The sequence below is a fragment of the Crocuta crocuta genome, unplaced genomic scaffold (assembly GCF_008692635.1).
Source record: "Crocuta crocuta isolate KB4526 unplaced genomic scaffold, BGI_CrCroc_1.0 scaffold142, whole genome shotgun sequence".
Lineage (NCBI taxonomy): Eukaryota > Metazoa > Chordata > Mammalia > Carnivora > Hyaenidae > Crocuta > Crocuta crocuta.
The window spans coordinates 938,193-1,009,482 of record NW_027528892.1 but is presented as its reverse complement, the minus strand read 5'-3'; the positions used below and the strand labels follow the sequence as shown (position 1 = coordinate 1,009,482).

At 44.9% G+C, this 71,290-nt stretch overlaps 3 protein-coding genes across 10 annotated transcripts in view; 1 reads left to right on the top strand and 2 right to left on the bottom strand.

Annotated features, from left to right (window-relative positions):
- Window positions 1-5,184, top strand: part of LOC144225682 (NACHT, LRR and PYD domains-containing protein 2-like) — a 10,854-nt gene extending 5,670 nt beyond the window's left edge. Inside the window, exons 2-5 of the mRNA XM_077756924.1 lie at window positions 1,975-2,141; window positions 2,461-2,631; window positions 4,772-4,939; window positions 5,091-5,184. Of these exons, the coding sequence (XP_077613050.1) occupies window positions 1,975-2,141; window positions 2,461-2,631; window positions 4,772-4,939; window positions 5,091-5,184 (600 nt within the window). The remainder of the gene's footprint in view (window positions 1-1,974; window positions 2,142-2,460; window positions 2,632-4,771; window positions 4,940-5,090) is intronic.
- Window positions 5,185-23,741: 18,557 nt separating this feature from the next.
- NCR1 (natural cytotoxicity triggering receptor 1) lies at window positions 23,742-32,598 on the bottom strand. 2 transcript variants are annotated; one of them, XM_077757051.1, is made up of 7 exons: window positions 32,519-32,598; window positions 32,400-32,435; window positions 31,932-32,216; window positions 29,656-29,934; window positions 29,346-29,396; window positions 28,574-28,621; window positions 23,742-28,459 (listed from the first exon to the last, which is right to left on the bottom strand). In XM_077757051.1, exons 1-7 carry the CDS (start codon window positions 32,550-32,552, stop codon window positions 28,284-28,286), a joined length of 909 nt encoding a protein of 302 aa, XP_077613177.1. In that variant the 5' UTR covers window positions 32,553-32,598; the 3' UTR covers window positions 23,742-28,283. The 2 variants fall into 2 exon arrangements, with proteins under 2 accessions (XP_077613177.1, XP_077613178.1); XM_077757052.1 differs by lacking the exon at window positions 32,400-32,435.
- Window positions 29,880-65,183, bottom strand: LOC144225751 (leukocyte immunoglobulin-like receptor subfamily A member 6). Of its 7 annotated transcripts, XM_077757007.1 has the most exons (10): window positions 64,853-65,183; window positions 64,508-64,640; window positions 64,316-64,351; window positions 63,849-64,133; window positions 63,401-63,703; window positions 62,885-63,181; window positions 62,333-62,635; window positions 40,941-41,228; window positions 38,566-38,777; window positions 35,997-37,410 (listed from the first exon to the last, which is right to left on the bottom strand). In XM_077757007.1, exons 1-10 carry the CDS (start codon window positions 64,937-64,939, stop codon window positions 37,384-37,386), a joined length of 1,971 nt encoding a protein of 656 aa, XP_077613133.1. In that variant the 5' UTR covers window positions 64,940-65,183; the 3' UTR covers window positions 35,997-37,383. The 7 variants fall into 7 exon arrangements, 5 of the variants coding, with proteins under 5 accessions (XP_077613131.1, XP_077613133.1, XP_077613132.1 ...); XM_077757003.1 differs by lacking the exons at window positions 35,997-37,410; window positions 38,566-38,777; window positions 40,941-41,228 and adding exons at window positions 57,386-57,970; window positions 58,116-58,166 and having other exon boundaries at window positions 64,853-65,178; XM_077757004.1 differs by lacking the exons at window positions 35,997-37,410; window positions 38,566-38,777; window positions 40,941-41,228 and adding exons at window positions 57,386-57,970; window positions 58,116-58,163 and having other exon boundaries at window positions 64,853-65,178.
- Window positions 65,184-71,290: the final 6,107 nt, after the last annotated feature.

The following is a 71,290-nucleotide window of genomic DNA, read 5'->3' as shown; positions in this document are numbered from 1 at the left end:
TTCCTCAGGGAGCTCCCCTAATGAGGGCTCAGATGATCATCGCCCCCTAGGGATGACGATTTAGTTGAGTGGCAGCCTGAGGTACTGGCTAGCAGCACAGGTTGTTTTGTTTTGTTTTGTTTTATTTGAGCTCACTTCCAAATCTCATTTTTGGCCTTTAGGATTCTGAGCTGTTTCCTCATCCATAAAATGGGGTTTTGAGCATTGAGGGAAGCAGGACTGTGACCTGCTTTGCATAGGAGCCACACACAAAGGGTAGCTCTTACCATATTGACGATTTTTTTTTTTAGCTTTTATTTATTTTTTTTATTCTTTTTTTTTTAATAGTTTATTGTCAAATTAGTTTCCACATAACACTCAGTGCTCATCCCCACAAGTGTCCTCCTCCATGCCCATCCCCCCCTCCCCCCACATCCATCAGTCCTCAGTTTTTGTCAGCATTCAAGAGTCTCTCATGGTTTGCTTCTCTCCCTTTCCCCCACCATTTCCGCCCTTCTTCTCCCCCTTGTTCCTCCGTCAAGTTCCTCCTAATCCTCCTATACGTGCAAACATATTGACGATTTTTGATGCTCTTTCTCATTTAATTAGAAAAGAAAATCTGTTACTCTAAAGTTTTGATAAATGATGTTTCTTTTTTTAATGTTTTATTTATTTCTAGGAGAGAGAGAGAGACAGCGTGAGCAGGGGAGGGTCAGAGAGAGAGGGAGTCACAGACTGAAACAGGCTCCAGGCTCTGAGCTGGCAGTCAGCACAGAGCCCGACGCGGGGCTCGAACCCACGAACCGCGAGATCATGACCTGAGCGAAAGTCGGACGCTTAACCGACTAAGCCACCCAGGCACCCCGATAAATGATGTTTCTAAGTGGATACACTCCAAAAGGCAAATGGCTGAATCAGAATCTCCTATATTTATGCTCACGTGAGTTGAGACCCTTTACATTCTACCATGTCTGCATTCCAGTTACTTAAGTAATGTATAATTTCTTCATCATAGGCTAATCTATGAGGACAGAAAGGTACTAATTTTAAGAACTCGCCATGGGGCGCCAAGATGGCTCAGTTGGTTAAGCGTCTGACCTTGGTTCAGGTCATGATCTCACGGCTCGCCATGAGTTCAAGCCCCGTGTCAGACCCCGTGCTGACAGGTCAGGCCCTGGAGCCTACTTCTGATTCTGTGTCTCCCTCTCTCAAAATAAAAAAGAAAACATTAAGGAAAAAACCTCTCAATTTTACCTATGACATATATTCTACTTGACACAGGACATGGATGGATTATATCTTTTAATTTTCCTTGACATGAAGGTATTATCTCTCCCCAAAGCACAGGTAGGGAAAGATACTACAAAGGTTAAGTAACTTGCAAAGATTCTGAACACAGGAGGAGCCAGGACTATGATGCAGGCAAGAGAATTGTCCTAGAGCCATGTACTCTGATCTTCGTGTGCAAGAGGAGCTGGGTTTCGGAGTCCAGTCTAAGGGATTTCCTCAGTGTTCTCCAAGCCAGCTGTGCTACATTTGAGCTTGTCTGCCTAAGTGTCAAATTGTGTCTCCTTGTTTTAATTTGTATATCCCCTGATAATTCACGAAGTTGAACCTTCTGAGTATAAGGCATCAATTTTTTTTCCCTATGGAATTGCATATTTAAATCTAAGTGGGATTAGGATAGACACACGTGGGGAACCAGTATAAAAAGTAGAGTTTGAGAAGTAACAGGCCATGTTTAGTGAAACTTCATGCCTAATTGTATTATAGATTTTTTTCCCTATTAGATGAGGTTGGGTGTTGATCAAATGGCAATGGGATATTTGAAGAAGCAAAGGAGATCAATTCTCATTAATAATTCAGGTCAGGGTTGGGCACGTACTGGAGTAGAATGAAATGGAGATCCAAGATATAGTCTTCCGGGAGGCATAATAAACTGATGTGACCGCTCTGTCCTCCCAGAAGAACGGCTTTTCCCCGTTTATCCCACAGGCTGTGTCTTGTTCTGACACCACTCAGCAGTGGGCTGATTTCTCCTTGGCCCTTGAAGCCAACCGGTCCCTGAAATGCCTGGATCTCACAGCCAGTGAGCTCCTGGATGAAAGTGCCAGAATGCTGTGCACGACTCTGAGACACCCCAAGTGCTTCCTGGAGAAGCTGTTATAAGTACCACCTCTGTTCCCGTGGAGCATCTCCATATTAGGCCTGGGGCAGCAGAGCAAGAGTGATGGTAACACCAGGATCTGCTGGGCCACCCATACGGGACTTCCCACTGACCTAGATCCCTGGCTCCCTGTTTTGGCCCCAGTGGGATAACTCCGGCATTTTGCCTGCCCTTCTCCCATTCCTGGCCCTTCAGGCTTTGATCATGAGCACATGATATAGGGGGTGCTGGCTTAACAAGACGGTCTGCCAGCCGAGAAGGTTGGGCTTTAGAAATGTTCTCACAGCCTTGCTACTTGTGTGGTGCTTTTGCAGGTTAGAAAACTGTCGCCTTACAGAAGCCTGTTGCAAGGAGCTCTCTTCTGCTTTGATCGTCAACCAGAGGCTGACGCACCTGTGCTTGGCCAACAGCAACCTTGGGGATGGTGGGGTAAAACTTTTATGTGAGGGTCTGAGTCACCCTGACTGTCAGCTACAGAACCTGGTGTAAGTCTATGTGTACACACACCTAGATTCAGGTAGGCCAGACAGGAGAGCACTTAATGATTCTACTTGAACGAAATTGGCAAGACCTTGGTACAAATTAGGGAAAGGACAGGTAGAAACAGATAGTAATATTCACAGGCCTTTCAGAGCAGGGCTTACCGTCTGGCCTCTTCCTATGTCCGAAATTTGGATTAGCCAGTGGTTCTCAGGTCTGATGTTTTGTGTGTAATTTTAAAGTTCACATGACCTACTTTCTTCCTACACCTGGTAACGGATTGAATTATGTGGTATGGTTCAATACTTTTTTATTTTTCTGCAAAGGGCTAGGTGGTAAATATTTTAGGCTTTATGGACCATACAGTCTCTCTTGCTATTATTCAACTGTGCCATTGCTGAGTGAACCTGTAAGGAAATGAAGTGTGGTTGTGTTACACTAAAATTTTATTCACCAAAAACAGGTGGTGGGTTGGATTTGACCCCATGGGCTGTAATTTGCTGATTCTTGTTATACGGGAACAAACCCAGCATAGAGTCCCCATTCCCATTAGAAGCATGGTTAGGATAACATTCAACAGACTGGGTAGAGTCGGAGGCTTCAGAATTTTTTTCTTGGCTTTGATTTCTCTGAGGTTCTTATTCTCCTGGGAAACTCATGTCTGCCCATTAGCTTTATGGGTTCTAGTTGGTTCTAGAAACTGTGTTAATATAGGATATCCTTTAATCCAGTTGTGCTTGGTCATTTAAGACTAAAAAGAGAAAACAAGTATTCAGCTTACAGTGGCAGATAAAGAAAATGAAAAGATCTAATGAATACTTTTTAGTTAGGACATACAAAGAACATAAAACTTCACCGGGCTTTCTATGTAGTGACATTGTATATTGAGAGTTAGCTTAGGCATCTAAACAAAAAATGTCAAAGGGCGCCTGGGTGGCTCAGTCAGTTAAGAGTCCGACTTCCACTCAGGTCATGATCTTACTGTTTGTGAGTTCAAGCCCCATGTCAGTCTCTGTGCTGACAGCTGAGAGCCTGGAGCCTGCTTCCGATTCTGTGTGTCCCTCTCTCTTTGCCCCTCCATCCTCATGCTCTGTCTCTCAAAAGTAATTAATGTTAAAAAAAACTTTAAACAAAAAATTAAGCACTCACTGTGTGCGAGGGACTCTACTAAATTTTACAAAGTTTTTAAAAAATTCTTATACCCTCATGAGATAGTTACCTTTATTTCAGATTTATTAGCTGGAAAACCACACTTAGCCACTTAGCTTACCTGTGGTCACATCTATGTGGTAGGTATGAAGCCCCTTCTAGAAAATGAAATGCCAACCATCATTGCTTAAAATACGTAGAGTTGATGTTGGACCGAGCCTCCACTTAGCCCACAAAACTTAATCTTATATTTTGTTTGAGTTCCCCTCCCTAAACTCCTCTGGTTCACTGATGACTTTAGGATTTCACATACTACAAAGAATGGTGTCTTTCGGTCTAGTTATCATCCCTGCACTTCAGGGTCCATTGCCTCATTGCAATCATGCCATTGTTGGGGTACAGGGCTGGGAGGGTTGACTGCAGACCCACCTGCCTAAATGTCCCATGTGGCCACCCTTCTCTGTGCTCTGGCCTCTGAGCCAGAGGGCTTTGAGGAAGCCTAAACTTGCAGGAAAGTCTGCAGTGTTTAAATGACAAACATAGTCACTCAAGTATCGGGAATGTTGAGCTTTTGCTGCACCACAATCCTGTTGGAATGATGTAAATAGAAGACATGAAAGAAAATCTTCTCTGTCTACAGCGAGAGTGGAACCCTGGTGGCCTAACCGTGCAGAAAATAAATGGGACCTCAGATTCAGTCTTGGGTCTGTCTGACCCTAGAGCCTAAATTTTTGACCTCTAGGATATGTTGCTGTCCTAGGGAAATCTTTATCTTAGGTATGTCTGTGTCTGCCTAATAAAAGGTGGCAGACAAAGGTCAGTTTAACCTTCTGCTACCCAGGCAGTGTGTGTGTAGGGGCATGATGTAACATTCAGGTGCACGTTTTCACATACAGAGCTAGATGAAAGACTATAGCTCACAGTAGAAGGTGTGTACTGTTGGCAGGAACAACCACTTCGCAGGGTGTAAGTAGAAGAATGCAACGGTCTTTGCAGGTTATCACATTCCAACATAACCAGACGTGGCTGCAGACGTCTCTCAAAGCTTCTCCAGGAAGACTCCAGCTTAACGAACCTGGATCTGGGGCTCAACCCCATAGCTACTGGATCGTGGTATCTCTGTGAGGCCTTGCAGAAGACAAATTGTAACCTAAGATGTCTAGGGTAGGTACTGTTGTTTGTTTTTGAAGGTGTTGTGGCGATGTATCATCTCTCTGAGGTATTTTAGAATGCAGACGGCAGTAGTGTCTCTCCTCCAGTTCAGGAGGTAAATCGCTGCAGAAATCGTAAACACCCGGTTTGCTTGTATTCACAGTCATTCAGAGGGCCTGGAGAAGTCGGCTAGAATTGCGGACGGCCTCCAGCAGAGTGGGCTTCAGGGGGACACAGCTTCTGCTGGGATCCAGTGAGCAGGACACAGTGGGCCTGCCTCAGCTCAATGCCCAGGAGGCCGTGCATGGATACCGCCCCCAGGAGGTGCAGTGACTCCATCAACGCGATGGTAGGCTCTGCACCGCCTTTTCCCTTCCAAGTCTTGGCCAACGGCATCTCACTGGTGCAAAGTACTTTGCAACTAGAACCCTAATGGGAAGAGAATCTGGGTCATGTACTCTACTCTTGCAGAGATAACAAAGTACACTGGAATACACCGTGATTTTGTTTAATGTCTTGGCTGTACCTGGCTAAGTCTTTTTGTTTTTTCATTTTTTAAATGTTTTATTTATTTCTGAGAGAGAGATAGTAAGAACAGGGGAAGGTCAGAGAGAGAGGTAGACACAGAATCCGAAGCAGGCTCCAGGCTCTGAGCTGTCAGCACAGAGCCCGAAGCGGGGCTCGAACCCATGAACTGTGAGATCGTGACCTGAGCCGAAGTTGGACTCTTAACCGACTAAGCCACCCAGGCGCCCCTGTACCTGGCTAAGTCTTAAAATTCTTGACGCCCAGGCTGCTTCCCAAAATTGATGAAATTTAGGGGAAGTAGAACCCAGCATCAAAGTCTTCAGAGATATTCCAGACGATTCCAGTTTTCACTAACTTTGAGCTCCCTTGAATTAGACATTGGGGTAGAGGCTGAACAAACAAATCCAGTGTCCCCAAGTTAGGACTGATCTTTTTTTGATCATGGAACAAGGACCTGGCATCTTAGCAGAGGTATTGAACAGGAGCCCGGACCTCAAAATGTCGTTCAGATCCCATCTGATGTTCATTGGCAGTGACTTCTGATATTCCATTTCCCCCTTTACGGAATGCGTGATTCTATAGGATTCCTCCTCACAATGGCACACCTAATGCATTTATGGAGTTACTCTGTGGTCTCATCAACCTTGTGATAGGTTTCATGCAGCAGGTGCATGAATCTGTATTAATTACAGAGTCTCAGAGTGTTCCTTGTAGCCAAGCCTCTTCCTCTCTACCTTCATCTCAGGCTTTTCTCCCCACTTTGGGATGCATCTTCAACTGGCTTCTCAGTTTCCAGAACATATCCCATTCTTTTCCACTGCAAGGTCTTTGTTCTTACTTTTTGGTTTCCTTTTTTTTTTTTTTTTTGAGTAGAGCACTCAGACCCTTCAGTTTGCCAATATTTCACTTCTCAGCTTAGCTATTATTGGGGACAACAAAGGAGCTTTGATCATTCGAGATCTCCTATCTTATCATAATACACTCTGTTCTCTATAAATTGTGCCATTTTCCTACCTGATCACTAGATATATAATTTTTTCTAATGTTTATTTTTGAGAGAGTGTATGCACATGTGTGAGCAGGGTAGAGTCAGAGAGAGAATCTCAAGCAGTTCAGAGTTTGACATGGGGCTCGAACTCACAAACAGTAAGATCATACCTGAGCAGAAATAAAGAATCGGATGCTTAACTGACTGAGCCAGCCAGGTGCCCTATAAATTTTTTTAGTTTCTTTTTTTTATTGAAGTGAAATCCACACAATATAAAATTAGCTATTTTAAAGTGCATAATTTGGTGGCTTTTGCTATACGTATAATCTGTTTTATCACCCCAAATGGGGACTCTAGACTCCTCAGCACCTACTTTCTGCCTCTATACCTATCTTGCTATCCATACCAATCCTCTATGTTCCATATAAATGGAGGCCTACATACGGTAAGTAGCCTTTTGTGTTGGGCTTCTTTCAGTGAGTATAATATTTTCAAGACTGATCTACACTGGACCAGGTATAAATTCTTTGTTCCTTTATATGGTGGAACAATATCCCATTGTAGGGATCTACCACAATTTGTTAATCTGTTTACCCAGTGTAAGTTTTATTTCCGAAGGGAATGGGATTTATTTCTTGTATCTGCAGTGCTTATTATAGTTCCCCGGGGCAGCAGATGATGGTTAGCAATGTGGCATATAGATTTGCAGATGGTACAGAGCTCAAGGGCACATGGCTGAGGGGGAAGTCAGGCTTGAGTCAGCCCACTAGGCTCTCTATAAGCTAGTGTGAACTGTACCTACCATAAATGGTCCCACCCTCTGTTTCCTACTGGCAAAGGCATCTTTTAGTCTAGGAAGAGCTCTAGAACAAGGAGGTGAGGAATGGAGGTGATGTCAACATATCATGCATTGCCGAGTATAATTAACTCACTGTAAAGTCTAGGGAAAAACAGTCCATCTATTCACCAACTAGAAGGCTTCCATCCTCTTCTTCCTGCTTTCATTTCACAGCTCATGTTCAGTTTGAGACCCCTCCTTCCAGACACCTAGCAGATAGCCGTCTACACCTCCATGGCTAATGCTCTCATTGAGGCCACCAACTCCCACGTGGAGTGTTGCATGGTCCCTGAGTTGGTCCTCGATTTCCTGAAGTTTGTTCTCAACCCATTACCCTGAAGTACACTTCAGGCTGCAAGCCAGACCATGGGCAGCTCTGTTTCAAAAGACTCAAAGGTTCCTTCTCTGTGCCACTTCAGGGTCTACAAGACCCTCCCCCAGCTTGGCATTCCACCTACACTGGCTTATGTCCGCCATAATGGCCCACTCCCTCCTTTTCACTTTTTGTCTCCTATCATCTTCCCAATGAGGGATTCACCAACCACCATAAAACTACCTAGTCCTTCCCTGGCCAATTCACCCTAATCCTGTTAATCTTGCTTCTCTACCACCATCCACTGTCTTCCACGTTCTGATAAAAGTCTGATGTCACTAAAATAAGCTCCGTGAAGAAAATACTTTTTTTCCTCCATTTCTTCACTACTCGGTCTCCAGCCAGCAATAAAGAGTGGATCTAGCAACACGGTAGGTTCTAAGTGAGAACTGACTGGGTCTCTGTGCTCTTTCCCCACAGGCTCTGTGGCTGCTCCATTACCTCTTCCTGTTGTCAGAGTCTTGCATCTGTGCTTCTCAGCGCTCAGAGGCTGGAAACTCTGGACCTGGGCCAGAATATCTTGGGGCAGAGTGGAATAACTGTGCTCTTTGAGGCTTTAAAACAGAATAACGGCCCCTTAAAGATACTCAGGTTGGAGATGGTTGAATCTATCATGGAAATCTAGAAGCTATTGAAGGATGTAAAAGACAGCAATCCAAACCTGACCATTGAATGCAGTGATGCCAGAGTCACCAGATCCCCACGGTGTGACTTTCTGTCTTTAATACCCTGAGATCCTTCTTAATGACTACATGTCTTGAAGGGGGCGATCTGATAGCTCTAAGACCCACCATGAATGAAGACCCGAGGGTCAAATGTTAATCACTGGGTCAAAATGTACAACTTAGTGCTGGCTTTTCCTCTCTGGTTTCCTCTCTCTGTGTAAATTCTGCACAAATCACCTACAGAGTTAATGTCACAATGTCTGTTATCTCACAAGGACACAAGCGTAATTAAAGGCAAAGAACTTTGTTTGAGGCTGTACTTATTAACATGCCTGAGACCTAACTTAGAGTTAACTTTATACTTTGTATACTTTGTCTAGGAAGAAATATGACTAAGATCACAGATGGTTATGTTGGTTTCTTTCATGTTTCTGCCCTAGCTCAGATATTTCTTGGCTGAATTAAAATTTTTTAAATGCTTATTTATTTTAAGAGAGAGAGTACAAGCAGGGGAGGGGCAAGGGTGGGGAGAGAATCACACGCAGGCTCTGTGCTGGCACAGAGCCTGACACAGGGATAGAACCCATGAACTGTGAGATCATGACCTGACCTGAAACTGAGAGTTAGACATTTAACCAACTGAGCCACCCAGGCACCTCTCTTGACCAAATTTCATAGATGCCTGATGAGTCTACATGATCATTTTGGTGTGTAGCCTCCTGGGACAGTTTTAGGATATTCTAACCCAGAAGCTGGTAATTTTTTTTCTGTAAAGAGCCAGATAGCTAATATGTTAGGCTTTTAAGTCATATGGTCACTCTCACAACGATTCCACTTTGCCATTGCAGTGTGAAAGCAGCTGAAGACAATTCATAAATGAATGAGTGTGACTGTGTTCCAATAAAAATTTAAAAATAGGCAATGGGCCATATTTGGCCCATCGGCAATAGTTTGCCAACCCCTGTTCTAATCTATCCTGTACTATGAAGTTCAAGTGTGACCACATCATTGTTTTTAGCCTTTGAGTGATTGTGTGTGTGTGTGTGTGTGTGTGTGTGTGTGTAATCCACTGCATTAGAAAACACCTAGACCAATGGAATAGAATAGAGAACTCAGAATTGGACCCACAAATATACAGCCAACTAATCTTTGACAAAGCAGGAAAAGAGTATCAATGGAAAAAAGACAGCCTCTTTAACAGATGGTGTTGGGAGAACTGGACAGCAACATGCAGAAGATTGGAACTTGATCAATTTCTCACACCATACACAAAAATAAACTCAAAATGGATAAAGGACCTGAACATGAGACAGGAAACCATCAAAATCCTAGAGGAGAAAGCAGGAAACAACCTCCTTGACCTCAACTGCAGCAATTTCTTACTTGACACATCCCCAAAGGCAAGGGTATCAAGAGCAAAAATGAACTATTGGGTCCTCATCAAGATTAAAAGCTTCTGCACAGCAAAGGAAACAATCCACAAAACTAATAGGCAACCAACGGAATGGGAAAAGATGGTTGCAAATGACATATCAGATAAAGGGCTAGTATCCAAAATCTATAAGGAACTCCCCAAACTCCACACCCAAAAAACAAACAACCCAGTGAAGAAAAGGGCAGAAGATATGAACAGACACTTCTACAAAGAGGACATCCATATGGCCAAAAGACACATGAAACGATGCTCAGCATCCCTCCTCATCAAGGAAATACAAATCAAAACCACACTGAGATACCACCTCACACCGGTCAGAGTGGCTAAAATGAGCAAATCAGAGAACTCTAGATGCTGGCGAGGATGTGGAGAAACGGGCACCCTCCTACACTGTTGGTGGGAATGTAAACTGGTGCAGCCCCTCTGGAAAACAGTGTGGAGGTTCCTCAAAAAATTAACAATAGAACTCCCCTATGACCCAGCAATAGCACTGCTAGGAATTTACCCAAGGGATACAGAAATGCTGATGCATAGGGGCACATGTACCCCAATGTTCATAGCAGCACTCTCAACAATAGCCAAAACATGGAAAGAGCCTAAGTGTCCATCCACGGACGAATGGATCAAGAAGATGTGGTTTATCTATACCATGGAATACTACATGGCAATGAGAAAGAATGCAATCTGGCCTGTGTAGCAACATGGATGGACCTTGAGGGTGTTATGCTGAGCAAAATAAATCAGGCAGAGGACAGACACCATATGTTTGTATGTATAGGAGGATTAGGAGGAAGCTAACGGAGGACCGTGGGGGAGAAGAAGGGGGGAAATAGTTGGGGAGAGGGAGGGAGGCAAACCATGAGAGACTCTTGAATGCTGAGAACAAACTGAGGGCTGATGGGGGTCAGGGAGAGGGGAAGAGGGGTGATGGGCATGGAGGAGGGCACTTGTTGGGATGAGCACTGGGTGTTATATGGAAACCAACTTGACAATAAACTATTAAAAAAAAGAAACACCGCTTTCCCTGAGTTATCCACATCCTATTCCTGAAAACTCACAGAAAGGGTTGAAAGCTCATTCTCAAACTTTCTTTAAAAAAAAAATGCAAAATCACCATTTAGCACTAATTCCCAGGCAGTGACAAAAATGAGTGATCTCTAGCCTCCCATAATTTTTCTACCAAACTGAAAGTAGTCCTATCACATATCTCGAAGGAACGACAGCGCTGATATGGGGATGTTACAAAAACAGTAACCTATTGTTGGTGATTCAAGCTGGGAGTTTAAATAACACAGAACTGCTTCCTTTGGATTTAGGATAACTTATTTCAGTGAAGTTTTCTTCCCCAACATTTTCATGTGATGGATCTATAAGAAAAAAACCCAATTCCAAATTTTTAGGGAAGACAAAAAGGTCTTTCTAGAACCTCATTCTTGAAGAATGATCGCCTTATGTAACTGAGGACTGACAGGTGGTGTCCTTCAGCATTTTGGAGGTGCCAGTTCACACTTTGCCCTTTACTGTTGCTGTTGGGATTTCTGCTCTTGGTCTAACTGCTGCTACTTTGTAGGTGATTATTCCTTTTATCCTGATTTCCTCTCTGCACACTGATTTTCTTTTTTAAACTTTAAAAAATGTGTATTAATTTTTGAGACAGAGCATAGCAGGGAAGGGTAGAGAAAGAGAAAAAGAGAGAGAGAGAGAGAGAGAGAGAGAGAATACCAAGCAGGCTCCATGCTGTCGGCACAGAGTCGGACACAGGGCTCGAACCCACAAACCATGAGATTATGACCTGAGCTGAAATCAGACGCTCAACCGACTGAGCCATCCAGGTGCCCTATACACATTGATGTTTTTTGATATGGATTTCATTTTCTATTTTTTTATAATTTTATGCTGTAGGGATTCAGAATTTTGGAAAAAATTTCAGTTCAGCCTATGTTTCTTTATATATTGTCCCTCTTCCAAGTCTATATCATCTCCTCATTTCATCTTTTACTCTCTCTTGTGCATTTTTCTCTGTGCTATGTTGTTAGTTGAAAGTGAACTAGTCAGCCAGAAGTTAAAGTCCACAAATTAACACAGGATTGTTCTTACTATCTCATGGATGGAAGTAGTGTGGCATAACTTAGCCATTCGGTGGTACCAGGAAGGACCTGGGTTTTTTGTTTATTTGTTTTTATTTTGTTAAAAATTCTTAACATTTATTTATTATTGAGAGACAGAAAGAGACAGAACATGAGCATGGGAAGGGCAGAGAGAGGGGAGACACAGAATCTGAAGCAGGCTCCAGGCTCTGAGCTGTCAGCACAGAGGCTGATGTGGGGCTCGAACCCACAAACTGTGAGATCATGATCTGAGACAAAGTCAGACGCTCAACCGACCAAGTCACCCAGGAGCCCCTGTCTGTCTTTCTTAACTGTTGGGCATTACCATCTCAAGACAGATCTGCTCAAGTGCTCACGGTTGCTGTAGTACTTGGTGTTCCACTCACCAGATACTGGTTTGCCAGGCTTAGCATGACCTGTGTTTATTTGGGTGTGGACAGTCAAGGATTTCAGGAAATAGGCAGTAGAGGAATTACGGATGACTCACAGAAGTGATTACGTTATTGCAGACAGTGCCGAGTCAAAATCCAAGTTTACACTTGGATACAAGGCTGGTCTTCAGTAAAAACGTCTGCGTCAGACCCTGTGTTGGATACTGGGTATTTAAAACACATTTTTGCTGAAACTTTGCAGCAGTCCCCCAACTGCCCCCCAAAAGGTCCTATTATTTTACCTATTTATAAATAAACACAGTGAGTGGATTCAATGGTCTGATATGACATAGCATCTAAGAAGCAGACAGACTTGAAAACAACGTTCACTAGATTGTAAAGTTTGACTTCCTTTGTGCAGAAATTTAAGTCTTCAGGATTTGGGGGTAAAACAGCATAGAATTTTAGTGGTTCTCAGCAGGAGTGACTTTGCCACCCATGGGACAATGGGTAGTGTTTGCCAACACCTTGCCTGTCACAACTAGGGGGTGCTCCAGGCACTAATGGGCAGAGCCCAGGGACGCTGCTGAGCACCGACAATGCACGGAACGGCCCCTGCAGCACAGAACGGTCCGGCTCAAAATCTCAGTAGTGCTAAAACTGAGACCTTCTGCACGCTCTGCATTCATTACAACAGACTAAGTGTCCTCAACCAGCGGGTACGGGGCAGTGTCTGTAGACTTTGTTATTGTGATAAAATAAACACATCAAATCTACCACTGTTATCACTTAAAAGTGTACAATTTAGGGGCACCTGGGTGGCTCCGTCGGTTAAGCGTCCGATTTCAGCTCAGGTCATGCTCTCATGGTCTGTGAGTTCGAGCCCTGCATCGGGCTCTGCACCGACAGCTCGGAGCCTGGAGCCTGCTTCAGACTCTCTCTCGCTCAAAAATAAACAAACATAAACAATATTAGAAAAATAAAAGTGTACAATTTAGCAGCACTTAGTATATTCAACGCTGTGCAACCACCCCCAGCACCTAGTTTCAGAACGTTTTCATCACCCCACAAGGAAACCCCAAACCCACTAATGTGCTCTCTGTCCCTATCTATTTGACCATTACAGTTTATTTATTTATTTATTTTTGGCCGCATCTGGTTGTGTTACTGGACCCAGAGCTCTGCTAACCATCCTGTGACACAGACTACAGCCCCGTAAAGAAATCAGTCAGGCAGAGAAGGACAAATATCATATGTTTGCACGTATAGGAGGATTAGGAGGAACTTGACGGAGGAACAAGGGGGAGAAGAAGGGCAGAAATGGTGGGGGAAAGGGAGAGAGGCAAACCATGAGAGACTCTTGAATGCTGACAAAAACTGAGGACTGATGGATGTGGGGGGAGGGGGGATGGGCATGGAGGAGGACACTTGTGGGGATGAGCACTGGGTGTTATGTGGAAACTAATTTGACAATAAACTATTAAAAAAAAACAAGCAATTGACAGATGTAAAAAAAAAAAAAGAAAAGAAAAGAAAACCAAAACAAAACGAAAACACAGAAACATTCATAATGACAGAGAAAAAACCGGTGGTTGCCAAAGGGGAGGTGGGTGGTGGGATGACCAACACAGGTGAAGGGGATCAAGAGGTTCCAACTTCCAGTTACAAAATAAGTCACAGGGATGAAAAGTGCAGCACAGGGAATACGATCAGCAATACTGTAGTAACGGATGTGACAGAGGGGCTACACTTAAAAGCGGGCATTGAATAGAACCGAATCCCCATGTGGTTCACCTGAAAGTGTAAAACCTTGTCAACTTTTCTTCAATAATAATGATAGAAGACACCATTCCATCATTCTGAGGTTGAAAACCCGCAGCAGTGGACGGCCTGGAAGAGCTCCCGGCTGATCTGATGTCCGCAGGGCACTGCACCCTACTGGGCACACACACCGAGGGGGAGGAGTCTACTCTTCCTCCTCTAGCTTCCAGACAGCAGGTGCCCACACCTGTGGCGCCAGCCTCAGCCCCTTGCCAGCTCAGCTCCGCAGGCGCCAGCACGCCCCCAGCGGAGCACTGCGCCTCCCACTTTCCAGTCCTGCTGAGCCTGGGGAGTCCGGAGAGAAGGCGCAGGACCATCCTGTGTCCAGGGACAGGCGCCCTGCAGGTGAAGGGTGGGCCCACCTGCGCTTCTCTTCCAGCGCTGAGCTCCAGCTGAGGACCCCGGCGCTGGAGGGTCAGTCCTGTTACGGACTGCACGCGTCGTTGACCCCCTTCTTGCTTAGCACAGGATGGCAGATGTGGGGTCATAAGCTCACTTCTCCTATAAAAACACTCAGGTCAGGACTTGGCATGGAGAACAGAATCCACGAAGATTCAGGGTTTGATGCCCCTTCCCGGAAACACTTGCTAGACCTTCTCTTTCAGCGCATCCCAATTTCATGATCGCAAACAGGTGGTCTGAGAATGTCACGTGTCTGGGTCAATCCATGATAGACCTTGGAGGGGGTCAGAGGTGGAACATTCCATTATGCACTGAGAGGGTGGGAGCCAGAAGTGGAATATTCCATCATAAACCCAGAGGGGAGCCAGAAGTGGAACATTCCATCATAGAGACAGGGGGAGACAAAGGTGGAACATTCCATCANGGGGGGAGCCAGAGGTGGAACATTCCATCATAGGCTCAGGGGGGAGCCAGAGGTGGAACATTCCATCATAGAATCAGGGGGGAAGCCAGAGGTGGAACATTCCATCATAGACTGGGGGGGGGGGGGCAGAAGTGGAACGTTCCATCACAGACCCAGGGGGAGCCAGAGGAGGAACATTCCATCACAGACTCAGGGGGAGCCAGAGGCGGAACATTCCATCATAGACTGTGGGGGGGGGCAGAAGTGGAACGTTCCATCACAGACCCAGGGGGAGCCAGAGGTGGAACATTCCATCATAGACTCAGGGGGAGCCAGAGGTGGAACATTCCATCATAGACTGTGTGGGGGGACAGAAGTGGAACATTCCATCATAAACACAGGGGGAGCCAGAGGTGGAACATTCCATCATCGACTCAGGGGGGAGCCAGAGGTGGAACATTCCATCATAGACTCAGGGGAAACCAGAGGTGGAACATTCCATCATAGACCCAGGGGGGAGCCAGAGGTGGAACATTCCATCACAGATGGGGGGGAGGCAGAGGGGGAAACCAGAGGTGGAACATTCCATCATAGACTCAGGGGGAGCCAGAGGCGGAATATTCCATCATAGATCCAGGGGGAGCTAGAGGTGGAACATTCCATCATAGACTCAGGGGGGAGCCAGAGGTGGAACATTCCATCATAAACACAGGGGGAGCCAGAGGTGGAACATTCCATCATAGGCTCGGGGGGGGCCAGAAGTGCACCTTCTGTCATAGACTCGTCATAGACTCGGGGAGCCAGAGGTGGAAAATTCTGTCACAGACCCAAGGAAGCCAGACCTGGAACATTCCATCATAGATTCAGAGGGGAGCCAGAGGTGGCACATTCTGTCATAGACCCAGGGGAAGTCAGACATGGAACATTCCATCATAGACTGGGCGGGGGGGGGGCAGAAGTGGAACATTCCATCATAGACACAGGGGGAGCCAGATGCGGAACATTCCATCATAGACTGGGGGGGGAAACAGAAGTGGAACATTCCATCACAGACCCAGGGGGAGCCAGAGGTGGAACATTCCATCATAGACTCAGGGGGAGCCAGAGGTGGAACATTCCATCATAGACCGGGGTGGGGGGAAAGCCAGAGGTGGACTATTCCATCATAGACCCAGGGGGGAGCCAGAGGTGGAATATTCCATCATAGATTCAGGGGGGAGCCAGAGGTGGAACATTCCATCATAAACACAGGGGGAGCCAGAGGTGGAACATTCCATCATAGGCTCGGGGGGGGCCAGAAGTGCACCTTCTGTCATAGACTCGTCATAGACTCGGGGAGCCAGAGGTGGAAAATTCTGTCACAGACCCAAGGAAGCCAGACCTGGAACATTCCATCATAGACTCAGGGGGAGCCAGACGCGGAACATTCCATCATAGACTCAGGGGGAGCCAGACGCGGAACATTCCATCATAGACTCAGGGGGAGCCAGACGCGGAACATTCCATCATAGACTCAGGGGGAGCCAGACGCGGAACATTCCATCATAGACTCAGGGGGAGCCAGACGCGGAACATTCCATCATAGACTCAGGGGGAGCCAGACGCGGAACATTCCATCATAGACTCAGGGGGAGCCAGACGCGGAACATTCCATCATAGACTCAGGGGGAGCCAGACGCGGAACATTCCATCATAGACTCAGGGGGAGCCAGACGCGGAACATTCCATCATAGACTCAGGGGGAGCCAGACGCGGAACATTCCATCATAGACTCAGGGGGAGCCAGACGCGGAACATTCCATCATAGACTCAGGGGGAGCCAGACGCGGAACATTCCATCATAGACTCAGGGGGAGCCAGACGCGGAACATTCCATCATAGACTCAGGGGGAGCCAGACGCGGAACATTCCATCATAGACTCAGGGGGAGCCAGACGCGGAACATTCCATCATAGACTCAGGGGGAGCCAGACGCGGAACATTCCATCATAGACTCAGGGGGAGCCAGACGCGGAACATTCCATCATAGACTCAGGGGGAGCCAGACGCGGAACATTCCATCATAGACTCAGGGGGAGCCAGACGCGGAACATTCCATCATAGACTCAGGGGGAGCCAGACGCGGAACATTCCATCATAGACTCAGGGGGAGCCAGACGCGGAACATTCCATCATAGACTCAGGGGGAGCCAGACGCGGAACATTCCATCATAGACTCAGGGGGAGCCAGACGCGGAACATTCCATCATAGACTCAGGGGGAGCCAGACGCGGAACATTCCATCATAGACTCAGGGGGAGCCAGACGCGGAACATTCCATCATAGACTCAGGGGGAGCCAGACGCGGAACATTCCATCATAGACTCAGGGGGAGCCAGACGCGGAACATTCCATCATAGACTCAGGGGGAGCCAGACGCGGAACATTCCATCATAGACTCAGGGGGAGCCAGACGCGGAACATTCCATCATAGACTCAGGGGGAGCCAGACGCGGAACATTCCATCATAGACTCAGGGGGAGCCAGACGCGGAACATTCCATCATAGACTCAGGGGGAGCCAGACGCGGAACATTCCATCATAGACGGGGGGGGGGGGCAGAAGTGGAACATTCCATCATAGGCTCAGGGGGGAGCCAGAAGTGCACCTTCTGTCATAGACTCGTCATAGACTCGGGGAGCCAGAGGTGGAAAATTCTGTCACAGACCCAAGGAAGCCAGACCTGGAACATTTCATCATAGACACAGGGGGAGCTAGACGTGGAACATTCCATCATAGATTCAGGGGGGAGCCAGAGGTGGCACATTCTGTCATAGACCCAGGGGAAGTCAGACATGGAACATTCTATCATAGACTGGGCGGGGGGGGGGGCAGAAGTGGAACATTCTATCATAGACACAAGGGGAGCCAGACGTGGAACATTCCATCATAGACTGGGCGGGGGGGGGGGCAGAAGTGGAACATTCTATCATAGACACAAGGGGAGCCAGACGTGGAACATTCCATCATAGACTGGGCGGGGGGGGGGGCAGAAGTGGAACATTCTATCATAGACACAAGGGGAGCCAGACGTGGAACATTCCATCATAGACTGGGCGGGGGGGGGGGCAGAAGTGGAACATTCTATCATAGACACAAGGGGAGCCAGACGTGGAACATTCCATCATAGACTGGGCGGGGGGGGGGGCAGAAGTGGAACATTCTATCATAGACACAAGGGGAGCCAGACGTGGAACATTCCATCATAGACTGGGCGGGGGGGGGGGCAGAAGTGGAACATTCTATCATAGACACAAGGGGAGCCAGACGTGGAACATTCCATCATAGACTGGGCGGGGGGGGGGGCAGAAGTGGAACATTCTATCATAGACACAAGGGGAGCCAGACGTGGAACATTCCATCATAGACTGGGCGGGGGGGGGGGCAGAAGTGGAACATTCTATCATAGACACAAGGGGAGCCAGACGTGGAACATTCCATCATAGACTGGGCGGGGGGGGGGGCAGAAGTGGAACATTCTATCATAGACACAAGGGGAGCCAGACGTGGAACATTCCATCATAGACTGGGCGGGGGGGGGGGCAGAAGTGGAACATTCTATCATAGACACAAGGGGAGCCAGACGTGGAACATTCCATCATAGACTGGGCGGGGGGGGGGGCAGAAGTGGAACATTCTATCATAGACACAAGGGGAGCCAGACGTGGAACATTCCGTCAGAGGCTCAGGGGGAGCCAGAGGTGGAACATTCCATCATAGACTCAGGGGGAGCCAGACGTGGAACATTCCATCATAGACTCAGGGGGAGACATAAGTGCACCTTCTGTCATAGTCCCAGGGGGAGCCAGAGGCGGAACATTCCGTCACAGACCCAGGGGGAGCCAGAAGTGGACCGCTGCATCGTAGACTGGAGCGGCAGCCCTCCACTCGGGTAGGGAGAAACCAGCAGTGTGCGCAGCACAGGCACAGCGCCCCGATTCGTGATGGAGGCACAGGGACTCGAAGCCGCCGTTCCTCCGGCAGAGGCAGAGGCCCCGCGCATAGCTCAGGGCCCCAGGGACGACAACCATAGTGACGGGTGAGTGGGACTCCAGGGACAGGGCTGGGCTGGGCTCTCTCCAGCAGACCCACCGCCCAGCATACCATCCCACATCCGCGCCCACTGGGGGTCTCACTCAGACCCTCTCAGAGCCTGCCCGGGGCCTGCTCCGATGCCTAGGCCAGCCTCCCGGGTCTCTCTAGCCCTCCTGGTTCTCAGCTTGTGGTCCAAGAGTGTCCCATTAGTGTCCAGAGACACTTTCTGGCTGTCACCCTTGGAGGAGGCTGTGCTACTGGTGTCTGGTGAGCTGTGAAACGTCCTGCAGTGCACAGGGCAGCACTCCCATCCCAGTAACAAAGAATGGTCTGGCCCCACACGTCAGTAGTGCTGAGGTTGAGAAATGCTGGCTTAGATGATTCTCTGCCAGAAAGTAAGAACCACCCTCAAACACCCTGTCTGGAGCAGAGGCAGGGTTGCAACTCCAAGGCAATTCTCCAGACTCAGCTTAGAGTCAGACGTCTCTATGTGATGGAGAACTGGCAATAGGTTTCAAATCAATGAGAAGAGATAAATCAAAGCTGGAAACGATGCATAGCTTGAGACATTTTACAAAGGAAAAAGTTTAAAGTCCTCCATCTGGCCCTGCTGACTTCATCACCGACTTTCCCCAAGCTCACTTGCGGCAGCCACACTGAGCACCCACTACTTCCCCAGACATGACCCCCTCATCTTCACGCACCGTTCTCTGGGGGTGGGGGTTCAGGTGGTCACCAGCTGTCCCCTGGCCAGAGCTCATGCAGCCCCCCACCACTAGCTCCTCCCACCACCCTATTTATATCCTTCTGGGCCTGAGGTTCTTAACTGGCAGTGATTTGGTCCCCAAAGGGACATTTAGCATTATCCAGAGTCACGGGTAGGGGGGTGCCCCTGACATCTAGTGGATAGAGGCATGGATCCTGCTAAACATATGCTCAGGACAGTCACTGCTATGGACTAAACTGTGCCCCCTCTCCCCCAGAGGTATAAGTTGAAGTCCTAATCCTCAGGGGCCTGTATTTGGGGCTAGAGTTTTTAGGAGACCATGAAGGTAAAATGAGACCATCATGATGGGCTCCTAGTCTGATAGGAGTGCTGGCCTTATCAGAACAGGAAGGGAGAGATCTCTGTCTCCCTGTGCCCACGCCAAGGAAAAGCCATCTCCCCAGCAGGAGGAGGTGCTTACCAAGGAGCTGAGTTGCCCGACACCTCGCTCTTGGAGTCCCCAGTATCAGGACTATGAGGAAATAGGTTTCTGTTGCTTAAGCCACCCAGTCTGTGATATTTTGTTACGGCAGTTGATTCAGGCAATCCCCCTGCCTCCCGGTACAGGGTCATCTGGCCCCAGATGAAAGCGGTGCAGAGCTTGAGAGGTGCCCCTAACACGCTGCACTTGGGAGTCTCAGACGTGCATGTGCAAGCAGAGGTGTCCTGGTGGGTGTCTGATTTGCAGGCAAGTGACAGTCCTGGTGTTTCACACTAACCACGATGTTACATAGCAATTTATGTAATAGTTACACTGTTATATTAAACCACTACCACCGTGTGAAATATGATTTAGATGCACTTACGGTATGTGCATATGTAAGGAAATAGCTCATCTAAAGGTAAAGGTGTATGACAGAAATACTGAGGACATTGAGTGTTGGAGTTTGCAAGGACTTTTAAATGGAATATAGGAATATAGAAGTCAAAAGCAATTAGCGAAAAAAAGCATTTACCAACTATGATGCATAAATCAATGTGTGAGTTGCAGTAGATACCATATATCAGAAAAACACTGTGACTTGAATACAACTGAAGAAATTATGCATATGATATATAACATAGATGTATTAAACACTCTTAAAATTTATAAGACAATCTAAAAACATTTATGTATAAGAACTTCACCTGATCAGAATTCCAAACGGCAAACTGACTGTCAAAAAGGACAGTTGTTAGGAGAAATAATAAAAATCTATATTTCCACCTATAAACGCGTGAATGATAAATGCATCATTACCTGCTGATCTGTGTGGCTCTTCTTTCCAGCAGTGAGCAATGCACAAGCACAGGTATAGAAAGGCGACTGTGAACACAGCTGAGATTTTTCCAAATTAGAAGAACGATTTTGGCAGCAGGAAGATGATGATTCCAGGTTGGTTTAAAAAGGCGATAAAGGGGGGCGCCTGGGTGGCTCAGTCGATTAAGCGTCCGACCTCGGCTCAGGTCATGATCTCACAGTTTGTGGGTTCGAGCCCTGCATCGGGTTCTGTGCTGACAGCTCAGAGCCTGGAGCCTGCTTCAGATTCCGTGTCTCCCTCTCTCTCTGACCCTCCCCTGCTCATGCTGTCTCTCTGTCACAAATAAAAACATTAAAAAAAAAAAAGGCGCTACCTCTGGAAAACAGTGTGGAAGTTCCTCAAAAAATCAACAATAGAACTCCCCTATGACCCAGCAATAGCACTGCTAGGAATTTACCCAAGGGATACAGAAATGCTGATGCATAGGAGCACATGTACCCCAATGTTCATAGCAGCACTCTCCACAATAGCTAAAACATGGAAAGAGCCTAAGTGTCCATCAACAGATGAATGGATCAAGAAGATGTGGTTTATCTATACCATGGAATACTACATGGCAATGAGAAACAATGAAATCTGGCCATGTGTAGCAACATGGATGGACCTTGAGGGTGTTATGCTGAGCGAAATAAGTCAGGCAGAGAAGGACAAATATCATATGTTTGCACGTATAGGAGGATTAGGAGGAACTTGACGGAGGAACAAGGGGGAGAAGAAGGGCGGAAATGGTGGGGGAAAGGGAGAGAAGCAAACCATGAGAGACTCTTGAATGCTGACAAAAACTGAGGACTGATGGATGTGGGGGGAGGGGGGATGGGCATGGAGGAGGACACTTGTGGGGATGAGCACTGAGTGTTATGTGGAAACTAATTTGACAATAAACTATTAAAAAAAAAATAAAAAATAAAAAAAATAAAAAAAATAAAAAAAAAAAAGCTGATGAAACAACCCAAAGTTCCCGGAAAAAAAATTAAGGTTCAGAGAGACGGATTTGATTTGGGCATCTGTCTTAGAGAAATTGAAACCATGCCATTAAGTGAGATCCGCCCCTACTTGTGTCCAGAGAAAGGCGGGTCTGCCATGCAGCCCGCCAGCTCTGGTGGTGGAGATCCCGTAAACATGATGGTGCAAGACAGAAAATGAGCAGAAGTGGCCAGCAAAGTGACTGTTTCAAGGAGGAAGTGGTCATACCACTGGCAGAGGAACAAAGGTGAGCTGAGAAGTATCCACTGCAAGTTCCAGGAAGCCCAATGGCGTTTCTCACAGTAAGAGCTTTCGCGGAAGTGTGGGGGTGGAGAAACCAGCTCCCGGAGGCTTGGCACCTGCGCCAAGGGGCCAAGCAGGAAATTGGTCTTCAGAGCCGTGGACCAGTAAGAGCAGAGGGGATGGACGTTTCCCCACATAACCGTGTTCTGAAGCTTGAGCTCCCATTCCCGACTCCGTACTGGAATAGTTGGGTCCCCGTGGCGGTGGCGGTGACGGTGGGGCACTGGCATATCCCTAGGGCGACACCAGTCCTCATAACGTCGCTAACAAGGAGCTACTGTTCTTCCTTTTAGCAAATGGGAGGTGGAAATAGAAGGCGCGTATCTTGCCTTAGGAACACAGGTTTTTTTTTGTTTTTTGTTTTTTTTTAAATATTTTTATTTATTTCTAGGAGAGAGAGAGAGAGAGAGAGAGAGAGACAGAGAGAGAGACAGCGTGAGCAGGGGAGGGTCAGAGAGAGAGGGAGTCACAGACTGAAACAGGCTCCAGGCTCTGAGCTGGCAGTCAGCACAGAGCCCGACGCGGAGCTCGAACCCACGAACCGCGAGATCATGACCTGAGCGAAAGTCGGACGCTCAACCGACTAAGCCACCCAGGCGCCCCAGGAACACAGGTTTTAACAGAGACTGAATTTGGTCCTTCCCCCTCCCCCCGCGCCCCCCAGCTCCTAATTCTGCGCTAGATTTGTTGTTTGAAATGAGATGAAGAAAACAGAGAATCTAGGCTGGAGATCCAGTCTTATTGTAATCACAGATAAAGAAGAGCCTGGAGTAAATGCGGAACGAAGGGAGGTGGGGCTGAGGAGGGAAGGAGGGGGCCCCCAGCCCTCAAACATCACCCCACATCAGGCTCTGTGCTGACAGCTCCGCACATGGAGCTTGTTTGAATTCTGTGTCTCCCTCTCTCTCTCTGCCCCTCCCCGCTCATGCTCTGTTTCAAAAATAAATAAACATTAAAAAAAAGAAAGAAACGGGCTGGTATCAAAGTGTAACAAACCAGCTTGTGATCCATCTTAGACTTACACAATGCTATATGTCAATACCTTTCAGTAAAAAAAAAAAAATACAATCTTTTCAGTTTGGGAAGACGGACCATTCATTTGTGTCTCTGGCTTTGTCTCAAATGTATTGTCTTCTTACCACATGGTTCATGGTTCACGCACAATACCAACACCATTGGGGGAAATGTCCCCTTCTTCATCCGCCCAAGTTGCTCAGAGTCCTCGTTAACAATACCACCTGCTGAGTCATCATTTCTTTTTATTTTTAATTTTTATTTAAATTCCAGCTGGTTAAAGTACAGTGTAATATTAGTTTCAGTTGTACAATATAGTCATTCCACAATTCCACACAGCACTGGTGCTCATCACGACAAGTGCTCTCCTTAACCCATATCGGTTAATTCCCCATCCCCCAACCACCTCTTCTTTAGTAGCCACTAGTTTGTTCTCTGTAGTCAAGAGTCTGTTTCTTGGTTCCCCCCCCCCTTTTCCTTTGCTCTTTATTTCTTAAATTCTACATATGAATGAAATCATATGGCATTTGTCTTTCTCCGACTTATTTCACATAACATTATACTCTCCATTATAGCTCCATCCATGTCATTGCAAATGGCAGGATTTCATTATTTTTTATGATTGAATAATATTCCACTATGTATACACACTACATATACTATGTGTATGTACTATATATATGTATGTACTCTCTCTCTCTATATATATATGTATAGATAGATAGATAGATAGATACACACACACACACACACCCCACATATTCCTTATCCATTGATGTATCGATGGACACTTGGGCCGCTTCCATAATTTTCAGCCATCATTCTGGACAGTAAAATGAAGTATGGCTTCTGTGCCTAAAATATATCAAAGGTCTTCACCTTCTCTGAGTCATTATCAACTATCATCTAGAATAACGTAGGAGCCTCCTAACTGGTCTCACCGGATATGTTCCTTCTCATTTACAAACGGAAACAAGCCTAGCAGAACAAAAATACAAAGGAATTTCCTAACTTGGACAATGAGCATCTATTAAAAATTCTAGCAATTTGCTTACTCAGTGGTAAAATATGAAAATATTCCTCATAAAATAGGTGGTGGGGATTAAGGAGGGCACGTCTGATGAGGACCAGGTGATGTATGGAAGTGTTGAATCACTAAGTTCTACACCTAAAACTAATATTACACTATATGTTAACTAACTGGAATTTAAATAAAAGCTTGAGAAAAAATATTCCCTACACTAATACTACTAAGAAGAAGGATACTTGCTATCCATTAATATGCTGGGGTTCTAGCCAGGTGGTAAGACAATAAAAAATAAATCAATTTTACAAAAAAATTCTAAATTTTTTTAAATCTGGAAATCTGAAATAATCAAAAGCTGCTAAAATTAAGAAGTGAACTTTTGTAAGACCACTGAGTACACATTCAATATATAGAAACCAATTTTAACAGAGGACCGTGGGGGAGAAGAAGGGGGGAAGTAGTGGGGGAGAGGGAGGGAGACAAACCATGAGAGACTCTTGAAGGCCAAGAACAAACTGAGGACTGATGGGTGTGTGCGTGGGGGGTGATGGGCATGGAGGAGGGAACTTGTGGGGATGAGCACTGGGTGTTGTATGGAAACCAACTTGACAATAAACTATTTAAAAAATAAATAAAAAGAAAAGAAAAAAAATAAAATGTATTGCATAAGAGAGAAAAAAATTATTAGAGCAGTTAACACATTTATTCATTATATCATCCTTTAACTAGGTTTTCTTCCAAGTACTAAATATAGCAACACTAAAAAAATTCTGTAATAAAATATGATACATATAAAAGACAAGAAATAAAAAAGGAAGGAACACCTGTGTTTTCATGAAATATTATAATACCAGCAACAATGTTGGTAAAATTATTTAAAGAATGGTACCACTTACAAAATAAAAGTCATGTAACTAGCGGATCTATCTGGAGGTGATATAGCCAGAGGACATAGCTGGTGGATATCTAACAAAAGATGTGCACATTCTGTACATACAGGACTACATGATATTGTCTAGAGAAATCAGGGAACATGTAAATACATGGCAAAAATAACACATTTAGGGTTCAGGCTTGCATGGATTGGAAGATTGAAGAGGTGATAACTCTCCCTAAATTGATCTGTAGCTTCAGTACAATTTCACGCACAGCCCGGGCTGGTCTTTTGAGAAAGCTACATCCTCAAGTTAATATTGGAATCTAAAGGACCCAGAATAACCTCGGCTATCCCGAGAAATAACAAAAGTGGTGAATATTAAACATCTCAGGACCAGAACCCATCACCCATCACTGGGCCTCCCTCTGGGTGACCGGGATTTTTTTTTTTAAGTCATCTTCCTGGTTGTCAAGACTAGAAAGAGGTGACATTCTCAACTTTTTTGTTGTCTGCTTCTCCATCGTTTTGTCTTCTCCTGCATAATCCCTTCTCTCTGCAAAAACAGGGGTCTTTCTGCAGTACATAAGTCATCCTATCTCATCTACGATCAAAATGGTAAATGAGCTCCCTTTGCCTTAAGGATAAAATTTGCATTTAGGATGTGGCTTCCATGGCTGTGCTTGCTCTGCTGGTTTTGTCTGTGCCCAGCGTCACCCAGAACCTCTCTTTCTCTCTTAATCACAGCTCGGGTTATCCTGAATGATTTTCACCCTCTGTCTGATACGTGGGACTTTGCTTGGACTGGTGCAGTCACCTACTGCTATCATCCCTTTCCTCATCTGTACACCCTGCTCAATGTCTCTATATCATGGAGTTTATTTATTTATGTATTTATAGAGAAAGTGCGAGCGGGGGAAGGGCAGAGAGAAAGGAAGAGAGAGAGAATCCCAAGTAGGCTCTGCACTGCCAGCGTGGAGCTCAAAGCGGGGCTCAAACCCATGAACCGTGAGATCATGACCTAAGCCGAAGTCAGGCGCTTAACCGACGGAGCCACCCAGGTGCCCCTCTATGTCCTGGAATTTTGCACAGAAAGAGACTCCAATGGCATCCTGTATTTCTTCTTATCCCCTTTCACTGCATTTACTCACTTTCTTTAAGATATGCGCTTGTGGACAATCAGTTCTGTTCTGGCAAGGATGTTTGCTCCTTCATCAGTGCCCAGCACACAGTAGTCTCTTGTAACAGACTGTAGGTACCTATCAGAGCTCTGTCACATCCCTCCTCACTCACTGGTCACAGAAATACCGGTGTTTATCTTGTCACAGACACACACCTGGAATAAAGGTTACTTTTCCCAACCTCCGTGGCATCCAAGTGGGGGCAAGCTATTAGGCTCTAACCATTGAGAAATAAATGGAAATGTTTTCGAGTGTTTCCAATAAATCTCATAACAAACAATTGGCTAGTACTTCATCCTCATTTCCCTCTGTCCCTTCTTCCCTGTGCTTCTTTTTGCTGTCTGGAGTACAAACCAGGTTTAACATTTTGAAAAGGGTAACCCACTTAACCATTTGTCTTTGTCCTGTTGACCAGTTTTGGAAGATTTTGACTTGGAGCAGTGGGGAGAACAGGCTTGTGTGGAAGAGACCCCTCCATTCCTCTAAGGAGGCTCTCAAGCCCCTGCATTTTTATCTGGAGACCCAAAATTCTTCCACCTGACACATGACATGTTTTTCCCCCCCTTGAAATTGTAGGTTTCCTGCCATCAGTTAGAATATGGAATATTTGGAATACTACAAACATACTCCACTCAAGTCCATCACATCTTGGGATGATGACTATGATTCAGCCTCAACAGAAATTCTTGGACCTTGAACACCCAGCAAATGAGAAGAACAACAACAAAAAGAACATTCAGTATTTGTCCACTGGTAGTGAGATAGCAGTTGGTGGTATTTTCAATTCCCTGTAGTTGGGAATAATAAGGGTTACCATTGAGTTGAGCCTATGCTGGTTTCTTGATAGTCTTAAATATCTCATTAAATATTCATGTTACCCTTTTGAGGTTGGAAATTATGTTCTCTGATATATAATAGAAAATTCAAGATTTAGAGAATGGATTTGACCCATTTGAGGTGTCAGAATCTTGAGGAGGGCAGGGACCCATAAAATGCTTATATTAATTAATGGGTTGGTCAAGGAGAAATTCTCAAGGAACAAAGAGTCTGGACAGCATTTCAAGGACCATAATCAGCAATCTCAAGTTCTAAGTGTGTGCTACAGCCTCATTTATATATCCATTGATCTGAAGTGTGTTTCATGAGAACTTTCTTAGTGCAGGAGCTGTGAGCACAGCCATCAAATCTGACATGGACTTAATTCACACGAGTTCACTGTAGAAACAGGAAAATGGATATGTATGTAGGGTGACAGTCCGATTGCTGTTTTAGAGAAACATAGGTGCTTTGGGGGCATGGTATCTTAAGTCAAGCTGGAGGGTTTGGAGAACTTTCTTGGAGGAGCCCTGAGGAACAAGGCAAAGTATGGATAAAGAAGCGAAGAAGACAGAACTTTGTGGTGGCATAGGGGCAGAGGAGTTGGGGCAAGGCTGCGACCCAGCCAGGACACCCTCAGATAGCCGGGCCACATCTCTATCGACCAGTGGTTGCCTCTCTGGCTCCTGTTCCAGTTCACAAATGCATATTCTGTACTGGTTGTTAAGTATCTAGAATGACATGTTGCAGAAAAGGAAAGAAGAAATATGTATAAAGACCAAATTAGGGAGCAATATTCTGTGGCCATGCTGTTAACGAGGGAGATATTTTTGGGGAAGGCCAGTGAGGCTAAAACTTTGGTTTGCATTAGGCAGGCACAAAAACGCTCAGACCCCAGAAGAGACAATACAATCTGTCTGCAGGAAAAGTTTAACGTCTGCATCCCGCCTCCTGCCTCCTCCAGGAAGCTTCCCCAAACCCAACACAGGTGTCTTGCGGTAAACCTCCCTCCACGGGCACAACACAGAGCTCACACAGCCCAAGGGCAAGGTCAGCTTTCAGCTCTATCTGTGGCCAGCCCATCCCTTGGCCATTTGTTCAGCGGTCACTGTGTACTGAACCTTCTCCTGCGTTCCTGACTTGAAGCCCTGTGGGCTTCCTCTCGCATTCTCTTCCTGCGAAGCCAGTCTTCAGCCAGGAGGTACCCAAGGGCCAGAAGAACCAGGAAAGCCAGACCCATCCGAAGGAGATTCTGGGCAGTGTGATTCCAGAGGGCAAGGTCTGGGGTCAGAAGAACAGAGTGGTCACTGTCAGGCAGCGCCTCACCCCGTCTGTCCCTCTGTCCTTTCCAGATCACACTCCTTCACAGCCTGCAGCCTCCCTCTGCCTGCCTACCTTGCTGGACTGCTGTGTTCGTGGTTAGCAGGTAAGGATCCCAGGAGTCTGCGGATGACAAGGAGAGTGAAGAAGTGGGGGAAAGAGATGGTGCTGGTCCCTCTGTCCCAGCCTCTCCTGCCCTCAGACAGGCCCCATGTCCCTCTGCAGTTTTTCTGGGTCCCCGCCCCATGCTTCTGGTCCTAGTGGCTTCATCTGGCAGGTAGAGAGGAAGAGCCAAGGGGCAGGTGATCCCTGAGAGAAGAATTCAGCCCCAGGACTTTGAGCAGGGCAAGTCTCATGCCTGACCCTCAGCTCCCTCATTAAGTCGGTCAACATGGCTTCTTTTCCTCCATCACACTGGCCATCCCTCTGACTTGGGACAAATGCAGTGGCTGATCCCTCCCTCTGCAGTGTTCCTTCTCTGCATAGTCACAGGACTAACACCCTCAGCTCTTTCAGGTTTTTGTTCTGTGAGGTCGATTCAGAAAACTCTGTTTAATACTGCCACCTGCCCCCCCTCCCCCGTCACCATTACCCCTTTTGTTCTTTGTCTGTTGTCCACACTACCGTTTGCTCCTCATGTGCTATGTAATTGGTTTATTTATCTGACTTTGACTCATGGTCTGTCTCCTGCTGGGATAAAAGCAAGGATGCCTGTCTGCTCGACTGCTGGAGCTGCAGGTCACAGCAAGTGCTATGCAGCCAATGGATATTTCCGGTGAGCGCCATGTTTGTGGCGGCACTGGAGGCTTTGATCCCTCCCCCAAGTTTAGAAGTACCTGTTACTCACCAGAAAAAGAGGTGTGTTCTGTGGGCACAAGGCTGGCGTCCTCAGCGTCTCCTGGTAATGAAGAAAACAAGTAAGGGTTTTGGGTTTCCTCCGGTCTTCCCACCTGGTCTCTGCACCCTCCCACCCCATCCCTCAGGCCTTCTTCTTCAGGAAAAATCAATAGGGCCACCGGAAAATGTATGTGGATGAGGGCATTGGTGGGAGGAACCCTCTGCATCTTCCCACCTGTCCCTTTGCTGCCTTCTCATCTTGGTTGGGGTTCACTTGGGGTTCCAAAGAGCACATGAGGGAAAGCTGAGGGCTTCCTCACCTGTGACCAGGAGCTTCACAGGCTCACTGGGGAAAGACCAGGCATAGTTGTTATAAGAGCCAAAGCATCTGTATGTCCCTCTGTGGGCTGTAGTCACAGGACCCAGGGGAAACTCCACCTGGGTGTTCCCATATCTGGGCTGTGGGTGGCTGGATCTTCCCTCCTTGAGCAGAAGGAACATGTTTGTTGCAGTCTCCAGATGGCAGTGGAAGGTCACATTGTCTCCTGAGCTCACCTCAGGTCCAGGGTGAACAGAGAGGGTGGGTGTGTCATACATTTCTGTGGGAGAAGGAGGCAGGTAGGTTAAAGAGTCATTATCCCACCGCCCATATCTCCCCATCACCCCTTGGCCTTAAGTCTGGGATGTCACTCGCCAGAATCTCTCTTCTGTTTCAGTCATGGACACACCTTCCCCAATTTCTCCCTTCAAGACTGAGACAGAGCCTCCTCCAGCTTTCAGGGGCATTAATATGAATCTCTCTGGGAATTGCCCCACGTCAGTGGTTCTGAGTTAGAGATCCCTGGGACCAGTGACATCAGCATCGCCTGGAGGCTTTTTTAAGAAATGCAGATTCCCAGGCCCCACCCCAGACCCACTGCACCGGAAACTCAGGGGAAGGGCAGCCATCTCTGCTTTAAAACATTATTATTAAAAAAAATTATTATTGTTTTCAATTGCTATAAAATACATGTAACAACATTTACCATCTTAACCATCAAAATTTTAAAAACAAAGTTTATTTATTTATTTATTTATTTATTTTAATTTTTTATTTTTTTTAATAGTTTATTGTCAAATTAGTTTCCACATAACACTCAGTGCTCATCCCCACAAGTGTCCTCCTCCATGCCCATCCCCCCCTCCCCCCACATCCATCAGTCCTCAGTTTTTGTCAGCATTCAAAAGTCTCTCATGGTTTGCTTCTCTCCCTTTCCCCCACCATTTCTGCCCTTCTTCTCCCCCTAAACAAAGTTTATTTTTGAGACATAACGACAGCACAAGAGGATGAAGGGCAGAGAGAGAGGGAGACACAGAATCTGAAGCAGCTCCAGGCTCTGAGCTGTCAGCCCAGAGCCCGACGCGGGGCTCGAACCCATGAATCACAAGATCATGACCTGAGTCAAAGTTGGACACTTAAACTACTGAGCCACCCAGGCCTTCCCCCATTTTAACCATATTTAAGGGTACAGTTCAGTGACACTAAGCACATTCACATTGCTTTGTGCAACTGTCCCCACCATCCATCTTCAGAAATATTTTCATCTTGCAAATCTGAAACTCTGTCCCTATTATTAAACACCATCACCCCATCCCTGTCCCCCAGCCCCTGACAGCCACCGTTCTGCTTTCTGTTTCTGTGCATTTGACCATCCTGGGTCCCACACAGAAGTGGAACCAGATAGTGTTTGTCCATGTGTGGCTGTCTTAGCTCACTGAGCATAATGTCCTCAGGGTTCATCCGTATTGTAGCAGGGGTCAGAATTTCCTTCCTTTTTAAGGCCAAACAATATTCCGTTGTGTGTATAGACCACACTCTGTTTATCTGTTGGTCAATAGACACTGAGATTGTTGCTACCTTTTGGCCACTGTGAATAGGGCTTTCGTGCACATGACTGCACTAAGGCCATCTGTGTTTTCACAAACCCTCCAAGTGATTCTGATACCTGCTTAAGTGGGCGAACAGAATCCCTCAGCTGAGCCTCCTTAACTGAGGCAGCTTTCCCTCCCAACCCCGTACTGTCCTGTCTTTTTCCACACTGTTATTTCCTCCTCATGTGCTTATGACTGATAGATTTATCCTAAACTTGACTCATGGTCTGTCTTCTGCTAGAAAGCAAGTGCCACAAAAGCATGGATGTTTGCATGGAACCCCCATGGGAGGGGTTCTCATCCACTCCCTGGTTGATGCTGGTGGGCAGAGACCCCCTAGCCTCATTTAGAGACCACCAGGAAGGGCCATCCCGGTCCGGAGTTCCACATTGGTTTGGCTGAGATGTCTGTTGAAACCACCACCAGAGTTTACCTTTGCCTCCTGCGTAGCCTGTTTCTGTCACTCCTCATCACAGGGGTCATTTTTGAGGATAGTCCCCAGATGCATGCAAACATCGGTCTCAGAACATCTCACCTGGATAAACTGACCTATGACAAATCCGCTCCTAGCTCACAGATAACCGTGGAGTGAGGTTTAGATGACATTAAAGGAAATTAATAAACGATGACCCTCCCCAGGATTCAGGCTCAGGGGATGACCACAGGGAGACGAGGGGACAGTTACCTGTTACCACCAGGTCCAGAGGGTCACTAGGATCTGACCAGAGCTCCCCGCTTCGGTAAATGCACCTGTATCGCCCTGCAGTGAGCAGCGTCATGGCTGAGATGGGGAATGAGACTATGTTCCTTATTCCAGGTCGTCTCGGGCTCTGCTGGGCAGACAGGTGTCCCTCGAAATACAGCTGGTACTCAGCAGCCTCAGGAATCCCCTGGCATAAGATCCTCACTGGCCTTCCCTTTGGAATCATGAAATTGGGCTTGGCCCAGATGACAGGTTTTGAAAGAATCTCTGGAAGGGAATCAGAGGCTGGAGTTCCACATAAAGCGCCTTCCCCCCCACATTTCCACCCGGTTGCTGGCCTCACGCCTTCCTAGCAAACCAGAGCCCCTGATCCCTCCTCTGGTTGTTTGTAGCTGAATACTTAGCCTGAGCCCAGAAGAGAGACTCTGGGACTCTGGAGGAGGGACTCACGCGTCTGGGTGCTGATGGTCTGGCTCAGATACAGCCCTGGAAGACAGGGACAGTGAGCCACGCCGCTCCCCCCATGCCCAGAACCCTGGATTCTGTCTCCCTCTCAGGACAGAACTCACCAAGGCAGAGCAGCGCAGTGAATGTGGAAGTCATAGCCTCGATTCTGTGAGGCGAACGTGGAGACTGAGACCAGCAGGCCAGGAAGATGCACAGGATGTGGTGGGTAAAGGCCAGCACTCATTGCCCTGGGGATTTCACACTGACTTTTTTTTTTTTTTTAAAGAGAAGGTTCACCTTTGACCATGAGGTGCAAAGACACATCTGATCATATCTGGTCTAACCAGATCCTCTGACAATTGTCTGCCCCACCTGAAACTCATTGACTTCAGGGTCCACCTCTAATATCTGAAACGCGGACATTATGCCCAGGGAAGACAGACGATGATGTACAGAGCAGACACCTTAGAATCCTTTAAAAAATACGTGTTTGACCTTGGCTCCCCTCTGTTCGGTGGGCATGTGTTAATAGTGTCATCAGAATGGAATGATAACACTATCATCTCCAAAGCTTTGTTATGGTGTTTCAACAAAATGATGTATTTTTAAATAAAAATGTTCTGTTTTTTTTTTTTTACATCAGTATTTTCCTTTAGTCTGTTAGAATGCAGAAATATTAAAATGCTAAATATTTTAATATAGTTTTCTTGTTTTANACCCCCCGTCCCCTGGTCCCTACCCCCATTAGCCCTCAGTTTGTTCTCGGCATTCAAGAGTCTCTCATGGTTTGCCTCTCTCCCTCTCCTCCACTATTTCCCCCTTCTTCTCCCCCACGGTCCTCCGTTAAGTTCCTCCTATACGTGCAAACATATGGTATATTTTAATATAATTTAAAATTCAGGGGCGCCTGGGTGGCTTAGTCGGTTAAGCGTCCGACTTTCCGACTTTCGCTTAGGTCATGATCTCGCGGTTCGTGGGTTCGAGCCCCGCGTCGGGCTCTGTGCTGACTGCCAGCTCAGAGCCTGGAGCCTGTTTCAGTCTGTGACTCCCTCTCTCTCTGACCCTCCCCTGCTCACGCTGTCTCTCTCTCTCTCCTAGAAATAAATAAAACATTTAAAAAAAAAATTCAAACTGTGTTCATTTTCCCCCAAAAGGCCTAAACAATTTTTGAAAATGAAATGTTGTGCCAATTTATGTTGTGCCTTACATTCCGTGAGGAAACCTCCCTCAGTCTTATCTTTTGTTCTTATTTCTTGATTTTGTGGTTGAATATATTCCATTCACTTTCTTATCTATAGATAGTAAAATCCACTCATTTCCTGTTCAGTTCTGTATGAGTTGTGATAAACATATATAGTCATGTAACCAACACCTGAGTCAAAATGTAGGACAGTTTCATCTTCATATAAATGGTATGAGTAGTGTTTATACTGTGTGTCTGACTTATCTCACTTAGCATAGTGTCCTCTGGGTTCATTCCTGTGGTTGCAAAGGACAGGGTTTCTATTCCCTTCTTTTCTGCTGCCTCCAGTCCTCAGCTCTAAATTCCAGGACCTCTCTTCTCTAGCCAGCCGATGTTCACCCACGCCCCCTGTCTAGATGGTCTCCACCACAATATCCTTATAACGTTTTGAGGAAAAGCATTGTCCTCATGTGTGTATAGCATCTTTCTCCTGGGAAAGATCACGCGAGATGATCACTGCTGATTGAGATGGTAGCTCACACAACCATACTTGGGCAGATTCTGACCTAAAATCAGAAGCCCTGCTCTCCCCGTGAAAAGGGTCATGTACTGGATTGCCACTGTCTTGTCTTCCCATAGAGGACTCACCAAGGACATAGTTGGGGACTTCTTCCAGCTGACTTCCTGCATTGCATCACTTAAGGAACTTAGCCTCGATAGACTTACAGGAAGGATGGGTGCAGAGGAAGTAGTGGGTGAGGTCTAAGGGTCACCTACCAGAGTGTTTACACTGACCACATTTCTGGAGAGCAGACACTGCCTATGAATGTGAGAAACCTGGCTATATGCTATGGGTTTTTCATTGTTAAGTCATTCTTGGCCTGTGGAACATTTAGATACCAAAGTATGGGGGAGGGAGGCAGTGGCTGCTAGCTCACAGGAGACAATGAGGCAGGCTCATCTGTAGGTAACAAAGATGCTTCTAGCCGAAGAGGGCATCTTGTCTCACCTCTCTCCCATAACACATCTTAATTTACTCATCAATGTCACCCAAAAGACTGTCCATAGCATGAGGGCAAGGTTTCCAGTGAATGGGTCTCTGCGTCAGGAAAGAGCTGGTCATCTTTTGGGGACAAAGTTACCACAGGTTAGAGAAGTAGTTCTCTTGGAATTGTGAAAAAGTTCTACTGCCTCTTGCTTCAGAGATTTCGAGATTCTATTTAAGAGGCTGGTTGCCTGATAATGTGTTCCTTTGAAATTACTTTAGAAGTTGATGGGAACTCCCTGGGATTTAAGTCAACCTCCTGGCACCAGAGAGGGTCAGGCTAATATCTCCTTGGCACAGCCCTAACTGGGGTGGGAAGACTTTAGAGAATGGGCCTAGCTGCATCTTCCTCATGGGCTTCCTCCCCATTTCCTTCTTGCACTTACTCCACCAGTTTGTAGATAAGAAACTGAGGTGCAAAAAAAAATTAAGTAAATGGCAAGTTTTGTACAGCTAATTAGAGGTGTTGTGTGGTTGCTTTAAGGGAATGTGCCCCTCAATCTGGAGTGTCTTCCTTGGACACCACACACTAACGTACCATACAATCCCCTCCTCATTAAATTTGTCTTTGGTTTCTTACAAAGTCTTTGTATCTATTTTTTTTTTTTACAAATAGTTTATTGTCAAGTTGGTTTCCATATAACACCCAGTGCTCATCCCCACAAGTGCCCTCCTCCATGTATCTATTTAGTTCAGCCTCAGTTTCCATCTTAAGTTCACAGCTGTACTCCTAGGACTGACTCTATTTATTTTTTATTTTTATTTAAAAAATTTTTTTAATGTTGGGGTGCCTGAGTAGCTCAGTCAGTTAAACGTCTGACTTCAGCTCAGGTCATGATCTCATGGTTCATGGGTTCGAGTCCCACTTTAGGCTCTGTGCTGACAGCTATCTTAGAGCCCGGAGCCTGCTTCGGATTCTCTCTCTCTCTCTCTCTCTCAAAAATAAATAAAATAAATAAAACATTTAAAAAACAGCCTCTATTTAGAGACTGTAAGCCATGTTAGAGATGATGGATTTCAAGCCATAACTCAATCACTGAAAGAGTGAGCAACACTGGGTCGCCTGGGTGGCTCAGTCCATTAAGAGTCTGACTTCACTCTCTCTCCTAGAAATAAATAAAAAATATTTTAAAAAATGTTTTTAAAAATTGAAAAAAAAAAAAGAGTCTGACTTCAGCTCAGGTCATGATCTCACGGTCGGCGGGTTCAAGTCCCATGTCAGGCTCTGAGCTGTCAGCACAGAGACTGGAGCCTGCTTCAGACTCTGTGTCTCCCTCTCTCTGCCCTTTCCCTGCTCATGCTCTGTCTTTGTCCTTTAAAAATAAATAAACATTTAAAAATTTTTAATAAAAAAAGAGTAAGCAACACTGAGGATGTTACCAACAATTTATTAATTTTTTTTGAGAATTGGAAAAAAAAAACACCTTTATTGCCATATAACTCACATAACATACAATTTACACTTTAAAGTATATAACTCGGGGTACCTGGGTGGCCCAGTTGGTTAAGTGGTCAACTTCGGCTCAGGGCATGATCTCACAGTTTGTGGGTTCGAGTCCCGTATCGGACTCTGTGCTGAAAGCTCAGAGCCTGGAGCTTGCTTCCGATTCTGTGTCTCCCTCTCTCTCTGCCCCTTCCCCACTCCTGGTTTCTCTCTCTCTCTCTCTCTCTCTCTCAAGATTAAATATTAAAAAATAAAGTGTATAACTCAATGGTTTTTAGTATATTCACAGAATTGCTTAACAATTACCATGATCTAATTTTAGAATTTTTTTTTACCACCAGGAAAGGAAACCCAATGCCTGAGGGCAGTCAATGCTTATTAGCCACTCACTCTCCCAGTCAGTGAGCAATCTACTTTCAGTCTAAGCAATCTACTTTCCTAAGCAATTTACTTTCAGCCTCTATAGACCACAATGAACTTTTTACAAATCGTAGCAAAATACACAGAACAAAATTTTACCATTTTAAATATTTTTAAAAGTTTTTTTATTGTAGTAAAAAATACAAAAATGAAATTCACCGTCTGCATCAAATATAAGTGTGCAGTTCAGTAGTGTGCAATAGGTTTAATTTTTAAGTAATCTTGGGGCACCTGGGTGGCTCAGTCGGTTAAGTGTCCAACTTTGGCTCAGGTCATGATCTCATGGTTCATGGGTTCGAGCCCCGCGTTGGGCTCTGTGCTAACAGCCAGCTCAGAGCCTGGAGCCTGTTTCAGATTATCTCTCTTTCTGACCCTCCCCTGCTCACGCTGTCTCTCTCTCTTGCTCTCAGAAATAAATAAAACATTAATTAAAAAAAAATAATTTAAGTAATCTCTGCACCCAATATGGGGCTCAAACTCACAACCCTGAGATCAAGAGTTGCACACTCCACTGGCTGAGCCAGCCAGGCGCCCTTCAAATCATATCACTTCTAAGCCTCTGTTTGTTCATGTGACACATGGATTGAATAAAATAAAATTCACAGGGCTGCAGTATGCGCCTATAAAAGAAATGACTAGCACAAAGCCCAACATAGAGGTGAAGGTGATGGAGTATTAAGTCCCCATACTCTTTGCCCCAGGCCAAGCCTTCCACTTAACCTAAATCAACCCAATATATGAACTATCAAAAGTGAATGCACTCACCATTCAGTGCCTGGAATAAAAAAGGCAAAGCAGAATTTACTTTTACTCTGTTAAGGGAGACTTATGCTGGCTAGACATGATGCCTCAGTCTCTGAGCAGAGCTTACAGGGTTTTTGGGAAATGTGGATTCTCAGGGCCTCTTGTGAATTGGCGTCATCTGTAAAAGATGTTTATTTAAAGGAGACTTTTGATTGGTTGTCACTCACAGGTGCTTACTGAAGTAAATCTGTTTCTGATTGGCTGACATTTAGAAGCAAGGAGTTGATTAGTTGAATCACCAGGGCATTTTTCACTGTGAGCGGTCACTGATGATGGGTGAAAAACTGGTTCTGGTGGCTCTTTGTCATCATGGCTACCAGACAAAATAGTCTTTTTCTAGGAAGGATCTTTTCATTCCCAGGTTCACAGTATGATTTTCCACACTAGACCCCGGCGTGGACAAAACCAAGTATGTGAAGCTAATCTTATCCCTCTGTGGAATCAAATCCCATTACATGTCACAGGTCCAAATCCTGGCTCTGAGATAAAATCTCTGATTAGCTTTCCTCTGAAGCTGTGGCACTTCCTCGTGGTTTTATCTGGCCCAATATCTAACATGTCCTTCATCAACTTATTTATTCATAACCCAAATAAATATTTCCAATAGTTTATGTTTTGCATATCTCATGATAGATACTACAAAGAGATAGTTCAATAGAGTAAGCAGCTCAAAGTACTGAGATAATCCAGCGGAGATGCTTGTTGCGGCTGTTTTCATAAGTCTATGCATTGGAGGCATGAGACATTCTGAAATGTTAGTTTCATAAGAACAGGAGAGTCTTTTTTATATATGCAATACACAAATGTCAGTGTAGGGAAAACTAGAAGCACTCATGTCATAGGATATATGGTATGTTGAATGGACAGTATTAATAATTAATTGGTGATATTAATAATTAATGGCATTCTAAGTGTTAAGGTCTTACCCAGGAGGATGTGAAGGTACCTGGTTTGGCTGATAAATTCAAGACAGATTGAAATCATGAGCCAAACTTTCTGTTGAGGCTGGAAAAAAACAGCCAGGACTAAGAACTAGGAATACTTTGATTTTTATCATAGAAAATGGGTTAAGACAAGACTGTACCGAGGATTTTATCACCAACATCTAGAAAGGTGGTGTACAACTATATTAGATACATATAAGAAAACACCATGGGGTTGGTTTGAAAATGGATCAAAAATTGTTAGTGCCTCTTTCTCCCTATGTTCTCCCAGTATCTCTGCAGGACTCCACAGGTGCGGACTCGTTTCTATTTCAGTGACAGGTGTGTACCTGGTGGCTCTTAGGGCTTTGTCCAAAGGTCCAGTCTGTCTGACATTTGTGTTTACTCCGGCTCAGTTCAGGAAAATCTGGCCAGTCTTCCTTGTTTGGAACCCGATGGCTGTGCCAGTTTTCAACGACTATGGCCAAGAGACCCATTAGAACCAGTCCTGCTATGCCCATTCGGATCAAATTCTCCATTGTGTAATCTTGGTTCATTATATCTGTGGACATAATTCAAAGGAGATGAGCAATCATTGGCCATGTTCAATTTCATCCCAACCCAGAGCCCTGAACAGGGAGCTCATTTCCCTATTTGTAGTTCCACTCAGACCCCCTCCTCAATGAGCTCATGCATTCATGAGTGCCATACTTAGTCTGTGAGCCTGGGTCCAAGGGGCATCTTGTGAACAGGAAAGGAGGTGATTATGGGGATGCTGTGTTTGCTCTTCATTCCCTCTTCATGTAGCGATTTCCCTCAAAGTCTAGTGAAATTCTTGTAGTCAAATGCTCTGCTCCTGAGCTATATCCCCTACAATTACCCCAATGTCTATAGCAGCACTATCAACAATAGCCAAATTATGGAAAGAGTCTAAATGTCCATTGACTGGTGAATGGATAAGAAGATGTGGTATATATGTACAATGGAATATTACTCAGTGATCAAAAAGAACGAAATCTTGCTATTTGCAACAGTGTAGATCAAACCAGAGTGTATTATGCTAAGAGAAATGAATCTGTTGGAGAAAGGCAAATATCATATGATTTCACTCATATGTAGAATTTAAGAAACACAACAGATGAACACATAGGAAGGGAAGAAAAAATAAGATAAAAACAGAGAGGGAGGCAAACCATAAGAGACTCTTAGATACAGGAAACAACCTGAGGGTTGCTGGAGGGGAGTTGGGGGGTTGAGCTAAATGGGTGATGAGCATTAAGGAGAACTGTTGGTATGAGCGGTGGGTGTCATATGTAAGTGATGAATCACTGGGTTCTTCTCCTGAAGTCAAGACTACACTGTATGTTAACTATCTTGAATTTAAATAAACCCAAAGCCCTGCAACACCTTCATGTATTCAGAATAGTACATTTTCTCTACACTTTCCTCACCCCACATAACAATTTGTGTTCCTCTTCTGTGCACGACAAAAGATATGATACAGTTGGTATCTGGGAAGTAGCAGGGAGAAAGTTTTCAGATAACTTTAGGTAAAATGTATCTACACTATTGTGTGACTGTTTGCTAGCCATTGCTGTTCTCTGAAACTTTAAAACATTTTCTTCATTTGTTATATGGACTTCATAGGCTTATGTTCCTCTCCAGGGATTAATAAAATACTGGGAGATTACAATGCTTAGAAATTATAGTAACTCTCTCTTGTTAAAATACAGAAATCAGGGGCACCTGGATGGCTCAGTCAGTTAACTGTCTGACTTCAGCTCAGGTTATGATCTCACAGTTCATAAGTTCAAGCTGGTCATGGGGCTGTCAGAGCAGACCCTGCTTCAGATCCTTTCTGCCTCTCCCCCACACGTGATCTCTCTCTCTCTCAAAAATAGATAAACATTAAAAATACAGAAATTAATTTCAAATGGATTTGGAATTTCAAATTAGAAGATGATACAAGATAATACAAGAAGATAATACAAGATATTACAAGATAATATCATCCCATCACTGGGACACATGATTTTTAAAACAAGATAAGATGACTATCTACTGTAAAAAAAAAAAAGACTAATAAATTTGCTCTTCCTCCATCATGCCCAATTATCCATGCACTGTTAAAGGAATAGAGCACTCTAGCCTGTATGATCTTACAGTGTCATGACTACTGTGTCTGCTCAGCTTGTAGAGTGATTGGACAAGGCAGTCACGCGAGGTGAATGCGGTCGCCTCACTCAGCAGTCGGCGGTTACTTTCTTTTGCTGTAACTTGTCTTATCTTGCTGAGCTGAGTGATGCAAACACTATAATAATGGGGGTTGTGCTAGAGTTTCTAGCCAATCACTCAGAGCGGAGTCTAGTACTGAAGGTTAGTTTAAGGGTTCCCAGATGCAAGTAAGCATGTGAAAAAAGAGAAGCGGGCCAGTCTAAGGTGGTGTCTGGGATCTATGTCTCAACAACACCCCTTAACATGATTCTGAAAGCTGGCCTCTCCGTTCTTAACAGACCACATGTTTTTAAAGGGCACTGTCTGCAGAACTCAAGAGAGGATGTGGAGGTTGAATGGGGTATGGATGGAAGTCTTTTTCTCTTCTCAGTCCTTTGATTAATGGCCCTCTACTACCCCAATGTTTTTTTTCTCAGTGCACCTTTCCATATTCCTGTCTAATGCTAAGGCCCCAAGGAGGAGGACTCAGGGCTGACTGGGGTTCACTTACCTGTGACCACAAGCCCCAGGGCATCGCTGGGGGCTGACCACACATAAGGGCTGCCACTGTACCAGCCATAGCACCTGTAGTTCCCTGAGAAGCTGTGGTTCACTGGACCTAGAGTAAAGTTGCCTTGGTGTACCCCACTTTGGTGCTGTGGTACGGTGGCTCCTCCTTCTTTGATCAGTGAAAATCTATCAAATAAGATGTATGTTGAGCTGCACTGCAGGGAAATATTATCTCCCAGTATCAACACCATGCCTTGGTCCGCTGAGAGGGAGGGTTTGTCATACAAGCCTTAAAGAAAAGACGGTGGGAAATTAGCAAGATTTTTCATCCTTTTCCTTTTATCCCCAACACTCAAGTTGGGTCATCCTAAAGGAAGGTAAGATGCCGATATTCCCTGATCCAAAGGAATGGGAGCTGGGAACTTCCCATTTTACTACCCCAGGATATGTTCTCTGTCCCAAATTATTGCAGACAGGGCTGAGCATATGAGCAGCCTGTGGGGCTTGGGTGAGATACCATCTTCAAGAGATAGAGATCTTGTTTCTAAAGTCACAAGACCCACATGATTCTGTTCCCAATTACAACGTGTGGGGCTTTCCCCCACACCACCAAGAAATTCTGAGACACCCACTGGGCCTCCCATAATTGAACTTAATTCTGACATTATCTCCCTGGAGATGACGTCAGGTCTCACAGGTTAAGAGCTCAGTCCTATGAGACCACACCCCACTTCAGATGCCAATCACAAGCCTTTGTTGTCACCTGTGCTTCTGGCTGAATGGCTATAAATGAAAAGTTCCCAGAACTCCTTCCTTGGGCTCACTTAATTTGCTAGAATGGCTTACAGGACTCAGGAAATCAATTTACTCACTAGATCACTGGTTTATTATAAAGGATGAAATCAGGGACAGCCAAATGGTAGAGATGCATAAGGCCAGGTGCCATATCCTGGTTCACTGCTCTACCAGTACCTCCATGTGCTCACCAATAGGGAATCTCTCCTTTTGGGTTCTTATGGAGGCTTCATTACATAGGCATGATTGACTCTTTGACCATTGGTTATTGATTCAATGTCCAGCCCCCTCCCCTCCCCAGAGGTAGTCTCAGAGAAGTGGTAGAAAGGGGTTTGTTAGGAATATCAAAACATTTTTGTCATTCATGTCACTCAGGAAATTCCAAGGGACTCAGGAACTCCGTGGCAGGAACAGGAACTAAGACCAAATATATAGTTCTTACTATAAATCACATTGTCGCAAGCCACATGTCAAGGAAACGGGCAGATAGTATCCAAAGAGTTTGAGGAGCCATGTCAAGGGCAGAGAGAGGCGACATTATGTAAAAGAATGTCAGCAAGTAGAAAGACCTAGAAATTCAGGGTGAACTCTTCTAGAAAAAAGACGCTTCTAGAAGCATAGGGTCAAGCCACCCTGAAGACAAAGGGCTTAAAACCAAGGGCTGGACTTATTCAGGGAGCATAGAGAGCATAGCTACCTCCCCTTCCTCAGGTCCAGGCTGCATATAGTGATTTCTTTCCGTATGGAAAGTATTGGGAGATAAACCTGCATATGCTACCTCAGCCAGGTGCTCAATCTCAGCATCAACAGTCATATTCATTTGCATGGTATGTACCCTCACCATGATGTGGTGAAAATGGCACTGTGCTTCTGTGGTCTCCCTCACAGTTACCCCAGGACCCCTATCTTAAAACACCAGACAACTTCCAATAGTGGGGCATTCTACAAAACACCTGACCAGCACTTCTCAAAACTCCGATATCCAAGAGGAACCTAAGCAGACATGACAAATACATGCAGTGTGGGATAGGATCCTGGGACAGATGAAGGACACTGGGTAAAAGCTAAGGAAATCTAAATAAACTGTGGACTTCAGCACATGCTAAGTTATCCATATTGGTTTATTAATAGGAAGAAAAGTACCATACTAATGGAAGATGTTAACATCAGGGGAGAGTGGGTGACAGATACAGGAATGCTCTGTCCTATCTTCTCAACTTTTATGTTAAACCCAAACTGTTCGAAAAGTAAAGTCTTTGAAAGAATAGGAAAGAACGAACATCTGAGGGCTGGAGACACTGGATGTGTCCTCACCTGTCAGCACCAGCTCCAGGGCTTTACTGTGCTCCGATAATTTGTACTCTTTCTTATATCGGCATCGATAAAGCCCTGCAGTCTTGGTGTTCATGTGGCTAATGAGGAATTCAGCCTTCTCCTGAAATCCCAATTTCCTCTCCACCACCTCAAATGTGGAGTTTCTCAGGATTTCCAGTTGGTACAAGTAAGACTCAGGAGTCCCACAACACAGGATCTTCACGGACTCATTCCAGGGAATTATAGAACCAGGCGTGGCAGATATAATAGGAACGTAAAAATCCCCTAGAAGAAAATAGAGCCCAAACTCAGGTGGCCCGCCATCGAGAAACCATAGTGCTTTTCTTCTCTGTGGGGGAAATGCAAATAAATTAAGGTGTGAAAGACCTAAGATTCCTTCCTTTTTAAAATCTTTTTTTTATATATTCTAATTGTAGTAAAATATATATAACATAAAATTCACCATTTCAACAATTTAAAAATATTTTTTTTTTATTTTAGAGAAAGTGAGAGAGAACGCAAGTGGGGCAGAGGGAGAGAATCCCAAGGAGACTCCAGGCTGAGCATGGACCCAGGGCTCAGTCCCACACCCTGGGATCATGACTTGAGCTAAGATCGAGTCAACTGCTCAATGCATTGAACCACCCAAGTGCCCCTCGACCATTTTTTAAGTGTACAGTTCATTGGCATTAATTACATTCATCATACTGCACAACCATGACCTCTATTTTCAGAATTTTTTTCATGACTCCAAACAGAAACTATTAAGCAATAACTCCCCATTCCCTCCTTCCTTAGCCACCAATAGCATCTGATCTACTTCCTGTCTATAAATTTGGCTATTCAAGGTACCCCGTATCAAATATTTGTCTTTTCTTGTCTGGTGTATTTCACTTAGCATAGTATTTTCAAGGTTCATGCATGTTGTAGCACATGTCAGAATACCCTTCTTTTTAATGGCCAAATAACATTCCCTTGTATGTGTAGACCACATTTTGATTAGCCATTCATGCCAGTGGAAATTTGGGTTGTTTCTATCTTTGGCTATTGTGAATAATGCTGCTCTAAATATTGGTGTACAAATATTTGTTCGAGTTCCTGCTTTCAATTCCTTTGGTTGTATACGTAGGAGAGGAACTGCTAGATCATATGATAATTCTATGTTTAGCCTTTTGAGAAACCGAACTCCTTCCTTTACATGTTTATTTTCTTTTTGAGATGAGATTCACATAACATACAATTAACCATTTTTTAAAGTGTATGATTCAGTGGCATTTGGTGCATTCACAATGTTGTCCAATCATCACCTCCATCTTTTTTGCATTTTTATCACTCCAAAGGAGATCCTGTATACACCAAGAAGTCACTCCCTACTCTACCATCTCACAGCCCTTAGCAACCACTAGTCTGCCAAAGTCTGTTCGGTGTTGTGTTGCCATGGGAACCCTCAGGAACAACACGAAACCTGTTGATTCCTTTATCAAGGTGTGTCATCTCTTTTAGACCTGATAGTTCTGTGCTCAACTGCAGCTCTGTGAGGGGGGATAGACAGGGAATTTGCCATTCTCATGAGGATTGCTGTCAAGGAAGACCAACTTGCTACAGGTGGCTGTGGGAGGTGTTGACTGTATTTACCAAAAATAAATTCCTTTTAATAGTATTCACTCACCAATACCTCCATGCTTTTGTTTTTCCAAAATAGATGAAGAGATAATGGATATGTCCATTAATGCTGCTACAGTGTTTATTTAAAATAATGACCTAAACCAGTGGTTCTCAACAGAAAGCAATTTTGCCGGGGCGCCTGGGTGGCTTAGTCGGTTAAGCGTCCGACTTTCACCTAGGTCATGATCTCACGGTTCGTGGGTTCGGGCCCCGCGTCGGGCTCTNTCTCTCTCTCTCCTAGAAATAAATAAAACATTAAAAAAAAAAAGAAAGCAATTTTGCCTCCCAGGGGACAATTTGGTAATGCCTGGGGACATTTTCGGTTGCCACATGGGGTCAGGAGGCACTGTTGACATCTACTGGGTAAAGGCCAGGGATCTTACAATGCATAGGACCCCCATCCAAACCAAGGGTTATCTGCTCCCAAATGTCAATAGGACTAAACTTGGGAAACTCTCACCTACAGAACCTGGTTAAGACCTTTAGGGGGATGATAATATGAGAAATATCAGATACTATTTTTAAAAATAGGCAAGGAGAACTTAGCTGAGGAACAAGGGGGAGAAGAAGGGGGGAAATGGTGGGGGAAAGGGAGAGAGGCAAACCATGAGAGATCCTTGAATGCTGACAAAAACTGAGGACTGATGGATGTGGGGGCGAGGGGGGATGGGCATGGAGGAGGGCACTTGTGGGGATGAGCACTGGGTGTTATGTGGAAACTAATTTGACAATAAACTACTTGTAAAAAAAATATAGGCAAGGATAGGGGGACCAGGGTGGCTCAGCTGGCTGAGCATCTGACTTCGGCTCAGGTCATGATCTTGCAGTCTGAGTTTGAGCCCCATGTCAGGCTCTGTGCTGAAAGCTCAGAGCCTGGAGCCTGCTTCAGATTTTGTGTCTCCCTCTCTCTCTGCCCCTCTCCCATCCATGCTCTGTCTCTCTCTTAAAAATAAACATTAAAAAAATAGCCAAGTATATAACCGCAGGTCATGACACACAGTCATGTGTGTATAGAGACATAGATTTTGGAAATCTGATAACAGATGTGAGGTCTCAGCTGATACATGCAGATAAGTACTCTAGGCAATGTGAACAGGCAGGTTGGGAGCATTGTGGATCAAATGAACAACAGGAGAAGGTCCTGGATAATAAAGTGCAAATAGGTATGGGACAAACTAAAACAAGGTCAGAATGAGTAAGGAGCAGAGACTCACTGGTAGAATGAAAGATGGGCTTGGGATAGCAGAAGCAGCCCGGCAGGCACCAGCCATGGGAGCCCCAGCCGTGGCCACATCAATAGATTTATCTGACATTAGACCCCTGGTGGGTTCAACAAGGGTGATAAACATATATGTGTTTTTTTATGTTTTTATTTATTTCTGAGAGAGAGAGAGAGAGAGAGAACGTGAGCAGGGGAGGGTCAGAGAGAGAGGGAGACACAGAATCTGAAGCAGGCTCCAGGCTCTGAGCTGTCAGCACAGAGCCCGATGCAGGGCTCAAACCCACAAACTGTGAGATCATGACCTGAGCAGAAGTCGGGCCCTTAACTGACTGAGCTCCCCAGGCACCCCACGTATTTGTGTTTTAAACACACAAGTAATTCAGGCTACAGTCTTTAGAAGGAGCTGGAAGAGAAAAGACATAGATAGACATGGAATTCCATCCACTAGGAGAGGCCAAGGCAGTAGCTGAGATGACTGAATGTACAGTTGTAACTGAGGGTTACTTGGTACCAGTACACAGACTGCACAGGAGGGCAGGACTAAGGCAACATCTTGCTGAGTGAAGCAAAGTGTATATAGTGGAGAGAGAATCAGGTTGTGAAAACAAGTAGGTCTGACATGGGGACAGATATTGGACAATCGTCGATGACTCTCAACTTCCTCACCCTTGCAGTTGTGGACATTCAGTGAAATACATGTCTTTGGTATGTGACAGACAGCTGCAGGGAAGCAAACACTAAACCCAGGGCTAAGTATGATGCGTTTGAGGGTCTGGAGAGGGAAGCACAGCAGAGATGGCTCATATGGGGAATACAATTGGAATTCATTTGGGCTTTTGACTGTCCTTCTAACCCTTCTATTCCAAGGTAGAAGGTGTCTGGGAAAGATTTGGGGGAATGCTTACCTTCTTGTGCCCAATTCTTCTGGCTCAGACAGAGCACTGGAAGAAAGATTCACAAAATATCAGTTTTCTGGTTTCAACAGTAGTCCTTGTTTCAATTCATCCTGACTACTGACATGCAGGGTGTCATTNAGGAGACATTTCAGACTCATCTTTTAGTTTTATCTCCTAGATTCCAGGCCCCAAGGCTCTCATATATAGGAACTCTGGACCCATGACATGGGTTGAACAGGCCCCACAAGCCACTTGTGCTTGGGCAGACACAGTTACAGATATCTGGGCAAAGGCCAACTTTCCACTAAAGAGCTCAGAATCTCCTTGGCAGCCACTAAAGTCACCAAGTCCTCATAGTAAGAGAGACACGGGCTGTTTCAGGACTCCCCATCTTCCCCCCTGACCCACTTGCATTTCAGGACTCACCAAGACAGAGAAGGATGGTGTCTCTGTGGGCCATGATTCTGTCACAACCTCAGCCCAGTTAGTTTCTTGTTGGGGAACGTTAGCAGAATGACAGACCTCACAAGACAGTAAGATAGATGAGTAGGAAGTATGAGGTCAGAGTCCCATGTCAGAGAATTTCTACATCTATTGTCTCACAAGTAATGGTTTCTTCCTAAAGAACTTAGTCCTGGATAGCTTTTGGGTGGGGCCTGAGGGGAGACTAATTGTTCTGTTTTAGTTTCCAATGAGAAGTGAGTGTATTCCTCGACCAATGTCTAATGGGGCTCGAATCCTTATTCGAACCAGATCTCACATCCAAATGGAAGGCCATGGGGCAGAATGTAAGATGGTGCCATACAGACAGAGGTTCTTCTCCACTGGACCATTGGTCAACAGCCATGTGGCCTTTCCTGCCATGGACCCAAGGAACCTCTCTGGAATTCAGGGATTGAGTATATCTACTTGGGCTTGATTGGCGAGACAGCATCCTCTTACACTGGGGATTTTCTCAATGCCAGCATGTAGAGGAATCTTCTCAGGAGCTATTCATCATTATTAAAGAAAGAAACTCCTATACCTATACCTATACCTATACCTATACCTATACCTATACCTATACCTATACCTATACCTATCTGTATATCCATATCTCTACCTATCTGTATATCTAGATACAGATCATGGGATAGATAGATAGTTAGATGTTTAGCTATAGACTCCTGGCATCACAAATTCTTCAAGGATGGGAAGCCAAATATTCCAAATCAAATTATCTACCATTTACACTTCATTTTCACTGTAATACATCACTCTTGCCTTTCAATACACCAAGTGTCCTGGACCTCTCCCATCTTTTGGAAGGTGCCACTGACAGATTTTTTTTTTAATTTTAATTTTAANTTGCCATGTAGTATTCCATGGTATAGATAAACCACATCTTCTTGATCCATTCATCTGTTGATGGACACTTACACTGACAGATTTTTAAAATAGTGAAAATGAGTCTTTAAGAGAAATGACTGTGCCAAAGATACTGCAGCTAAGAAGACACAAAGCAAAATCTAAATGCTAAACATCCAAAAAAATATCCATCTCTGAAGCATGTTTGGACCCTTCAGGGGAGATGCTAGGATTATTTGGTCACTTCATTCCAGAACGAGATGAACATGACAAACACATTATATTCCAATAATAGAAAGATGGTGAATTTGCTTGTTTGTAGTAACATAGTGACAGAAGTCAGAACTTACTCTTGAGGGAAATGTGGACTTGAAATGAGATGAGGGATCCATTTTGATAAATGGCAAAATCTGTTTTTCTTAGTATATTCTGATATGTGGAATATTTTATATTCTACATCAGAGTATACATGGAAGTGTTACTATATATATCGCTGTAAAAACTGAGTTCATCTCAGGGTATAACATATGTTCCAGGGGTTCATGGCACATTTTTCCAGCTAATTTTTGGGAATGGTGATCAGCATTGCATTCTAGACAAGGGTTTGTGTTTTTTTCAACTCTTTCAACTTTTATGCTATTGACATTTGGGGCTGGATAATGATTCTCTGCTGTGTGTGTGTGTGTGTGTGTGTGTGTGTGTGTGTGTGTGTGTAGGGAACCCATCCTGGGTGTTGCAGGATGTTGACCAGTATCCCTGGTCCCTGTTTACTAAATATAAGAAGGACTTGCCTTCTTATATTCATTCATAACACTGTAAGAGAAGCCTCATGGAGACAAACTTATTTTCCCCCAAATTCTTGCCTTAACCCTAGCATCCAAGCTGAAATCCTGTGTTCAAAAAGCCAAAAAGTCTGGGATTGTGGAAAATCTCAGTTGTCCATGTGATTGCTATAGGTCCATGCCCCCCTCTCTGGGGAATGCCAGGTAACATCCCCATGCTTCCCCTTGCAGATCTCAGTAGGATCTACTACACTTATTTTCCTTCCTTGGCTACTGCACACCTCTGTTGTCCAGAAACGAGGAGTCCCACAGACCTGGCCTGTGCATTGGGTGCTGTCTGTCAGGTCCTGTCATCCTTGTTCAGGCCCCTCTAGAAACAGTCGATGAGAAAGAAAGCTGAACAGCTTTCTTTCTCAATCATAGTTCTGGTTTCCTCACACGTGTGCTGCGCAAAAATATCTGACTTCCTGGAAATATTTTGGGGCCAAGCCCAAGGTCTCTCCCTGTTCTAAAACCCAAGTGTGTCTTGGAGTCCATACCTGGACCAATCTCCTAAATCCAAGGTATGATATATTTTACAGGAGGTGGTTTCAGCAGACAGTGGTTGGGCTCAGGGGCCTTCTTTTTGGGGCCCCATGAAGGTCAACAACCATGCCATGTTGTGTGGCCTTTGACAAGATACTTAATCTCCTTGAATTTTCCTACTTAGCAAAGTGTAGATAACAAGGAGATCTGATAAATTTTACAGAAAGATTCACTGAAGAAATATATGTAAAACAGATTTTGTAGAATAGGTGCTAATAAGCGTGAATTCCTGTCATTGCTGCACAGAAACCTGTTATTTTCACTGTTGTTCTCTAACAAGGTTAACTTTGATGCTAGTTCTGCATCCAAAATGCTGCTGAGTCTCCCAAACTCTGATGTCTTAATCTCTTGCACTGTTTTGATTTTTTCTGGAATCATCCAGATAGATCCACCTGCTGCTACTGGATTTCCTTGATTGACCTTGGGAGCAACTGTCTATACTGAGTTGAGACATGGGGTGCATAGGACTCCCTAATGTACCTTGAAGGAGTTAGCTGCAGAGGTGATGGATGAGAGCCAGACTCCTTGCTGGGGACACAAGCCAGGTACTCTCTGGCAAACAGAGATTCTAGTGTCTCTCACTTGAGTGACCTGGGCCTGCCCCAAAATGGCTTTCCAGATTCCAGTAGGATTGGGTGGATCTATCTGGATGATTCTGGAAGGACAAAAGAGTGCAAGAATTTAAGACAGCACAGTTTGGGACACTCACCACAACTAGATACATAATTGTGACATAGTCACACAGTGGATTCTTACACAGGAGGGAAAATACTTCTTTCACATGTAAAGATATGATGAGATATCAAACCTATAATGTTGAATGAAAGGATCCAGTCAGAAAAATATATACTAGATGCTTCCATGTAGGTGAAATTCCGTAGTAGCCAGGAAGGAAGATGATTAGTGGTAGATAGATGGTAGATTTGTTTTTTGTTTATAGTAGCATAGTAATGGAAGTCAGAACTTACCCATGAAAGGAGCCAAGAAAGTTTTCTGATGTGTTAAGAATATTCTACATTTTGATACAGGTGGTGGTTGCAAAGGAACAAATATGTAGAATTCTGTCAAACTACATACATGAAAAGAAAGAGGTGTTTAAAATGATTATCTGATGATAACTTTATTTATGATTCTTCTGTATCTATTTTCCAAATTTTATACAAAGAATGAATGTCTTTTCTGTAATGGGAAAAGACCATCAACATTAATAAAACATACCTCTGACCCCTTAGTGTGTTTCAAATTTTAGCCTGTGAGAGCAATGCGGTTATTTAGCCCAAATGAAGAACAAAATTATTTACAATCTTAGCCTGGGGACACATTACTTCACACTGCACATCCCGTCTTAATTCATGGGTAAGATAGGTGATCCTGTCGCAGGCAAATGGTGTTGGAGAATTCTTAAAATCATCATGGTTGATTTTGATGGTATGTAGACAATTTACTTTAAGGTGGAATTATATAAATAGTAGCAGTTAAAGATAGCACTAAGTAAGAAATTGACTCAGCATAATTACAGTAAGGTCTCTATGGAGCCAGAGAACAAGGAAGCCAAAGTCAAAATCAATAGGAGTCAGCTCCTACCCTTTATCCCTGCAACCATAGCACAGAGCAGGGCAGAGAACTTAGGGAATAGATGATAGAGATGAGAATAACAAGGACAACAGTCCTAGAAATGTTTTCTAGGGGATTCTGAGGTTTTTATCTCATCTTAGGGTGAGATGAATCTGAAGACATAAGTTATTGTTAGGACGGAGTTGTCAAGCCGGGTTTCAGAAAGGGCTATGGTGTCCATGGAGAGCCTCCTCAGGGTCTTTCTTGGTGTTCTCAGGACATAGAATTCAAGTATTAATTGGCCTTGCAAGTTCCATGTATACACTGTTATCAATTGAGGGTTCCTCGGGCCCCTGGGAAGTGGAGGTGGTTTTCTGCTGTGTGAAAATACAGTGATCCAACTGTACATATGTCACCTCCTGTGCGTCTTCTGCTGGAGGGTTCTGCATAATGGGAAATGGGGAGGAGAGTGTGCACATATTTGTGGGCACTAGGAGGAAGTGAGACTGCATTGAAGAGGATGAGCTGAAGAGGACCTACTTCCCTACTCACCATTCTGTCCACCTCAGGCTCTCTGTTGATTATAGCAGCATCTGTAGGGAATAGAAGTCATCAAAAACACGTGGAAGAGCACTTCTGGATCCTCACTGAATATATACAGACACCCATGACAGAGAGGTGCAGTATTGCTTGGAATTACTGCCAAAAAGTAGAGTCAGAAATTCTACTTCTCTAAAGTTCATGGACAGATCCCATTAATATCTCCCTATTTCCATTCCGTTGATGAGGATGGGAGGCACTGGTGTTCTCTCTAGAAAGCCCAACCTCCATGGCTCTTGCCTTGAGCCAGGCATCAGCCTGCAAACAGAGAACTCACACCTGAGCACTCTCATCCTAGCTTCCCGCTCTGCTCAGACGGGAACTGGCCTCTCCTTCCCAAGACTCACTTTTTTTGGCATGGCACCAGCGATGAATTAGGAAAAAAAAAAAAAGAAGGATGGTGAGGAAGACAATGGCCACTAAGGGCCCAACCAGAACATGCAGGTGTCTGGGGTTATCTGTGGGAATCCAATAAGGAGAAAATCATGATAGCTCTCCTTTATTGATTGCCTCCCATTTATTGATTGCTGGATAAATAATACAGTATCTCTACCTCAACCCTGAGTCAAACAAGGTTCTTTAACAAAAGAAAAATTAAATTCTTTAATAAAAGAAAAAGTTGAAACCAAGGTCAAAGTAAGTAGGGTTATTTTATGTTGTACAGGCAGGAAATGATAACAAGATGGCTGAGCAAGGGATGCACAGTGCGATCTGATCCTCTCTACCAGCTATTGCTAAACTTATTTTGTTGTTCATTCACTGTCCCAAGAAAATCAGTCCTTCTGGAAATTAAGAGGAAAGTTGACTCGAGGTAGTGCTTGTTTCTGTCTCTGAGTCTAAGATTTGAACTGACTCAAAAGGATATTGGTATTCACCTCTGAGGGATTTATCGAATGTTCACAGATAATTGGAAGCAGGGGTGAGGTAGAGATTTGACGTGAGGGGAATGGGGGCAATTTACATCACGTATACCGTTACTTTCTCTGTTACAGAAGCATGTGAAATGCTTTCACATTTTTGTTCTAACCTCATCCTCCCAGAGAACCTAAAAGGGGGAGATTTAGCTTAATTTTATTGTGGATAAAATAGAAGATAAAAGAGCTAATCATATAGAAGTAGAAAAATGATGATTTGAAGACAAGTGCCTTTGTCTTTCTGGCATACTATACTGTTACACTAAGCATCCTCATTTGCACATGCTTCCTCCCTCCCCCATGATTTCTCTCTCCTGACAACTATAGGTTTAGGTGTAGTGAAACTTAATTGCACAAAGTAATTAATGAGTCCAAGGGCAAGCAACTAAGAAAAATCAGATCCAACAAAACTTCCCTCCAAATGGTTCTACTTCAAGAATATGTCTTATATTTACCTACTTCATTCATTTGGTGTCTAACTCGGCAACACATTCCAGCAGGAGAGTGACAATTGCATTTTCTGTGGTCTCTTGGCTCCAAGTTGTACATCTTACAACTCATTTTCATATCAGTCACTACTAATCATATATGGATTCCCAGTAGATGCTCAGATGATTTGCAATGAGGCTGAACATATAGCACCCATTTCTTGTTCTTACTCAGCTCTCTTATACAAGCTGGTTCCTCTCTGTCTCCTTACATTGATCTTGTCATTCTCTCCACCTCCTCTGCAGCATTTAGACTCTTCTTTCTTGAGCGTAAGGTTGCTCTCACCTTAGTATCTTCTTGGGAGATAGCTCTGAGATATCTTTCCAACAGTCTTCAAAGAATTAAACACTTCTTGTCATTAAGCCCATGAACTAAATACTGTCCAAAGATTGAGAAAGTCTCTGCCACTCACTCTAAACCATCCACAAAGCACTATCTATCACTTTATTTAAAATTTCATGTATAGTGTGCTCATAATTGATCATTTATCCATTCATGCTCTCATTTTCTGCCCTTCCACTTAAGGTGCAATATCAGCTTCCCAAAATGCATTCCCAAAGGCATCCTGTTTACTATTGGTAGTAGGCAGAAGACTGCATCCCTCAAAAGTTCCATGTCCTAATCCCCACAATTTGCAATTATGTTATGTTACGTGACAAGGAGAAATTATGGTTGCAGATGTAATTAAGGTTGCTAATCCATCGACTTAATTTTTTTTTAAATAGTTCATTGTCAAGTTGGTTTCCATATAACACCCAGTGCTCATCCCCACAAGTGCCCTCCTCCATGCCCATCACCCCAAGCTAATCCATTGACTTTAAAATTAAGAGGTCATCCCAGATTATCTGGATGGTCCCAATGTAATCACAAGCGTCCTTAATAGAGAAGGAGATGTGATGAAGGAAGAGGGGTCTGAGTGGTTCAGTGTGAGTTAGATTGACCAACCATTGCTGGCTTTGAAGATGGAAGAAGGGGACCATGAGCTGGAAAGGCAAGGAAATGGATTGCCCTGCGGAGCCTCCAGAAGGCACACAGCCTGATGTCATCTTGGTTTCAGCCTCACAAGACCCATTTCAGAACTATGACCTATAGAACTATGAGATTATTTTATAAACTGTTGCTTGGGGGCTCCTGGGTAGCTCAGTTGGTTAAGCCTCCAACTCTTGATTTCGGCTCAGGTCATGATCTCACAGTCTGTGAGTTTGAGCCCCACATAGCTGTCTGCTATCAGTGCAGAGCCCACTTTGGATCTTCTGTGTGTCTCTCTCTACCCCTCCCCTGCTTGTGCTTGCTCTCTCTCTCTCTCTCTCTCTCTCAAAAATAAAATAAACTGTGCTGTTTTAATGCACTGAGCTTTTGGAAATTTGTTACAGCGCCAATAGGAAATTACTACAGATGGCATATCCAGCACATGGATATATATGTGCACTGGAACAGTGTTTGGATGAATAAATGAAGGAATCACATGTATGGGTGAGAGACTGGCTTCTGAATTCTCCCTCACTCTACTGAGCATACCTAAGTTGCATCCTGACAACCAGGAGCTCATTTCTTTACAAATGGGACTTCTCTAAGCATTGCCTACCTCCCACCAGGTGCTCCCTTCCTTTCTCTCCTCCAAGATCCCATGATTCTCATCTACACTTAGGAATGGGGACAGAGTAGGTATGGCATTATTCCTGACAAGTGGATTAGGTTTATTTTCACTCTCTTCTCTTGGAGGAGGTTTCTGCTGCAGAAAATTAGAGTTTAAGAGTCCTCACTGGCCTCATGGTGACCCAAACCCCTTCTACACTGTAGAGTCTGGGGATCAGAAAGGGAAGGTAACAAGCCCAAGATCACAGAGCTGGAAGGTGGCTGAGCCAACACTGAAACTCAAGGCTTCTCTTTATCTACAAACAAGGATAAAAGAGATCCTTTACTTACCAGTTTTGGAGTTTAGTTCTGTAGATGGAAGGCAACTACTTGACGAGTTTCCTAGAAGACAAGTGAGGAGAGAGGTGGGGATGTGGAGCTCTATTTGATTCTTTTGGACTGCAATATAAGATTTCTTGCATGAATATATCAACATGTATCTCTCCATTCTCATTATTATAGACATCTGGCTAACATGGACATCTGGGTAATATGGATAATATAGATGTCTAAACAATAATATCCTTCCTGTCCATGAACAGGGGATATCCTTCCATATGTTTGCGTTTTTTTCATGTTCTTTCATCAAACTCTTACAGTTTTCAGAGCATAGCTTTTTCACCTTTTAGGTTAAATTTATTCCCAACTATTTTATTATTTTTAAATCATCATAAATGAAATTATTTTCTTTTTTTCTCACATCAGTACAGCTTTTATTGCGTTTTTAAAATATCACAAATAAGTTTGAAAAATAACCTGGGATCTTGCTGTTTCTGTAGCTGGACAACTTAGACCTTATTCATCAGCCTGCTGAACTGTTCCTTTTTCAGAAACATAGATACCATCCAAAATTTTTCTGATAATCCTTGTTTCTAACTGTTGTGGCTTGATGAATCAAAGCAGCTAAATTTGATAATGATATCATCCTTTCTTTCTTGTGAGACTATTCTCAGTCTTTCTGTTCTGCTGTGTCGCTAAAAGTTACTAACGTCTCTTAGTGCTGTTTTGTTGATGGCATTTGCAAGCTTATTGATTGGGGTCTATCGTTTTGTTCTGGGACCTCAGAGAACCTAGTTATTTTGGAGCTCAGAGCATCCCTCTTTCCATAGGTGTGAGTCACATGCTCACTGTCATGGAAATTGACAAGCACATCTGGGACCCTGCTGCAAGGAGAGCCCAAGAAGTAATGGGAGCCTCTCTTCAAGGGGCCCTACTTTTTTTCTCTTCTCCAGAAGGAAGATCAATACAGAAAGGGCTACTGTCTGTGGAGCATACATTATTTCAGTGGCCTGTCATTGGAGCTTTCCTTGTTTTGGAGACTCTCCACCACCCAAATATCAGTTCCACTTTTCATTACAACACTAAGGATGAGGGAATCAGCCTGTTTTTAAGGTCAAGACTCAAGTAAATTTCAACTGGGAGAGGAGTGCAGAGACCTGTCCCCAGATTCCAGGACCCCCGAACACAGCTGTCTGCTCTGAAGTTACTGAGACTGAGGGAAAGTCAGTCCAGGAATAAGCTGGGAGTGAGGGTCCTGCCAGCTGCTCAGGAAATGCTTGGATGGAGCGAAAGGGGAGGCAGTGAGGTGCAACAGGTAGACTCTTAGGGACAGACCTATATAAATTCAGGCATTTATATGGTTACCACCATAATAGATTGGATAGGAAGCTTTTTTTCCCATTCTTTATAGGGCTGAAGTTAGTCCTGCCTGCTTAAATAATTACTGTAGTCTCTTCTTGACATTAAGTATGTGATGGAATAATCCTACATGCAGGTTTCTTGATAGTTGCTTTCATTTATTTAATGTGGTGTTTGAAATTGATCTGTACTCTACTTGTAGTTTCAGTTTGTGCTTTTTCTGCCACAAAATATTCCATTTCCTACACAGAATGCAAACATTCATTAATTGTTGATGCGTTTGTATGGTTTTATCTACACGAAAAGACACCCTTGTCAACATTCTTATGCATAGATCAGCATCCAGATGCACACGGTTTCCTCTAGGGCATAGAGTTATGGGCCAGAGCTGTATCTCTTCCTTTGACCAGGTGATTCTGATCTACTCCCCAGATTGAATGGAACAATTTATACTCCTACCAGTAATGTACTGGAATTCTAAGTACACGATATTTTCTCCATCGATCGGTTTTGCAATTGTGTTCTCTTGCCTCTCATGTGAATGTACTAGGAGTGGAGATCACAATTCACTGAAACTGTGGCATTGCACTGAGGTTGCACATCCAAGGATCTCACAAATAGAAAGAAGCATATGTACATGTCGGGGTTATCAGTGAGGTGCACCATACCTGAATCACACTCACCTGTGAAAGATGACTGTGTCCATGCTGAGCATCTCAGCTTGGCACACAGTGCATTCACATGACACTTTGATGTTGGCCATGAAGGGCATGTTTACACCAAACAAATAGGCAAATGCCATGGAAAGCAGCTTTTTAAAAAATGATTATTTTGTAGAGCCAGTGTAGCAGCACAGCACAAGGCTGTCACTTTAACCAGCCCTGCGCTCAGCCAAACTAATGATATTTCTGGAAAATACTCCAGGAATCATTGGATGAGGAGCAAAGAGTTTTATGAGTCCAGAGGGGGTTAAGGGAATAGTTCTGGGTTTATTTCTCACAAAGTGGAGCTGATTTTCATCCATTTATTCACTTATTAAAACAGATATTGTGTTTGGGGCTGAAGGGATGGAGGTAGACAGCACACACTAGGGAATGTGAAAACTGAAAATAAAGGAAAATATATCCCAGTAAAGTGGGCCAGAACGTGACATTGTAGAACGGTATAAACATGACACTGTAGGAAGGTATGAACCCAAACCAGTGTGTGAAATGCACCCTTGTGTCACAGGGATGAAGAAAGACAGGGGGCAGTGAAGGGAATCCATCAATGGTAGGAAGGAAAGTACTACAGTTCATGGAGGAAGAGTCCTGGCCAGGGAGATGGTCAGACACTTTCTCAGTAGACAGTTCTGCTGGCAGAGCGGCAGATTTTCTTCCAGAACTCCCTGCACCATTAGGTTCATCCTCAGAGCTCCGCCATGCAGGATTGTGGTTTTCCTCCATTTCCTCATTGTGTTTATCTCCCGGTTGCATCTGGGGTTCTTCTGAAGCTGTGGCGAGCCTGAAATAGCAGAATCCCCAGGACCAGCAGGATCAAGCCTGCCACACCCATGCGGACGAGATTTTCTATCGTGTAATCTTTGGAGTTGGAGGCTAGGAATGAGGACCAAGAGGTTACAGAGGTCAGGGCAGCCCCAAATCATCCTGAATCCTGGATAGCCACCAAGAGCACCCACCTCCCCTTGATCAGACTTTAACCTCCGTGTCAGTCCCAAAACTGAGACTTTCTTCTACTCACCACTGTTGGGGTCTGACTTGTTTTTGGGTGGGCTGATATTGTCAGTTGCTACTGTGGGGAAAATAGAAGCAGATGCTTAGGATCCTGAGACCACTCTCCAGCCTGGCTTCTCGCTCTGTGTTCTATAGCCCTCAATTTCTCATTACATAGTTTTTGTATAGTTCCTGAACAACTCCTTCTCTGCAGTAGTGGGTTTCCTCTGGTATCCTCATTGGAATCCTTCCATCTCCTTGTTTTCTTTGAATTCAGACTTTGCTTCTAGTCACTCTGGAGTGGATGCTGGCTGTGCCCTAGGAGCTCAGGGTTGGAGAGAAAAATGTCCTCCCAACACAGAAATAATTGTGTCCTTGTATGTCACATTCAGTCTGGGATACAGGACCCCATGTGCCCATGTCCTCAGAGCTGAGAGTTCCCACTTATTCAACAGCCAAGGATTTAGCATCCATAGACAAGGGGGTTGGTATCAGGGGGTTCTGAAGGTTAGGAACACAGAGGAGCCAATATCTGGGGCAGGGTCCCCTTCCCTCCATTTGAGTCAGCTCCCTTCTTTCTGGGTCTGCATTTTAATCTGCACCTGGAACTTTACCTCCTCATGTGCTTCCACTGATTCATTTATCATATAAATAGTTAGAAATGTCCACACAGGTCAATATATAGATGTACACATAGATAGGTGCACACATATATACCAAACACATTAGTATGTATTTCCTCAAGGTGATGTTTATTCACACTTGCGTGTGGATCTAGGCAAGGAGATCCTATTGAATGGAGAGTATGGCCATCGAGATGAATATCTGTATATATACACATGGATATATATGTATATGTGTTATATATTCATAGATCATTTTATATACACATATAGCCATATGTGTTTATATTAACAGAAATATTATAAATATATGAATACATAATCACATGTATTTGTATGAATATCTAGATCTTCCTGTCTAGAGAAAAGGAGAGACAGAGAGGCATGGTCTGTCTTTCCTCAACAGGACTGCAGTTGTGTCTGTGGTCTGTGGGTGGGCGGATGACAAAAGCACCTGGTCTCAGTTCATGGTCTCATGTCATGGAGACAGTTCAGGGAGGCATGCCCATAAGGGTAGACTCCATATTCATCTCCCTGCTTTGGGACAAACTCTAGAAATCTGGTGATGTTTCCAGTAGGGATAGCTAATCATTTTATTTTCATTGTCAAAGGCAACTTTTGCTCCCACTATCTCACAGGGTCAGAACTGAGGAAACCCATATGTATGTTTTTCAACTTCAAGAAACAGAGGTCAGTGGAATTATAATATCAATTATAATTTGTGAACACAAAAGCAAGGAAATCATGAAAAGCTATTACCTCATTTTAATATGAAAATCAAAATAGTAAAAAAAAAAAAAAAAGAGACAGAAAAATTACAGACCCTGAATAGCAAAAGTAATGTTGAAAAAGAAACCAAAGCAGGAGGCATCACAATTCTAGACTTTTCGCTGTATGACAAAGCTATAATCATCAAGACAGTATGGTACTGGCACAAAACCAGACACACAGATCAACTGAACCCAGTAATGGATCAATAAATGTATGGCTAACTAATCTTCAACAATGCAGGAAAGAGTATCTAATGCAGGGGCGCCTGGGTGGCTTAGTCGGTTAAGCGTCCGACTTTCGCTTAGGTCATGATCTCGCGGTTCGTGGGTTCGAGCCCCGCGTCGGGCTCTGTGCTGACTGCCAGCTCAGAGCCTGGAGCCTGTTTCAGTCAGTGACTCCCTCTCTCTCTGACCCTCCCCTGCTCACGCTGTCTCTCTCTCTCCTAGAAATAAATAAAACATTAAAAAAAAAAAGAGTATCTAATGCAAAAGAGACAGTCTTTTCAGCAAATAGTGTTGGAAAAACTGGACAGCTACACGCAGAAGAATGAAACTGGACCACTTTATTACACCATACAGATAAATAAATTAAAAATGAATAAAAGACCTAAAGATAAGACAGGAAACTATCAAAGTCCTAGAGGAGAACACAAGAAGTAGCTTCTTTGATCTCTGCGACAGCAACTTCTTACTAGACATGTCTGGAGACAAAAATGAACTATAAGGATCTCATCAAGATAAAAAGCTTCTTCACAATGAAAGAAACAATCAACAAAACTAAAAAGCAAGTGATGGAATGGCTGAAATATTTTCAAACGACATCGGATAAAGGGTTAGTGTCTAAAGTCTATAAAGAATGTATTACACTCAATCCCACAAAATGAAATAATCCAGTGAAGAAATGGGAAGAAACCATGAACAGACACTTTTCCAAAGAAGACATCCAGATGGCTAACAGACACATGAAAAGATGTTCAAAATCTCTTATTTCAGAGAAAAATAAATCAAAACCAGAATGAGAACCACCACACACTTGTCATAATGGCTAATGTTAATACCTCAGGAAACAGCAGATGTTGACCAGGATGGGGAGAAAGGGGAACCCTTTACAGGGCTGGTGGGAATGCAGACTGGTGTACCCACTCTGGAAAACAGTATGGAGAGTCCTCAAAAAACTAAAATAGAAGTACCTTGGACCCAGCAATTGTAATTCTAGGTGTTATCCAAAGAATAGAAAAATGTTGATTCAAAGGGGCACATGCATTCCAAGGTTTATAGCAGCACTATCAACAAGAGCCAAATTATGGAAAGAGCCCAAATGTCCATTGTCTGATGAATGGATAAAGATGTGATACACACACACACACACACACTACTCTGCGATGGAAAACAACAAGAGCTTGACATTTGCAATAATGCAAATGGAGCTAGAGTGTATATGCTAAGCCAAAATAAGTCAGTCAGAGGAAGACAAATATCATATGATTTTGCTCACATGTGGAACTTAAGACAGACAACAGATGAACATAGGGGAAGAGAAGGAAAATAAGATAAAAACAGAATAATTTTAAGTGATATATCACTGGTTTCTGCTACTGAAGCCAATACTACACAGTATGTTAACTAACTTGAATTAAAAATATTTTTAATGTTTACTTATTTTTCAGAGAGAAGGAGAGGTAGAGTACAAGTCGGGGAGGAGCAGAAAGAGAGAGGGAGAGACAGAATCCAAAGCATGTTCCAGGCTCTGAGCCATTAGCACAGAGCCTGATGCAGGCCTCACATCCATGAACCACGAGATCATAATCTGCGCCGAAGTTGGTCACTCAACTGACGGAGCCACCCAGTTGCCCCAATAAATAAACTAAATAAACTAATTAGAAAAGAAAGAACAAACTGAGGACTGATGGGTGTGGGGGGAAGGGGGGGTGATGGACATGGAGGAGGGCACTTGTGGGGATGAGCACTGGGTATTGTATGGGAACCAACTTGACAATAAACTATTAAAAAAAAAAGAATAAAAGGCAATGGAAAGTCAGAAAGTGTGCAGTGAGTTAACAGCACTTAAAAATATCCCCTAAACAATAGCTCCCTTAGGCATACTTACTATTCAGACAACTTACTTTATGGTACTAAAGTAGTTAACCAATTCTTAAAACAAGTTATGAATTGACACCATTTTTATGAATAAAGTTCAAAATCTTTGATGTTCATGAACGAGATTCTGTGAAAAGGAGATAAGACTTGGTAGTAAGAAGTTATTCCCCACAATGAATGTGTGAACCTAATCTGACCCCATGGATACCGGTTTTTGAGCCTTGCGTCCTTGTAACATCAGTTCCACTTGTGACTCTATGTGTGGACATTGCTCCAGAAGTTCTGAGAAGCAGGCAGAGTGACACTGGACAAGCGTCCACACACAAGTCAGTGAGGACATGAATTGCCCATGGGTGTGCTGTGCAGCCTCCCTAGAGACCCCTGCAGGTCAGGCATGGCCCCCCACCTGGTCTCAGGTGTGCCTTGAGGCCCCCAAGTGAGCATAGGCGGCAGGAGAGCAGGGCGCACAGGTGGGGAGACTTCCGTGCAGGGGAGTATCCCGTGGGATGACCCCACAGTTCAGATTCCAATATGGAGGCCTCTGTCTACTCAGATCGTTCACCCAGCCCTCACCCAGCCCTCCCACCCTTCATCTCTGCGGAGACTGCAGGATGGGGGACCCAAGGTGGAGGCCCCTGCTCTTTCCACCCTCTCATGGGCTGGAGCCTACTCTTTGGAGTCCCCCCCTCATTTATCACTGTCTCAGGTTTTCCTGAGCTGAGAGACTCAGTAAGGATGGGCCAGGGGCCCCTCACCTGAGACCAGCAGCTCCAGGGGCTCACTGGGCTGTGACAACAGGTAGGGGAAGGCGCTATATGAGCCGTAGCACCTGTAGGTCCCCCCCTGGGCTGAGGTCACAGGACTCATGGAGAATTCGGCCTGGTACTTCTGACCTCCGTTCTCTGATGTACGACGCAGGGGGGGGTCGGCTGCTCCCTCCTTGGACAGAAGGAAAGTGTCCACACGGCTCCAGTACTGACACAGCAGGGTCACGTTCTGTCCTGAGGCCACCGTGGGTCCCGGCTGCAGGGAGAGGGAGGGCGTGGGGGGGAGCTGTCCTAGAGAGAGGAAGGTGGGGGAGGGGCTGTCCATCCCTGTTCCCAACTGAGTCTGTCTGTCCTCTGAGTCTCTCCCCTTCCCCCTCCCATCTCTCTCTCTCTCTCTCTCTCTCTCTCTCCCTCTCCCTCTCTCCCTCTCTCTCCCTCCCTGGGGACCCCACACCCCTGGTCCCGGCCACCACCCCCTGGGGCACCCCCAGCACGACCTGTGCAGAGACTGGGGCCCTGACGGAACCCGTGTCCCCTCACCTGTGACCAGGATGTCCAGGGGGTCACTGGGGGCCGACCACTCGGAGGAGAGGTTGTGTCCACCATAGCAGGTGTACCGGCCCCCGAGGGAGCTGCTCACTGGGCCCAGCGGGAAGTCGGCCCCAGAGAGCCCAGCCTGGGGCTGCCGGCCTCGGTGCTGGGGGGGGTCACCCGAGCCCTCCTTGTGCAGAGCGAACCTGTCATAGCCGACATCCGAGCGACACTGGAGGGTCAGGCTCTGTCCAGGGGACACGACAGGGCCCTGCGGGGTCAGGAGGGAGGGCTTCCTGGACACACCTGGGAGAAGACCAGCCGTGGATGGAGGGGTGGTTCTCCCCACACGTCCCTTCTCCATCCTGACCCCCGGTCTCCCTGTCTCTCACCCTCTGTGTCTCTGACCTGTGAGATCCCCGTGGGCCCCTCACCCCACCTCTCATCTGGGGCTCCCCTGGGAGCAGAGCCTGCATAACCTGCCTGGTGCCTCAAACATGGATGGGAAAAATCAGATTCTCTTACCTGAGACCAGGAGGTCCAGGGGCTCACTGGGCAGTGACCACACCTGGGGGGTGTTGTTGTAATAGCCATAGCATCTGAACGTCCACCTGAGCCCAGGGGTCACGGGGCCCACAGGGAACCGGGCCTGGAACTGCCCACGGGTGTGTCTCTGGGAGTCCAGGGTCGAGGAGGGCCTGGGTTCTCCTTCCTTCATCAGGACGAACCTGTGGAATTTCTCCCATGAGCCACACTGGAGGGTCATATTCACTCCTGAGGTCACGATGGGGCTGGGCAGGGCTGAGAGACTGGGTTTGCCATAGGATCCTAGGAGAGGAGGAGGGGGCGGGTTAAATGGGGCTCAGATCCCCCCACGGTGTCCCCAGGGCTGGGCTGTGAGAGGGAGACACCCTGAGAACAGACCCCCTCCCTGAGGGCAGAGCCTGGGGCTGGGACCCTGAGGGGCTCGCACCTGTCACCACCAGCTCCAGGGGGTCACTGTGGTCTGACCAGCCAGAGGGACGTTGATAGTGACAGCGATACCGTCCTGCATACACATCTGTCATGTGTGGGATGGAGAACTTGGTCTTGTCCCCAGGCTCCAGTGGCATCTGTGTGTCCCAGGTCACTGATTGTCCCTCTTTATCCAGAGAGAACTGCTGAGCCTTTAGGGTCCCCTGACACCAGATGGTCACAGGTGTCCCCCAGGGGACCACAGGGCCTGGCTTAGCCCAGATGGTGGGTGTGGGGAGGGTCCCTGGAAGGAAACAGAAGCTGGATCACAAGATCTTCCCCACCCCCAGTTCCCAGCTCAGCCCCAAACCCCTAGGCATCCCCTCTCCATCCACCCAGAACTGCTGTTCTCCATCCCCAGATGTCTGGTGGGTGACCCCTGTCCCCAGTGAGGACGTGGGATAGGCCCCCTGGGGACACACTCACCTGCCTGCACTCGGGTCCTGGGGCCCACACTCAGCCCTGCAAGAGAGTCCCTGTGAGAGGTTTGCCCCGAATCCTGAGCAGAACCCCTCCTCCCCATGAGCTCCTGTGCCTGGGGTCTCTGGCAGCCCAGGGCCTGGCTGTGAGGCAGGTCCTTCCCAGACTAGGGCGTCCCCTCCCCTCCTGAGATCTCACCGAGGAGGAGCAGGGCCGTGAGGGTGGGGGTCATGGTGTCACTTGACTTTGAATCTGGCTCTGCAGATGGAGGAACCTCAGTGCCCGCAGGACGGGAAGCAGCACAGGGTGTGGCCACTTGGGGGCTGGTCTGCTGGTTATGGGGTTGTCACGTGAGCAGCCCCACAGGAGTGTGAACAGCCTGTCCCCACTGGCTGGCTCTGGTGTCCATGATGGTGCAGCAAGTGAACCCTGAGTTTTCCTGAGATGCCCCGTCCAGGTGAGGAGATCAGGGCACATCCTTCCCTCCCAGAGCCTCGCCTATGGGGCCTCCTTCATTCTCAGCCCATCCCCGGGGGTCCTCACCTCACACGGGGTCCCCAGGTCCTGGAGATGCCACAGGACACACGGGCTCCTGCTGCTCTGCAGCCTCAGGTCAGCACAAACATGCATGTGAGCTTTCTGCACACTCAGGTCCAGGTCACCATGGCAACGCACACAGAGGAGAAATACAGGGAAATAGGGAAGGAAACACAACCCTCTCCTGGTCTCAGAGCCTGGGCTTTCTTTCTGTTCCAGCCTTTGTGGACTTCTCTTTTCCTGTGTCACTGTCCACCTCCGCTTCCTGGGAACATGCCCGTGAGTCCCTCCTGTCTCCTCAGTGTCCCTTATTTCTGGGCAGAGCCGTCCTCCCCATTCTGGGGCCCAGCCTGCAAGATGGAGGGGACAATGCATGGGTGAGTGCTCTGATTTGGGAGACGAAGCTGATTCTCATGTAAATATTACTCCATAATCCACTGCCCATGGGACCTTAGCAGAGTGACCTGGTTTGTAGAGGATTGTCCTGGACCCCATTCCTCAGAGTGGTTGTGGGGTCAGTGGTACATGGAATGAACCTATGCTTTCTTTCATCCAATGGCAATTTTACCTATAGAGGTTTTTTTGGTTTTTTTTTTTACTACAAAACATTGAAAGATCAATCGACCAACTCAAAGACTGGATCAGACTGAGCCCCTCAGACAAAAACCAGATATATACAATTGATAAAATCTCATCTGAAACAAAAATATTTTTTTATGGAGGATAATAGTTTTATTCTTTTTTTTTGAGTATTAAACTTTTATTAAAATATAATGCATGAACATTTTAAATTATAAAGAAAAATCAAATTACACAATTGCTGCTACTTAAAACTCTGGATTCTGGCCTTTTTTTTTTTTACTTTTTTTTTAAATTATAAATATGTAAGCTGTGCCTAATGTGAATCTTATTTTCTTTATTGCAATAGCTCTGGGCTCAATGACCTGCAAAAAGTCAGACCTTTAGGCTTAAATAGCTTAATTTCACTTCTTGTCCTGGGACTGGCCAGTGTGTGATTTCTCTGCCCTCTGGTCTATGTCTCTCCCACTGCCCCTCATCTTCCCACAGGTCACATCAAGAGACTATGCCCCAAGGTTGGGAGATAAGGCTGACAAATAGGGTCCATCAGAGGTGAGGAGACCCTTTTCCTTCACCAGCGTTGGAGATTTAATCTGCTCTAAGATCCAAGCTCTTATCTTTGAAAGATAAATAATTTACTTTCTTTCCTCTTTTTTTCTTCTGGAATAAAAAAAAAGCAATGAAAGTCAATTTTATTGATTCTGTGACAACTAAAGCAAGCAAGAAAACCCTCCAAGCTATTCTTGATACCTAGACTTGGAGAGTCAAAAATAAATTTTTAACTGAAACTTCTTCTAATGCAAATATCTACATAGTACAGGTCATTGACTGAAGATTCAGTTAAAATAACTGACACTTATTTCTTCAGTCTCAAATTTTCTTTTTTCTTTTTTCTTTTTTTACAAATAGTTTATTGTCAAATTAGTTTCCACATAACACCCAGTGCTCATTCCCACAAGGGTCCTCCTCCATGCCCATCCCCCCTCGCCCCCACATCCATCAGTCCTCAGTTTTTGTCAGCATTCAAGAGCACTCTCAACAATAGCCCAAACATGGAAAGAGCCTAAGTGTCCATCAACGGACGAATGGATCAAGAAGATGTGGTTTATCTATACCATGGAATACTCCATGGCAATGAGAAAGAATGAAATCTGGCCATGTGTAGCCACATGGATGGACCTTGAGGGTGTTATGCTGAGTGAAATAAGGCAGGCAGAGAAGGACAGACACCATATGTTTGCACGTATAGGAGGATTAGGAGGAACTTAACTGAGGAACAAGGGGGAGAAGAAGGGGGGAAATGGTGGGGGAGAGGGAGGGAGGCAAACCATGAGAGACTTTTGAAAGCTTTATTCCTTTTTTAATAGTTTATTGTCAAGTTGGTTTCCATAAAGCAAAATTATTAAAGGAGATTTTAAATCAGTAAAGTTTGTCTTTGTATTTAATAAAATTAGCTGATAGAGATACTCAATAATACCGAATGTAAGAGAACAGGTTTTGTTAGGAAAAAATAACTTTATTTCAATACTATTTTCATGTTGGTTCACCTTGGTGGCTCTGTCAGTGAAGCTTCTGACTCTCGGTTTTGGTCACATCATGATCTCATGGTTGTGGGACTGAGCCCAGGTTGGGCTCTGTGCCAAGCAGGGACCTGCCTGGGAAGCTCTATGTCTCTCTCCCCACCATCAAAACAGGTAAATAAAGATGAAGGAGTAGTCATACCCATATAATAATCTAATCACACATCCTTGAACTACATAAAACATAAGATTGTACCTAAGTGGAGATTCAAACCAATATCTTTATGAGTTGATGTGATTTACAAATCTATTAAGATACATTGGGTGGATGGACATAGATTAAATTTTTTTAAAAATTTTTATTTATATCTGAGAGAGAGAGGCAGCGGGACAAGGAGAGGGTCAGAGAGAGAGAGAGGGAGACACAAAATCCGAAGCAGGCTCCAGGCTCTGAGTTGTCAGCACAGTGCCCGACGTGGGGCTCGAACCCACAAACTGTGAGATCATGACCTGAGTCGAAGTCGGCCGCTTAACCGACTGAGCCACCCAGGCGCCCCTAGATTAAATTTTTTAATGATTTATTTCTTTTTGAGAGAGAGACTGAGCACAAGTCGGGAAGGGGCAGAGAGCAAGAGGGCGACACAGAATCTGAAGCAGGCTCCAGGCTCTGAGCTGTCAGCACAGAGCCCGACGCAGGGCTCGAACTCATGAATCACAACATATTGACCTGAGCCAAAGTCGGACGCTTAACTGACTGAGCCATCCAGGTGCCCCGAAAACAGATTTTTTTTATAGAGTAGGTGCTTGATCAGATATGTACAAATAATAGAGAGCTGTTCATGGTTATGTAGAAAATAATTTATCATACATTTGTATAAAAAATAAGAGCCTAAGCAAGTAATAGGTTGTGGCATATGTTCCAAGAAGGAGGAAATGCACATCTTTTAGATACATTTTGTACCTAAAATGTCAAACATTTATTATGCAAAAATGGAAGTACCTCCAATTATTTCCAAATTGCCAGCATAGCCAGCCCGTCACCTGAGAAAGCTGCAACGTCATCAGTAATCACAATAAGAAGATATTGGTTTCAGGAGTAGAATTTAGTGATTCACCAATTACACAGACTGCCAAGTGCTCATCATAACGAATGCCCTCCTTAACCCCCATCACTAATGGAGCCCATCCCCACACCTCCCACTGCTCCAACAACCCTCAGCCTGTTTTCTTTAAGAGGCTCCGGTGGTTTGCCTCCCTTTCTGTTTTAATCTCATTTGATTTTTCCTTTCCTTCCCCAATTTTCATCTGTTTTGTTTCTTAAATTCCACATATAAGTGAAATCACATGGTATTTGTCCATTTCTGATTGACTTATCTCATTTAGGATCATAAGCTTCAGCTCCATCCACATTGTTGCAAACAGCAAGATTTCATTGTTTTTGATCGCCAAGTAACACACACACACACACACACACCCCACATCTTCTTTATCCATTTGTCAGAGGATGGACATTTGGGCTCTTTCCATAATTTAGCTCTTGTTGATGATGTTGCTATAAACATTGGGGTATGTGTGCACTTTAAATCAGCATTTATGTATTGGGCTAAACACATACTCCTACAATTGCTAGATCATAGGTGAGTTCTATTTTTAACATTTTGAGGAGTCGCCATACTGTTTACCAGATGGCTGCACCAGTTTACATTTCCACCAACAGTGCAAGAGGGTTCCCTGTTCCACTTCCTCACAGTGGAAGCAATCAACAAAACTAAAATGCAAACAATGGAATGGGGCGAACATGTTTGCAAATGACATATTGGAGAAAGGCTAGTATCCAAAAACCTATAAAGAACTTATCAAATCAACCCCCATGAAACGAATAATCCAGTGAAGAAATAAGCATGNGTTATGTGGAAACTAATTTGACAATAAAGTATTTGTAAAAAAAAAAAAAGAAAGAAAGAAGCATGAATAGACACAGCTCAAAGAAGACATCCAGTGAACATATTTTTTTTTCCCCTATGAAGAAAGCATCTTTCTTTTCTTTTTTTCATTTAAATTTTAGTTAGTTAACATAAGTGCAATATTGGCTTCAGGAGTAGAATTCTGTGATTTACTGAAAGGGAACACGCAGTGCTCTCCAAAACAAGTGCCCGCCTTATACCCATCCCCTATCTAGCCCATCCCCCAGCCAGCTCCCTTCATCAACCCTCAGCATGTTCTCGATAGTTAAGGATCTTGTACAGTTTATATCCCTCTCTCTTTTTTCTTTTTCCCCTTCCCAATGTTCATCTGTTTTGTCTCTTAAATTCCACATATTTGTTAAATCATTTGGTGTTTGTCTTTCTGAAACTGACCTTCTAGCTTGATCCTCATCATTGCAAAACAAGATTTCATTTTCTGATGGCTGAGTAATATTCCGTTGAATACACATTCCACCTTTTTATGAGGGGAGCAATTTATACTCCTTCAAGAAATGTACTGGGATTCTAAGTACACAGTATCTCCCCAACAACCAATTTTGCAATTGTGTTCTCTGGCCTCGCATGTGGATGTACTAGGACTGGGGATCACAACTGCCACGGACAGGGTGGCATTACACCAAGAAGGCAAATACCAGGATGTTTCAAATCGAAGGAAGCATACGTCATGTCAGGGTCACCAGTGACCTGTCCTGCAGCAGGATCACGCTCACTTGTGAAAGACGGCTGTGCCCATGACCTCCCACCTGGGCATGTGGTGCTATCACTCGCAGCGAGATGTCAGCCATGAAGTGCGTGTTTACACTGAAGAGATGGACAAATGCCACCACTGACAGCTTTTTAAAAACTGGTCATTTCTTAGAGCCAGTGTAGCAGCAGAGCACCAGGCTGTCACTTCAAACACCCCTGCGGTCAGTCAAACTAGTGGTGTTTCTGGAAAATACTCCTGGAATCACTGGATAGAAAAGAAGAGATGTATGTGTCCGGGGCGGGTTAAGGGAATGGTTTTCCATTCATCTGTTTTCAAGTAGACCCTATTTTCATCCCATCTACTCAGTTATTCTTAGGCCAAGTGTGTGTTCTGAGCAGAACCAAGGTATGCCTCAAAGAGTGTGGAGAGTGTGGCTATTCAAAATACAGGTGAATGTGTATTTATATAAAAGGGGACCAGTGTGTCAAGCTGTGTACACGTGTGGATCAACTCCTGTGGAGTGAATGTAGCCTCATGTCATAAGAATGAGAAAGACAGGAGCCAGTCAGGGACAATCAACATTGGTAGGGAGAGAAATTACAAGTTTGACTGCAGAAAAGTTCTCTACAGACAAGAAATGTACTCTCCAGAGATTTCCTACGTGCCAACCACTTTTAGCCCTCTGGATATTCTAACACAGTTCCCTCAATGTATGCTCCAGATTTTCTTCCAGAATTTACCTCACTCAGTGGGGAGGATTTACCTTGCTGAATGGTCGGTCAGTCTTCTCTCTCTTGCATTTATCTCCTGACTGCATCTTGGGGTCTTCTCTGACTGCGTGGAGCTTGAATGAGCAGCACCCTGAGAAGCATCAGGATCAAGACAGACATGCTCATCTGGATGAGATTCTCCACTGTGTCATCTTGGCCATTTGAGGCTAGAGATTGCGGACAAAGAGATTGTGGTGGTCAGGACCAACGGAAATCACCCTGGGATCCCTATAGGCCCACTGGGGTCACCTGCATTGATTGACAGGATTTGACTCTGTGAGCTCAGCCCAACTGAGAGTTTCTCCTCATTCATCCCTCCTCGAGTCTGGCTTGTTTTGTGATGGTCTGTCTGAGGGTATCAGCTACTGCTGAGTCAAAAATCGAGCCTTTCATTGAGGAGATATAGGAATGCTTATCTCCAGAGAGTCCCTGAAACTAGATAACACTAATCTCAATCTCTGGAGGGAAGCATCTCCAGCGGTGTCTCATCTTCCATCTAATTAGGAGGCAAAAATAAACATTTGAGGCTTAATTTTGTCCTAAGAATCAAGAACGTGATGGAGTGAAAGGCTGGGTACCTTTTCATTCCTGCCCATGAGCCAGCTCCTTTTCATCCTTGACTTGTGATTATATATTTCTAAAGCATGTTGTATTCTTCTGTCTAACAATCTACTATTTAAAAAAATACATGATAGAATATGTGAAACCCAGTAGGCAATTTGTCTGAGAGCAAGGATTAGCACAATTAACATAAGCTCTAATTACTCATTTGGTTTGTCATCTAGATAGCATGGTTGGTAAGAAATGAATGAAAAGAGTTGTGTTGTACACTCCTGAGGGAGGAGGAGGGGCAGTGTCAAAGGAGCCATCACTCCCTATACCGTAGAATGGACTGTGAGCGA

Excerpts from the sequence above, each read along its gene's own strand:
- NCR1 (XM_077757051.1), bottom strand. The coding sequence starts at position 32,552 with ATGACTTCCACATTCACTGCGCTGCTCTGCCTTG. Across the intron at positions 29,935-31,931 it reads TCTGGACCTGGTGGTAACAG|AAATGTATGACACACCCACC; the intron begins GTAACTGTCCCC and ends CTTCTCCCACAG. Across the intron at positions 29,397-29,655 it reads TGTGAAGCTCCTGGTCACAG|GAGACGCTGAGGACGCCAGC; the intron begins GTGAGGAAGCCC and ends CTTCATTACCAG.
- LOC144225751 (XM_077757007.1), bottom strand. The coding sequence starts at position 64,939 with ATGCATGTTTGTGCTGACCTGAGGCTGCAGAGCAGCAGGAGCCCGTGT. Across the intron at positions 63,182-63,400 it reads CCTGGACCTCCTGGTCTCAG|GTGTGTCCAGGAAGCCCTCC; the intron begins GTAAGAGAATCT and ends GTCTTCTCCCAG. Across the intron at positions 62,636-62,884 it reads CCTGGACATCCTGGTCACAG|GACAGCTCCCCCCCACGCCC; the intron begins GTGAGGGGACAC and ends TCCTCTCTCTAG.